A 72,089-nucleotide genomic window follows, 5' to 3' on the forward strand; every position below is an offset into this window, starting at 1 on the left:
TATTATGGATATCTAGATTTTATATTTAAGTAAGTGAGATTCAGACTTCCTATTATTCATAGCACTAATTAATTGCACAGGCAACACAGAATACTGCAAATTTCATTAAACATTTAGCTGAAACTATTCCTTGATTTACAAAGGAAATGCTCCCTGAATCTTAATCACAATGGAGAAAATATCACCACTAATAATACAAAATGAGATCTGCTTTCAACTGTAACTTTCCTTCATTTTATGGAGCATGTGGTTTTTAAAACTGTCTTTTTGGAAAGAAATCAATGGCGCAAGGCACCACAGGGGTACACCCCTCCCCTGGTTTATTCCTTAGTATTTTGTTAAATGTCTTTGACTAAATGAAGTAATAAAATATAATGAAAATCTTTCGGATTCATCATTAAGATTTCATTTTAAGCTAGGAATGCATAAAAACTGTCAAGGAAAAAAATTATTTCCATCACTTATGCCATTAGATCACACTTTTAGTGAAACTGGCTCATACATTATGAACTTAAAAATATTTTAATATTTCTTCAATTTCCTGAGAAAGAGAGCAGATCGTATACAGACAAGATGTAAATTTCAAAAAGATTGTCCCACTTCCTCCCTCCCAAGAAACAGGGAATGATCAAGAATCTACACTGATATGTGCAAGTTCGGATGGGGTCTGTAATTCACAACAGGAAAGATTATATCCTTATCTGGAAGGCAGTTATACAGATCACAAGGTCTGCACAGTTGCCCTTATAACCTTGTCAGCCCCAGTAAGATTATGTCAATCCAAATAAGGTCCAAGGGAAGTTGGGCTAGCCCAAGATATTTTGTTGCCTGAGGTTGCCCCGTCTTCGGTCAAAATGAATAGCATCTTGGATCAAGGTGAGGTGAAAATCCCACAAGCACCTGTTGTATTATAAACAAACAAACAACAACTTAATTGGTTCCCTTATGAGCTGCTGGGATGGCAGCCTCACCCTGCCTCACGATATGTCTGGCCCTGATCCTGGTAATTATCATTGTTTAATTGACACTGGAAATGGAGAATGGCTAAGCTGGGGTTTTCCCATAGTAGCATGCTATAGACATAGCACACTGGCTTCATTGTTCAAGTGCTTTATTCCGTCAGAATCGGATCAAAACAGTAAAGCATCCCTGGCCTAGCATATATATGGTGTGTTTAAAGAAAAAAAAACACATATGTTTTACCTGCCCTGGTATCTGTATAGGTGAAGTATATTTATAAGTATTTTAATAAGAAAAAAGATAAGGTGATAAGGTGTGTTCTATGTGTGTTTCCATCAGGTGGTGTATAATCATCCATATACACACATTTACAAACTGTGGGATTTCCCAACAAGAACATGAGGGGTGTTTTGTGCTTTTGAATCGTTAGCAGTTCTTAAAAAGCAAAATGAAACAAATGCTATTTCTATTAAAGTATTTTTTTGTGGAGGTGTGTGTTTATTGGCATAAAACACCCTTCTACAATCTTGGGCCCTTTAGATATTTTGGGCTACAAGCCCCATCAGCCCCACCCCACCCCCGTCCTTCATTTCCCTTTTCAAAAGTTACGATGACCTTCTGTACATTTGTCAGAGTTTGCAAATACAAAGTTCAGCAGCCTATTAATATCAGGAAATTTGTACAAAATGGATTCATAATTTGTATATTTGCCATTTTAAATTATTTTTTTTAGTGCACAGTTCTCCTTCAACCACAAACATTTAACAAGATAAAATATTATAGAAAATTGCATTGACATTGAACAGCAAGTGAAATAAAAAGCTTTGGCCTTGACTAATGGAGCAGCGGACAGCGCTGCCACCATTGTATTCTGGGCTGTTTTCTTATCTACATTTTCTCTTTAGATTTTAGGATGCTTTTCCTCAATAACACAATAAAGCATTGCCCATCTCAGTGATTCAAATAGTTGCCAGTTTTAAATGCAGAGTTCTAGGGGAAGTAATGGTTAGTGTTCATTTTTCTTTTCTTTTTCTCTTTAAAAAGAAACCAAAAACATACAATTATGAAAAATGTTGATAAGCTCTTTTAAAGAGACACAGGGGGTGCAATTAGAACATCTGCACAAATATCTGAACTTTGGAAATAAACCTTATGTGTTTTTCCTTCGATTAGTTCCCTTTTTAAAAAATGAACAAATGTTTAATAATGAGCTTTCTGGTTATTGAAAACCAGTTCTGTCTATACTTTTGTGTATTTGGCATAAACTCTTTTATAAAATTTCCAGCACAGCTGTTAATGCTGCAGCTACTCTGAGTCCCCATTAAATGTCAACGGTTGCTACTTTCAACAGTCTATTCTCTCCCTCCCTCCCCCTGGAAGTTTTGCTTTCTATAAAACTGAAAATATGTGATATAGTTTTACTATTTAACAGTTCTGCAGCCATGAATTCAAAATGGGGCTCAACTTGATCTATAAAAATGTGCTGCCAGAAAAGGGAATTTATTAAAGGGAATTGAGAATACAAGGTTTATTTCCCCTACACAGTCATTTTCAAGCACAAATCTTTTTGTCTCAATTTGCAAACGTGTAACATTGCTCCCTCTTCTGCAGTAACTAAAGTTATGGTACTCAGACTTCCCTGAGGTTTTAACATTTCAGGAAAGGAAGGTTGATGACAGGACAAGTGACATGATATGAAATGTTCTTTGTGTAGGCTGCTAATGTCAATGCTGTATTCCAACTGAAATTTAGACCCATTGTGAAGGGAAATTACATGAAAATGATATATAGATGGTACCCAATGCCGAGTGAATTAGCGAATATGTACAAATCTGAATTAAGTATGTGTTGGAAAGCAGAAGGAACGTTTTATCATATGTGGTGGACATGAAGAATAGTTAAGGATTATTGGGAAATGATTTAGAATGAGATGAAAAAATTGTTTAAAAGAACATTCCCCCCTCCCAAAAAACAGAGGCATTTCTTCTAGGAATAGCGCAGACAGACGTTCCCAGGGGCCAGAAAAAATATGTATTCAACTACAGCAGCTCGGATTTTGTTAGCCCAAAAATGGAGGGTGGGAGAGGTCCCAAAGGCGGAATGGCATCTTAAAAGGATGGGGTATGCAGTTAGCAGGTCTAAAGCAGAATAAGAGAACAACAAGATAGAGTTCATAGAGAGGAATGGAAAATATTTGTGGAGTATCTGGAAGATAACTGTAAACAAGTGAAAAAGTTAGCAGGATTAGATGGTTGGAATAGAATATGAAGTAATAATGGGAAAATTAAAAGAACAATGAAAGGAGAAGTCAATGAATGTACTATCTTATTGGATATTTTATTGTGGAAAATGTATAACTGGAAATTGTAAATATATATGAAATTTAGACCCATTGATTTTAATGGGCTTAAAAGGTGCAAAGACCTGTGCTTGATTATGGTCTGCATGCACCTGTGCCAGCATGAAATTTATTGGAGTATCAGTCAATAACAGAGTGATCTTAAGTCTGGCTAGGAAGCAACGGTGGCAGTAAGAAATGGTGGAGCCCTCTGAAACCCTGCTACCCACCCCAGCCAGTATGGCACAACACAGAGACCCCATCTCAGAGCATTGCTTGCGCCATAATTTCAAGACCAGCAGGTGGAGATGTCTTCTGGATCTTAACCCCCTCTACCAGTGTGGATCAGGGTTTGGGGCTCTAGCCTAATTCTACTATCACCATCTCACAAAGCATGAACTATGTCACAGACAGATACACCAGCATAGATATTAAGAACTGGAGTGCCAATGTATTTTATTGTGCGAGTTTGGGTATGCGAAAACATCTCACTTTGGCTGTTCAACAGCACAGAAAGGCAGAGGCTCCTGATGAACCAGACCAATCTTGACAGCAGAAATCAGTCCTTAAGTCTGGTTGATGCTGTTTCCCACTACTGTCTCAATGTTCACAACCAAGCTTAATCAGAGCGGCAAAAAGCACTTCTCAGACCTGGTACTCTTAATATATCGAGCATACTTTAATCTCTCCCTTTTATAAAATAATCTCTCTTTTCTAGTAATTCCCCTTGTCTGCATCTCCTCCTTCTCCTCCTCCCCCTCCCCCTCCTCCTTCGCTGCCTCTTGATGGTCCAGTCCACTCCTGGTAAGTAGAAACCGGTTCTCCTGCATTGTTGTCTAGTTGCGACATCTGGTCTACTGCGGTGAACTGCCCCGATGACGTCCTCAATGAACTTGAGCTTGGCTCCTCTCTGCTTCGCCAAACTTTTGTTTGCCAGAACATTTTGACAGCAGCCCTACAAGATAAGCCGCAACCAGATCATAAGACAAAAGCCACCTGTCTTTGTGTCATTTTGAAAAAGCAGGCTCGAGACAGAAAATACTTTTTTAAAAGTCTTGAATAAAGGTTAAGGGCATAGCTGTCAACGTTTCCCTTTTTTTTTAAAGGGAAATTCCCTTATTCCAAATAGGATTCCTCGCAAGAAAAGGGAAAAGTTGACAGCTATGCATCACTTCCAAAGGTGTACACAAGCTTTTCTTCTGCCCTGTTCTGGACTTCTGGTCAGAAAACGGTTCTACCTCTAAACCTTGTTCACCAGAGGAGTGTATCCATTATGAGCAATGGAACAGATGAAGCTACCTCACACCGAGGGCTCATCCACACTTGTCCCATGCGTGGGTCCCAGGAAAACCCCACTTTTTAGTGCTAAATCAGAGCAAACATCAATCTGGAGAAAACCTAAATAGCTGTTTGCTCTGACTGAGCACTAAATATTGGTTTTTGATGAGCAGGGGTTGCAAGCAGTAGGACAAGAAGAAGTGGGGACAAGCCCTGGATCGGACAATTGGTCCACCTAAGACTGAGCCATGCAAAGCATCATCCTTCCCCTTTATCTCTCTAAAAAAGCTATTTTCTGTCTTCAGCCAAACAGACAGCATACTATAGCACAAACCTTATCACATTAAAATGAAAGCTTTTCAACCATTCTTCGAATGTCACTCTAGATACAGTACTGGCATTTAAATTCTTGACCTCTCCACTTCTAATGCTCTCTTCTCTCGTTTCCTCCTATTCTACTTCTCACCCTTTCCATGCCTCATGAGCCAATTTCCCCACCAGCAGCTTCCTTTATTCATTTCTTCCATTTTTCTGCTTGCAATCTGCCATGATGCTTCCTGTATCTGGAACAGTTCCTCTTCCCCTTTAAAGGTCTCCTCAGGGTTTTGTTTTGTTTGTAATGCCTTTGCTAGTTTTGCAGGTTCACCTATTCTTTACTGTTTGTTACCAGCTAAACCAGATTCATAACTGCATCTAGAAGGGACGTGGTTGGCGCTGTGGGTTAACCCACAGAGCCTAGGACTTGCTGATCGGTAGGTCGGCGGTTCGAATCCCTGTGATGGGGTGAGCTCCCGTTCCTCGGTCCCTGCTCTTGCCAACCTAGCAGTTCGAAAGCACGTCAAAGTGCAAGTAGATAAATAGGTACCGCTGCAGCGGGAAGGTAAAAGGCGTTTCCATGTGCTGCTCTGGTTCACCAGAAGCGGCTTAGTCATGCTGGCCACATGACCCGGAAGCTGTTGGCCAATAAAGCGAGATGAGCACCACAACCCCAGAGTTGGTCACGACTGGACCTAATGGTCAGGGGTCCCTTTACCTTTACCTGCATCTAGAAGCCCCTGGCCAGCCTTATAAACAAAGTTACATCAAACAATTGCTCTGGGAGACAGATTCTTGAGTGAGGCAGCTCTTTCTATGAATGTCATTTCGCAACAAGCAACTATGTGTGGATTGTTCTTGTCTTCCCACCTAAAGTATGGAGATGCTTGTAGTTGGCACAGTTAGAAAGCCTGCTTTCACGCCTCATTGCCAGAGTGTATGTCTGCCCTAGTACCCTCCTTTTCCACAAAATATTTGTACTGTACTGCATATAACTTCTGGAGTTCTTACATCATCATATACAATCTCCTGACCAGTACTGAACTTGGCTTCTGCAACATAAATGCCATAAACAGAAAGCACATGACCTTCCCCCCAAAGAATCCTGGGAACAGTGGTTTGCCCTGCACAGAACTACAATTCCCAGCATCCCTTAACAAACTACACCTCCCAGGATTCTTTGGGTGATGTAATTTGCTTTAAAAGGTATGGTGCTTGTTGCAGCCATAATGTGACAGTTCGTTGTTACCCAACTGCAAAGTCTGTTTCAGTTTAACACTGTTTACCTACCAATTAAGGATGATGAAGATTATTGCAAAGACCACGCCAACACAAACAATAACTCCAGTTATGAGGACAAACACCAAAACTATATCTGTATTTGGCTTCTTCAACCTTCTTGTTTCCAACTCTAAAGAAAGGCAAAACTGTTATTATGGAAATGTTGGTAAACAGAATTTTGAAAAGGATGAAAATAAAAAAGGGTTCTTTTTAAATATGCTTTGTTATGTTTTATAGAAATCTCCACTAAGTTTTTCTGTGACATAAGAAAGCAATTCTAAATTGTACAAAAGGTGCACCTTTTAAAAGGCAGGCATCACAAGGCAGATCATTATGCACTATAACCTTAAGCAAAACTGTTATGTCACTACTATGTACCATCCCTGTGCACGGTTTGAAAGAGTGCAAGACACCAGGAAAGATTCAGAGCACAGCAGCAGGAATTTTAAAGAACCGACATATGGAGGAACTAAACAAGTAAATAAGCACAAGAACTTAGAACATCACTTCTATTTACAAAAGAGACACAGTATATTGCAGTAGACCTTTAAAATGCTCTTATATAACATGCTAATGAGTGTAAGGTTAGGATAGCTTATGTAAATAAAATGTTGATCATCAGAAGTAATAAAATTCAGCCGCAGTTTGAAACAGTAAGATTTAAAGGGGTAGGTCCAAATAATGCCTCTGAGCAAAGCAACCCTTGGAAAAAGTGGCATCCACCAGCTGATGACTTAGTTCCTGAAACCAGATAAATCAGCCAAGGAAGCTTTCAGACATCATACCTAGCGATGATTATTTTCACCTACTAGTGGAGCTGCCCTGGTTTGGTGGAAGGTGAATTAAAAACCAGCACCACAGTGTTGTCATACATATCACTGTTGGTCACCATGGGGTGGAAAGAAATGTGGCAAAGAATAAGGCCTTTTTTTAAAAAAATCACAGGTAAAGCTTTCTTGTGGTTGATGCTCGCCTAACTACATGCATGCAGAAAGCGTGAGCAGTTGCACTCTAGCCTTCTCAGGACAACCTAGTTTCCTATGCACAGCTTACTTTGCTTTTATGTATTGCTGTTCTGTTTTTATTTTTAAGTGATAGCTCCAGGACGGCTGCACCATAACCATGAAAACAAGCCCACAAATATTATTACCGTGCACTCTTATTTTATTTTTTTGTTACTAGCCTGATAGAACCCTAGTATCCTGCATTTCCTTTCAGGGAGGGGGGCAGGGAATTGCCTTCTGCCACGTGAGCTAGCGCTGGAGGGGTGGCACTGTGTTTCCATGCAGGCTGCAGAGGAAGGGGCTTCCCTTCCACCATGGCCAGCACAAAGACTGAACAGGGTGGCAGAGAAGGAATACATTGTCCCCTGCATTGGGACCAGCATGGAAATGCAGAGGAAGAGACAGGGTGACCTATCCCTCTGCCAGCCTCCTGCAAGCCCCCTCCTCAGCAGACCCCTTGCAATAAAGGAAAGCGATAGGGAAATGTGCCAGGAATTGTGGGACAACACTTGCTTGGTGCAACTGTAGTGTAACTTCCCCACCAACAGATCAGAATGAATGCTCGTTAAATAGCACGCCCTGTCTAATCTCTCCGCAAACAAATCAGGCTTAATGCTCATTCAGCAGGTAGCATGGAACAACCTCACCCACTTGCAGGGAATTCCTTGCTGTCTGGCAACCAGGTGAGTTAGGCAAAAGGTTGCTGCATTTAACTTCTTCTGAACATGCTGTTTGTTTGTTTGGTGGATTTTTACCCTACCACTCAATATTTTAAATGCAGCTCACAAATAAAACTTAATTTTAAAATTCATTGTGAGCATACCCCCCTCTGCACCAAGGTATCAAATAAAATAGTGTTCACCTGTAGTATATATTTTCTGAGCTGCTACAAACAATCGAGTGTGCTAGCAGAACACAATCCTTTCTGTTTCTGAACTAGGATTTATAACCATACAATATTACACAGAGATTCTCTTAAATCCTTTTCTTAAGGCCTCCAAAGGCTTGAGATTCTGGCAGGAGGCAGGAAATGTCTGCTAGTACAGAATGTAGCATAATGAATTCCTGCTTCTAAACACTACTGTAAATACCGTGGAATAATCCAGCAAGCAAGATGACCTAGTTTGCAACACTACCTAGTTCACAATACTGCATTCTCACAGTTCAAAGTAAACTCCCCCCTTGTGCAAATGACGTCAGGTCTGTTAAAAGGAACAGAATGCCAAGACAGACTCTTTGTTCCAAAATCATTATAATTCTTTTATCTTTAGAGGAGGGATAGCATGGGAAAGACTGCATTACTGGAAACAAACCAACGTTTTCTATATAAGCTCAATTTTAGTGTGTTAACTCCATCCTGAATAGAAAAGGAGGCGGCTGCAGCCCTACAAGGAAAATGAGACAAGGCAGCAATACAACAATGTGCTCAAAACAGAAAATATAGAACAATATGGCTTGCCAAACACATTTTGATGTGTCACATTATTCAAAGGCAAGATGATCTTAGGGCCAAACTACATGTTACAATAGCACGCTCCCTCTCGCTCTCTCTCTATATCTGTGCTTTTAGGTTTCTTAAAAACCAGATTGCTAGCATGGGGAGGAGGGGTTATATTAGCCTTTGTCCTTAACTAGGTGCTGACTTGCATAAGAATAAGGTTGCCATGGAAGTGTGGGAGACACACACACAAACTGGAAGTGTAAGGGGCTAAAGGTGAACTGGAATAATAGGAGGTGGCCAAGAGGGCCACCCCTGGCCCCTCTAGACTTAAAGATGCAGGTAGGTAGCTAATTTAACATGTGCTTTGGCCCTTCTCTTGCTATCTTCTTGGAGCAGTTTACTGAGAACATGTTATTTCTTGAGCATCATTCTGAGTAAGTTGCTTGCACTTTCCAGGGCAATGTGCTGCAATGCCATAGACCCTGCCTGCACAGGAAATGACCTGAATGAAAGCTACGCTACAAAAATTGCCTCTGCACAGCCAACTGGATATCACGTTAATGTGGGTGAGCTGTCCTTTCTGAAAACTGGCCAGCTGCTGCCTCCACCTCCTCCCCTGTGGTTGCCAACACACACTCACTCGCTCACACGGGTGATGGCACAAGAGGCACGCTCTGGATCTTGTCTGGCTGTCTCTTCCCATGGCAAGAGGAGGAGAATAATCCCCTTCACTTACAACACACTCCCTCCCACACAGAACTATTATCAGAAAACATGAATAAACTGCCTTATGTCACTCGCTTTGTCAGAAGTAAGCTAAGACCCAAAATAGGCTGGAGTATGGAACAGAGCAACCGTGCAGTAGAAAGGTTGCCTGATGCAGAATACCATTAACAGTTACGGTGATTTTCTTTGCAATAGCCAGAAGAAGTTGAAAAGACATGGAGGGAGGGGTTTCCAATTTCTGCTGAGAAGAGCCAGGACCTATGAGCCTAGGCCTCTGCTGAAAACCAAACAGAGAACCTCACCAATGATGAGGAATTAATAGAGCATTAATGAGAAACGAATCATCCTGTGCAAAATACTCCTTATGGATAGCTCTTCGTTTATACCAGCTTTATCCTAACACACACACACACACACCCCTTAGAAATTGGAGCAATTGTTCATGTAGATTCTTCCTGCTCTTTTGACACACCTATCCACTCATCTCCCTGTTGTCTCCAAAACTACACTAAAAACTGCTGCAACACACGTTTTGAGCAAGAACACAGTTATACCGTATTTTTTGCTCTATAAGACGCACCAGACCACAGGATGCACCTAGTTTTTGGAGGAGGAAAACAAGGAAAAAAATATTCTACAGTGAAAGCAGCGATCCCTCTTCCTGTTCTGGCTTCTGGGATAGCTGCGCAGCCTGCATTCGCTCCATAAGACGCACACACATTTCCCCTTACTTTTTAGGAGGAGAAAAGTGAGTCTTATAGAGCAAAAAATACAGTAATCTCTTATAGGAAAATTTCCCACCAGGCACAACATTATATCATTTACGCACCACCTGAGAATAAAGTGGTACCATCCCTCCTATAGTTCCTTTTTTTAAAAAAAAAGAAATCCTCGATTTTTAATGCAAGATGTCATCACTTGAATTAATTCCTGCCTTCTTTCCTCCGAAAGGAGATTCTATTTGCAGAGTGTACAATTGAGCCTAGATTCAGTTTCCAAGCTAATGTCATTATAGGGGTCCTAATGGTATGAAGAACCATTAGCAACAGAACAGAGCCCAAAGCAGCTCTGTTCTGATAGCAGATTGTTCTGATAATCCAGTTTTCTTCTCCACCTCCAAACTCTTCATTTCAAGAGACGATGGCTCTCAGCAATCATTACTGAAGGGTGTATATGCATGCATATGCATGTTGCTTTGGCAGACACACCAATGTTTAGGATGGGGCTGTACCAAAGGCAACACCACTGAAGTGTCATGAAAAATGACACACACCATCAGGGATGTGCACTAGCTTCACAAGCTGACGCATCAATGCAAATGCTCAGGACAGGAGTATGTGAGCAAGGATCAGAAGAAGCCTACAGACACAGCTCAACAGTTGAGACACAGACACAGCTCAACACATTCTATCCATGAAGACACAGCAGCCCAGATTAAATGCATTTTGAAGCTGACCAAACATAATGCTTTTTACTGGTCTCTGGGATTCATGAGTTACTCAGTAACAAGAAGATAAGCAAAGACCGACTGGCTCAGACAATTGATAAGTCTGAAATAAGGATGGAGCTATGTAGAGGCATTGGCTTCACGGTTTTTCCTGCATCGTGATTTTTGCTGAAGCCTGCTCTTGTGATCTGCTGCCTCCTCTAGGAGGCAGGGGAGAGCTGAGCCAGCAGAATTAACAGGAGCTGCAGGAATCGAGAGAAGCATTGGCTGGCTTCATAGTTTTTCCCACATTGTGATTTTTGCATAGCGCACACACACACACACACGTGAGAAGGTTTTGTGCAGCCCGCAGGTTCCATATCAATGTACTCTTTCAGCCCACTTGGTATGAAAGTTGGGCCGCCCTGAATTTTAGCTATTTCCTTTAAAAAAACACATAAGGGGAAAATAAGGGGTAAACAAAAGACCAGCAAATGGAACAGGCCCTACAAATGTAAACAGTATTTTTTAAAAAAATACAATCCTAAAACCAGAATAAAAACAACAATGACATCATATAGGGTAGCTTCCACAGAAAAGTTATCCCTTTAGCAACAATACAATCACATATATCTAATCCCGTAGTGATTCTTTTTAGTTTTTGTTTACCAGTCTGAAGGCCATTGTCCATTTCACAAAGTTCAGTTATGGGTGTGTTCTCATAAGGAGATTTCTGTTCCACGTAGCCATGTCTATGTGGCAAACAGACACACATACCAATCATTTTCATCTTGATAAGATGTCATTTTAAGAGAACCCCTTTTCAGGAACCCCTATAACCACTGCTGCCTCAACCCAGTGACATGGGTATTTTAACTGCAATAGCACAGGGAAGAGAACTCTTGTGGGAGAAATGGGGGGAAATTATGATATTCTCATGCTGATGGGCTTCTTTGAAGCTCTGGAACTGATATCTACTTTGAGTGGTAAAATTCAAGATGACAGCTGCAAGAAGTACATCAGTTAAATCCTTACTCTGCGGCATTGAAAGATTACAACAGAGGGCCTGGGGAGAATTGAACAAGGTGTCAACAGCTGCTTCTGTTAAATTGCCTGATCTTTCTGTCTTTTGAAATCAGTGAGGGGGGAAAGCACAAAAGATATGCAGATTAATGCAGTACAGTAACAAATTAACAGATAAGGAAGTTTTAAAATAAATCAGCATATATGTTTTTCAATTAAAACACTGCTTTTCCAAAACAGTCTGCTTGATATGGGTGCAGTGCATCAAGTGCTGGCGGTGAGCACATTGCCCAGTCATTTTAATGGAGTCTGCGCCATAGACACTATTCCCTCCGGCCTCCACTTCCTGCAGAGTACAAGAAACATCACATGTTTACCGGATTGCTCCATTTGTAGTTTGCAAACTACAAGTGGAGAGTGAAGATCTTCTCATAAAGATTAATTTAACACAAGCAACGTCTGACTAAATATTTATGAACTTCCGTGAACTTACCAGCTGTTGTGTACACTGTATATTTTACAGATGCAATCAATTCATCGTTTTCTATTGTATCGCACTCAAACGCAACGGGGTGGGTATCTCTGTGTACCTCCAGAATAGCTGAATCATTAGGAAGAATGAGTGATTGCTATCAATTCAAAGGTGACAAAAAAGACAAAGTTGGATTATCTCATAACGAAGAATGTACTATGTGACAATTTGGGGGGGGGCGCTTTTCTTTCTTTCCTGGTGCTTCAGTGATCCCTCCTGATATATCCTAAACCATAAACTATCTGAAATTGCCAACTTTTTATTTTCCCCTTCAGTTCTTCAGTGGATAGGCAATGTCAGGTGACCCATAAATTTTGGACGATTGTTAATTCTTCTCTGGAAAACACAAAATCTGTGTGGGACCAATTAAATGGAAAGCCTCTTTCATCAATATTGTTTTAAATTAAGGAAGGAATTGCATGAAAGCAATGGCTTTCTTGTAACTTGCCATGCCCTCTCCCCTTCCATGCTCTCTATGCTGGGAGTAGTTAAGGCTCAGAATTTGATTAAGGAACGACAATTTTATTCATTTCCAGCATGGAGGAAGAAGTGCAATAGAAGTGTGGGTATATGGAAAGGTGTTTGTTACACTGGGAGAGTTTCAGCTCCTTGGGGAATGGGACCGAGGATGGTGGAGGGAAAGAGTGCTGCCTAGATGAGGAGTACAACAAAGTAAAAATTAAGGTTTGCCACACACCTTTTGATACACATTTGTGTATCATGTATTTTCTCCTCTAAATTAGATGACAAATTTTGGTGGTATATGGATGCATATGGTGTAACTTGCCACGTATTGCAAGAGAGCCAGTCATGCTGTCACTGTGTTTGTGTGTGTTCATGTTTGCTCTTCTGGAGATCTCTTACTAAGCAGGAGTGACTCAGCTGCCAGAAGGTCAGGTGAGCACTGCTGCCACACCACATCACCCACTACTGATACCTGGGTTTGTGAATAAGACAACAATGGCCTCATTTATGGCAGACTGCTGAGAGTGCGCGCACCCGAACCCACACACCCCACCTTGAGAGAGGCAATACATGTGCTATAATCTCATATCTCCAACTCAGTCTCTTCTCTCTTTTACTTAACTTTCCAAGAAGCTACTCACTCCACTTCAGGAAATGTGCAATTTAGATTTTGGACCATTTTCTCATTTTGCTTGGACTCTATTCCCTCCCATTTCCTTATGTGGCAATAGCTTATACCTATAGAACTTGCCATACCTCTCACATACTTCTTTTCCTCACCCAATCTTCTCTTGTGCTTGCCTTTTCTACAGTTTTAACATAATCATTTCTGCTCTCCTCTAAATGCACAACACACTTATTTGCCTATCTTTGCTTTAAATCATGCATTCAAGTGCTCTAGACCCTGACTTGTCATCTCATTCCCCTTTTCAGGAGCTGCTGTTATTTCGTAGCATACTACAACTCCAGATTAAAGAAACCAATGTGTCTTTTGGATGTATGTGTACCTTGGTATACAAGTGTAGAAGAAAAAAAAGAGCACGTGGTCATGCAAGAGTCACTGGCATAAGGTGAGCTCCAGTATCTATTAATATTGTTCCACGCCACCTCAGTCTCTAATGAACGGTGCACAAGATTCCAGGGGTCTTGGCACTAAACCAGGGTTTGTGTTTCTTTTGGCAATGAGGCACAACGGAGGCTACAGTGTCTTTATGATATATGGTTTATTTACACATATACACAACCTGAAGCTTCAATGAAGGGGCTCACAGCAGCAGCACTCTAAAACATGCCAGCTTATTCCATAGTAGCATCAGCATCCTTCCTCTGCAGCCTCCCCTGCTCTGCAGAGCACGTATCAGCTTAGCTGCCCCTCTTTGCTTCCTGATTACATCACTGCCAACTCCTTCCCTAAACTAAGCTCTGTTTATCTTCAGAGGAAGACTCCATAAATTCCCTTTCTAACACCCATTTCCTTTGAACACCTTATAGCTAAAGATGGTCACCTCACAAAAAAAGTTTGCCTGACTTCATTAACATTTGTTGATTGGACTAGGATTACAATGTCCAATAGCAATGTCCCAGGAAGAAGCTTATCGGTGGGTCTATCACACCCCTTGCAATGCCTGAAAACACACTAGGCTCTGGCTATTTCCTCCAAATAAATTATCTTTGACACCCTCAAACCTTAGTTAAATTCTAGCATCGATAAATCTACAATATTATACGCAAATAAATACACTCTAGGAAGCCTAAGTTTATGTGGAATCATTAGAAATAAAATCAGTTCAGTATACATTGCACAGGATGGAACTAGATTACTTACCTGGTCCGGAATCAACATTTTCCAAATGTACTGAAATCGATTTTCTGGAGGTACAAAAATACACGGTATCTTCACACTAGCAAGACTTTCAGAAATTGGTTTACCCCCTGCAGAACATAGTTTTAAAAGTCACTTTGTACCAATACTTAAACATTATTGTACACCTCAAAATACTAGGAACAACTCCACTAACAGACTGTGGTTAGTGGAATTATCATTTAATTATTATAAATTGCATGTTACTGGCTTTTAAGTTTAAACCTGCTATTAACTAAGAAGCAATACAGGACATGTCACTTTTAAACCACCTCAGAATAAATGTATGGCATTTTGGAAATGATGCATGAATATTCACAGAAGCTAACTGGGAATAACTGTACCATTACATCATTACTCACATCCACAATCTGCTGGTCCTCTGCACTCTTCAACACGAACAATACACTTAGTTTCACCTCCAGGGCATCCATTGGTTAATATAACTTCTCGAATGCCAATACCTTTGATCAAGATGAAAAAGGTAGCATTACATGTCTGTTTGCGTTTTGGTTTCTTTCTCTTTCTCTGTGGCAGATACTCCTTTAAGTTCACCTTCTAAAATCAAAACACCCTGGTCCCTGTCAAAGGCCTTCAGAAAAGCAGTTGTCTTCTTTATAACCAAAATTTAGAAGATACCACCCATTTGTGCCTGAGACTATTGTGTACTTAGATGATGGTAACCCATCCATTCCACAAGGTAAAAACTTTCTCCTTTCAGTTGAATTTTATATGCGCTTTCATTTTAATGCATTGCTAAAAACAAACAAGTTAATTAAAATTTAAATATCAACGCTAGCTTGCAGCCTCTGTGAACCTGGCCTTTCAAAGCCTCAACCATCTGGTGCCTGGAGCATTTTTGCTCTGATGAGCTCATTCCGATCAGGTGCTGAGCATCCTTAACTCTTATGGATACCAATGGAAAATTACAGTGCTGAATACCTTGCAGGATTTGGGCTTCTCAGGAAGGAGGGTAAGTACTCTTGCAAATTAAGGAAATCTGATGTCACATTGATCTCACCTTGGTGCTAGCTTTAATTGGTGGATTCATCAACATAATCAAAGCTTTCTGAGGCAAGCTCAATTCTGATTGTTACTGTAGCCACATGTTAATGATATCTTCCATTTTAAGCAGTTTTAAATTATCCAAGTTTTTTAATGATAATAAAAGAGATTGCACTGCATAACTTCCACCTATCAGGTTTATTCAGGAAGAAATCCCACCGAATTAAAGAGCACTTACTTCCTAGTGAGTGTGTGGAGGGTTGCAGCCTACAGGGAAAAGAACTACCTATATGTAATTAAGATTAGATAAGAATTGCAGATCTCAGACATCAACATTTCACTTGGGAACTTCATGTTATTTTCAAAAACACAAACATATTCAACACAAGTGCTGTGTTTCTTTGCTTTTCTCTTTTTCCTTCTGCCAAACACTGTGTACCCAGCTCATTCAAATGGCATGGCATGCGAGGGAGGAGAGAATAGTATGTTTAGTCCCAGTAAATACAGAATAGATTGCCAGCCGTTATAGAAATATTTTGTTTATTGAATAAGGAATGGAGGAGATGGAAAAGAAACCTTTTGTGACCTAACCAGAATACAACCTATGCATATGAAAAAACAACAACCTTGTGGTGAGGTATTTTGCATCCCTAAATGCCTAGAAAACCTGATATATTTTGTAATATTTCTTATATGACATGTAACATTACCTCAAGTGGCAGACGGAACGAACAACACTTACTGGAAATGTTGCAAAACGAGAATCATGCTAAGCTGCTGAGAATTTCTCATTTCAAAGGTTAAGAAAACAGAGGTGTATATAGCAATGAACTGACATTTTTATTAAAGACATTTCTCTTGTTTTGGAGAGAGATTTTTTAAAAACTCACATAATGGGTGTATAATGGGTGATACTGGAGATACCTATAATAAAGGAAAACAATGGACACAGCTTCTCTTTTAGTCCTGAAACAGGGATGGACAAATGGACAGACTGTGTGTGTGTGTGAGAGAGAGAGAGAGAGAGAGAGAGAGAGAGAGAGAGAGTTGACAGTCTCCTTTTATTGGGCCACCAATCACTCTTAACCCCAACTCCAATCTCCCAGCTGTTCATGATTCCTTTTACTTCCACTATCCAAATTCCCTTGAAAACAGGAAGATACAAACTTCTGGGTAACAGTACAATCCTAGGGATTGAATTGTGATTGCAGAAAGATGGCTTCATCAGATTTGGAGTAAAGCATGGTGGGACTAGGAGCGCTAGAATTTGACTAGGGAGGACTTTCTGCCTCTTAGCTCAAATTGTGAAAATCCTCTGTAACTGACACCACAGGGCAGTGGTGTAGTGTGGGTTGCCAAGGCCCGTGGCAAAGCAGGGGTGAGTGAGAGTGAAACGGATGGAGTACGCATGCACATTCAACTACCTAACAGTATTTATATCACCCAGGAGATCGTATTCGCAGAGATAAGAAAAGAAGAGTTGTACTGTTGTCTGAAGTGGTCATTTCCTGGTTTGGATGGAGAAGCCGTTTTTAATGGAACCCAGCGATGAGTACAGCTGTATTAAGGCAGCACCGGGTGTTGAAATTTTGCACCCCTAAGAATTTTGCACTTGAGGCAACCGCCCTTGTGCCCCCCACGCTACGCCAGTGCAATAGGAAAGTTGCCTTAACTGCAACTACCTGAATAATAAATTTGGAGTTGTCATATATTTACAAAATATTTTCAGATACACTTGCACGACCAAGATGCAAATCCATAAGAGAAGCGCATTCAAAGTGAGAAAATAGCCCTGGGTAAGCCTTTTTCCTGGTTTTGTCTTTGGGGGTAGAGAGCAGGGAATAGATTTAGATCAATTTTCTAGGTGGCTAGATCTTGTATGAGATGCCAGATTCTGTGTTCATGCAGTGAAACCATGGATGCATGAAGCAAATATGGGCCAGGGGCAACAACCTTTGTGTAGGCTAAATTTAAATTTCAAGTCCTAAGAAGGTTGTTTCAGAAGATCTCAAGTTCCTTTGGTGTTTCACCATTTGGTTACTTTTTCTCCTTTTATTGCCTGGCCAGTTGGATATTTTTATCTCCATCCTGGCAATTTTCTCATTGGACGCATCTGAACATCATGACAAGCCATTAACTGTGGCTTACCATGCCCAAGCTTTGCTCCTCCTCACTTGTGCTGGAGAGATACAAGACATGATCCTTGGCTTAGCACTCCATCAAAAACAAGGCATTTGGGTTTACTGACTTTAATGAACATGGCCATTGAGATATTCATTCAAATTCCCTCAAACTAGCAATGTAATTTGCAATGAAGGTTGGATGTGAAATGGTATTAACAAGTCAACCTTTGGGGGCGGGGTTGGGGCTTTAATGAGGCATGCAGTTAAGTGGCATTAGACCACATCTAATCTGACAGCTTTATCAATAATAACGGAGAAGTGAATGAAGAACTACAGTATGTTAATTCAATTAAGTTAAGGTGCTAAATTGAGAAGAAAGAAAGCATAGCCAAAAGGATTTAGAACAATTGATGGCTGGAAGATAATTTAAAAATGGTTCAACTTGCAGCTACATAGTAAAAAAAAGATGAAATAATGAATAAGAAAAGGTAAAAGTTAAGTTGAGCTGAATGGAGGGCTCGTTCATACTGTTCTTTAATGTAGATAATGTACTTCCATTAATTCTCTGTTGTCTTTAGGATATTCTCCTCCACTTTTCCTACCATAAATCTGGATTATTTCACATCTTCTCCTTTTTGAAGCATCCCTGGTATGGTGTGGGATTTGGTAGAGAATGTCACATGGACAATGAATAATTAATGTTGTACGGGAAGCTTATTATCCAAATTAGACATCAGTATGGATGAGCCCAGATTTTGGGATTTCAGCAGAGAGAACGAGTTGTAATTCAAGTTGATTATGTTGCTTTCCTGATCAGGTAAAAATGGGAATTGCACAAATCTATCTGACAAGATTGTTATGAAGAAAAGCAAGACAACATGTACAAAGTGCTTTAAGATACTGTATAAAATATAAACAACAGCATAGTATAAAACATTTATATTTTTTAAAAAGAAAGTGGAAAAAGCTAGGAGCACATGTGTAACACTGAATTCTAACAATTATCAAAAGGATACTGTGAATTTGCACAATTACCATAAATATATCCTGGGAAAAGCAATGAAACAGAGGCTTCTACACATTTCAGGGGAGGGGCAGTATTAAAGAGACATGGATTTGCTGAGATTTGGGGGGAATGGACAGCAAAGTAGCCTCTCTGCTATAGACCAAATTATAGATGTGGCTACCTTAAAATAAAATAAAAAAAACACTCTAAATGAGAGTGACACAATCAGTGAATGCAACTCTTTCATTATAACACCAACTGTTCATATTTCTTTTTTAAATGTTACATTTATAATTAAAAGAACCCTGTGAATATATGGAGTGGGTAACTTAAAGTATGGAAACATTGCCAAAATGGAGAGCATTCTGCAAATTTTTCAAATTTTGAATAAGGAAGGGACGCAAACTGTGCTAAAAAAAGTATTAATTGGAGCAAAGAACATAAGAATAATATAAAAAATGTTTACTGGCACAAAATAACAAAAATATGCTGCACTGATGGGGGCAGTAAACATTTCCTTTCTGGCATAACCATCAGGTTTATGAACATTTGTTTCTCTTGCGAACTACCTGAGAAACGGAGCCATTGTAAGAGATCCTATTTTTATTTGCTCTGCATGAACACAGGCATATTTGACTAGAAAATGGTTATCCTATTGGAGATCACTCTTTCCACTCATTTTTGAGACCTCAGCTACCTTTAGCACAACTAATAAGCTGTATGATGAATACAGCATACACTATTGCAGAAAAGCCATTTGCTTTATAGGGCTGGAAATCTTGTATGTGGGAAGACATCTGTGAGATGCATCAGGAGGTCTTTCAGCTTCTGAACGTTTCGCAGATGTTCACAAATAGAGAAAATTGTTACTCTGGTGAAGGCAGCTCCATGAGCCAATAAACAAAAGGAGCTGTTTTTTTTTTTAAAAAAAGAGCCTGCAGGCTGTGAAATTAATAAAACAACAGATCTGACCTAAATTTATAATGACAATCAACTGGATTGTTTTTGTTAATTATAGTTATCAAGAACTGAAATCAATGGAAGGTGAACGAGGGCATGCAAATTACAATGGTTCAACAGCTAATGTTAGTATATTGTTCCTAAAAAGTTTTTTTAAAAACCAAAACCCACCCAATTATACTATGTTTTATCCATCTGCTTTTCTGCTTACCACATGTAACCGTGCATTCTCCAAATTCTACTTCCTTGGGTTGTGTCAGATTTGCTTCTGAAAAAGATACCAAGTTACAAAAAGCAGGTTACAGAAGTAAGTTAAGTATACGAAAATATAGGGTGGAATTCAACATTGTGGTATTGCAAATGTTCTGTCTGCACAAGCATGTCAGCTTGAGAGGTGGAAAGATCCCTTCCCCCCATGATGTTCTGGAGGTTCTCCTAACCCCCTCAGTGCAAATTTTGGCAGGCGCAGGAAGAATGACGGGGCAGAAGGGGGGAGGCCTCACTGTGCAAGCCGAAGCCCTTGTGCAAGACTTCCATTGACAGGGTTCATTAGGTGACTCTCACCCACCTGTAGTTATGAAATTCTTCCCCAGTGCTTTTCACCTGAAGCATAACATTTTCTCATTCAGTGGAGCAATGGGAAAGAAACCAGGATTTCTGGAGCAATAAATTATACTAAAACAAATCAAGCTGGACACATCTCATTATTTAAATATTAACTGATTTTGAGAAATAGGGTGTACATCCCTACATGATAATTTATTCTTTTAATATAGTCCAGTAGGGAAATTGAAAAGCACAACATTATCTTTATTTCAGTGACTGGTGAATCACATTGTAAATATGTAGTAGAGATCATTATTATACTGCAGGATGCCATACTTTTCAGCTTGCTAAATCAAAACTATGTTACAATAATACAGTGGTACCTCGGTTTTCGAACGTAATTTATTCCAGAAGTCCGTTCAAGTTCTGAAACGTTCAAAAACTAACACTCAATAGCTGGCAGCTAGGTTTCAGGATCTTGCACACTGCGGAAGCCACATTGCATGTTCGACTTCTGAGGCGTGTTTGAAAACTGAAGCATTTATTCCCAGGTTTACAGCATTTGAAACTGAACTGTTTGTCAACGGAGATAGTCTAAAACCGAGGTGCCACTGTACAAGCCTATGCATGTTTACTCAGAAGTAAATCCTATTATGTTTAATGGCACAGACTTCCGGGTAAGTGTGTATAGAACTGCAGCCTAACATCTAGTGGGGGAAAAAGTTATGTTAAAAAATTTACACATGAACAATCATCATTGGATAGTTAAAAACGTAATAAGAGCCTTCTGGATCAGGCCAATGGCCCATCTAGTGCATCGTGTTCTCAGAATGGGCCAGGAGCAATATGTACACTGTCACAGTCTTGCAGGGATGGTCCACTTTGGGGCTTCAAAGCAAGTCCTTGCACAACGCTATCTCACTGACAGCGCATCCAATTCGTGACATAAAAGACGGCACGTGGCCCTCGCATCCCAGTGAGGGATGATTAAGCAATGACTTTTCAATAAACAAAAAACCCGCGACTCTCCCTCAGCCTGGCAAACAGCTGGCTCCACACGCGAAACACCTTCCCTTTGACCTAACATCGTTCTAGCTTCTCAAGGGGGGAAATGGGAAGGAACTTGCCGGGACCTGCAAAGAGCAGCAGCCGGGCGGCGCAGCGAGCGAAAAGGAAGCGCCGGGCAGCCTCTGAGGCTGGAACTTGGCCCGGGGAAAAGAGAGGCGGAGGAGGCAGCTAGAAGCAGCAGCAGCCTCGCCGCGGGGCTGTTGCCTTAGGGGCGCGCTTTCGCCTGGAAAATTGCCTCGCGCAGGTTAGCCAGAGGCCCGTTTGCACAATGAAGACGGCGGAGGTGCAAAGGCGGCCCTTCGCAGCCGCCGACTGGGCTTCGAACAGAGCCGAGGGAGGCTCTCGCTGGGGGGAAAGGGCGCCTCTCCAGAGGGCGCCCTCCGCGTGCTCGACAGGCTCCGGACGTGGATGAGCCGCTCGCCGCTCACCCGATTCCTCCAGATGCAGCAGCGGCTCCGACAAGGCCACGTCGACCGAGATGGTGTCGTTGAAGGCGCCCGCGGGCTCGCTGGCCAGCAGCGTCAGGAACAGGCCCACCCGGAGGACGAGCTTCCCCGTGCCCTCGGCCTTGCAGAACCCCATTTTCTGCAGCGCCCGCCGCGGCCTTTGCCCTCAGCCGAGCCCGCCGCGCGGAGGCGCTCGCAAAGGGGCAACCATTGAGGCGTCACAATGAGGCCTTGCTCAGCGTTCGAGCGGCACGCGGCGCTGGGAAGACGTGGGGGCGAGGAAGGAGGAGGCCGCTAGCCCCGATCCTGCTTCTCTTCCTTCTCCCCACCCCGAAACTGGAAGGTTCCCCCCCCCCCCCATGCACACACGGTGGTAGCGCCTTCTCCCTATATGAAAGTATTTGAGGATTGCCTCCTGAGCCCATCCATCTATGGAGGTCTTCAGAAAATGTGCTTTGGGTCTTTACTGATCTCAGAAACTCGCACCCTCGCAACCACCACCTTTTCTAAAACAGACTGCTGAACTGTCCTCACGATTTTCAGATAACACACTAATAATGCCTTTAAGAACCTTGTGCTTTTCCATAACGCAGGAGGATTGACAGCCAAGGGAGTGGTATCTAATCTGCAGTGTCTCTGGAGGTGTTGCTCAAGTGTTTTCTCCCTGAGAAGCACTTCGCAAGAATTGCACATAAACAGCCAGCAGACAAGTCAAAACAAAACCTGGGTCTCTCCACTTGCATATCCTGTATTGGTTTTTAACGGTTCTGGATTTATAGCTTAGTCCTATACATGCCCACTCAGAGTAAATGCCTTTGAGTTAAGTGGTAACTGTATAAAAATGCAACCATAGGCTTTTGTTTAGCATTTTGGAATACAGTGGTACCTCGAGTTACATACGCTTCAGGCTACATACGCTTCAGGTTACAGACTCCGCTAACCCAGAAATAGTACCTCGGGTTAAGAACTTCGCTTCAGGATGAGAACAGAAATTGTGCTCTGGCGGCGCGGCAGCAGCAGGAAGCCCCATTAGCTAAAGTGGTGCTTCAGGTTAAGAACGGACCTCCAGAACGAATTAAGTACTTAACCCGAGGTACCACTGTATAACAAAAGTGCTGGTTGTCTTCTGAGTTTTGCTCAGTTAGCTTCTACTCAGCATCCGAAATCTCATCAGGTCTTTGAGCTGACCCACCCATTGTGGCTGTTATGAGGCCTCTGGTTGCCCCAGAATTTCTAAACCCATTCATGTATGGATGGAGCACTGCATTGTTGGCATGATTCTTTCACACCAGTACGAATCCTTTTTTGACTAATTGCAATGCGGTGTTCCACATGAACAGCTAACTGACCTCTGCAGGGCATTCATAACTTGTAGTCATGTTAACTTTGTCAACACTTGCATTCTGAGTTTTATTTCTGAAGTGTTTGTGGTCTCTCCATCTGACAGTAGAACAAATGTAGATGCCTCTGGAAGGAAGTAGGAAGAGCTATTACTAAGTATAGATATTAGGTACTCTTGAGTCCTTAGGATAAAATAGTCTATATATTTTAATAACTACTGTATATCTGGTATTCTGTGCCATTCTTGCTGGGGGAGATTTTGGCCATTTTGGTGAAATAAGGAATCCATTTAATAGTGTGGATAATGTTCAATATGACATCTTTATCCTATCTCTTCATAGATTCCCCATTGAATTTGGGAGCTGTAATCAAAGGTTTTTGTGCTGGTACTCTTAAAGCAATGGCAACAAATAATCTTCAGCTATCAAAAAATCCGTCTCTTTTCAATTATTATCTCCTTCAGTAGCCACAACAGCTATCGTCCTCTGGAATAGTTAAATGTCAACCAGTATAAAGGTTTCTGAGAACAAAGGAGTGGACATTGACAGAAAGCTGGATTGAGACAAGGCAGTGAGATGGGAAACATTACAGACCTCTCTATAGAGGGCAAAACTAATTCATTTAGCTTAATTTCCTGCCAGTAATTTCTCCCACACAAAGGCAAGCAAAACTCCCTGTCTCAAACACCTCTGAAAACTGAACACGTTTTTCCTCCAGGAAATGAGGAAAATAATGATTATGGCATATTGGGGGGAAACTCATTGAGGTGGTCAAATAATTAGCTGGAGACTATAAATGCATCTAAGTGGGAAACTGGACTCTTCATGAAAGGCACAAATTGTGATGGTGTCTTGGATACAATTGGTCTATTGTGGTATGAGCTCTTGCAGACTACTGAAATGGGGTACTGGAACCTTTTGAGTCCAGTTCTTAGGTATGAACTTATCTGTTAAGACAAGATCTTATTCATTGGCGTTAACCTTCCGTGTTAGAAAAGGGCTCATACTACATGCCTATCCTGGTAGCTGTTGTAAGGTTTAATGTAATGATGTATTTGAAGTTACTGCACAATGGAAAAAGCTATATAAATGCACTAATTGCACAACTATCTACATGTTTATTCCGAGGTAAGTTCCACTTTGCTAAGTGGGACTGGCTTGGTTTACTGTAAATGTGCATAAGATTGCAGCTTTAGATGTATTCAATCCTGTAATTTCATGCTCTTTTCAATGGAAATTTTTCAAATAAATGTACTTAGAGTCACAACCTTAGATTGAAGGGTCTTGCTGAAATTTTATATTAGCATGGTAAATTGCAGGGATGTCATAACAGAATAGAATACATTTGTGCTTATGTTTAATGCATTTTATTGTAATTTAATTTATTGTTTTATCTATAATTTTACTTGTACTCCGCTTGGAAAGCCTTTTTATTGTGGTTTATAATTTTTTCAAATAAATGAATTTTTGCATATAAAAATGTATTTCATCTTTCTGCCAATGTGCATTTTTAAACCTATATCTTCTAACAGTGTAATCGTCTGCATGTCTATTAAGAAGTAAGTTCTACTGGGTTCAACTGGACTTACTCCCAAAAAAACTACAATATGATTGAGGATCTAGTAGGCAAATGCTGCAAAGTTTCAAGGGCACAGTAGATAATAAAATGAAGACATTAATTCAAATAAAATATAATTTTATCAGTAGATAAACTGTAAACCTTATCAATTGTTTCTCTCCAGGAAAGCTACTGTGAATGAACCTTCTGCTGTCCTGAAACCACATTTTAAAAAACATTTTGTTAACTCTTTATGAAGGTTTTTCTGGGCTAGTGATGGATCCTGGAAGGCTTCCTTGGGCTAAGTATACAATATACATTAAAAACACATCACTTCTTCAAAGAATCCTGGGAACACAAGCTTATCTTTCCAAGAGCTACAATTCCCAACAACCTTAACAAAATATGGTACCCAGGATTTTGGGGGGAAGAAAATGTGCTTTAAATTTATGGTGTGTACGCATCCCACATCCCACACCTTTCCACTGCACCTGGGGTTAGACTTACTAAAAACAGCTAAAGCAGGGAAAGACTTTAGAAGTATATCCCAGCCACTATTTTAGAACCACAGAATGGAATATATTTTTAAGGTAGGGACTTGGATATTTTCCTAGGTAACATTGTCATGAAGTGTCCTCATTTCCATTTTCCAGGTAAGCAGGAAACAGCAATAATTGTCATCCATAAAAAGTAGCGGAGGAAGAGATCTGTCAGTGGTTGGCTGTATTTTGCTTAAACTGCAAATGTGTAGGAAGAAGGCTGCTTCCTAAATACAAAAAAAACCCCACAACCTATCATCAGGATGCATCAAGAGCATAAGAAGATCCTTCCTAGATAAAGCCAAAAGTAGTCTAGTTCCTCATCCTGTTCGCTCAGTGGTAAACCAGATGGGAGAGGAAATCACACGAGCAGGACATGTGTGCAATAGCCCTCTCTATAGCAATAGGGATACGCAGACATATCACCACAGATATCGGAGAAAATGTATACATTGCCATCATGACTAGTATTTGCCGATAGTTTTGTCCTCCCAAGGTGGGGGGGATTTTATTTTATTTACTGTCAAGTGGTATATAGGTTTTATGAAATAAATAAAAAATACCTTTTGAATCTCCTAGATTGGTGGCCATCAGTGTATCTTGTGTAGCAAATTCCATAGTTCAACTGGTATATGGAGAACTCGCTGAATCTTCCCACATTCAGCTTTGTTAGATATCCCTGGATTTTAGTATTTTGAGAGGGAATATTTTTCTCTATCAAAACATGCTCTCCTTATCCATTTCCAAACTAACATACAGTGGTACCTCGGGTTACAGACGCTTCAGGTTACAGACTCCGCTAACCCAGAAATAGTTCCCCGGATTAAGAACTTTGCTTCAGGATGAGAACAGAAATCGTGCAGCAGCGCAGCGGCAGCAGGAGGCCCCATTAGCTAAAGTGGTGCTTCAGGTTAAGAATGGTTTCAGGTTAAGAACGGACCTCTGGAACAAATTAAGTTCTTAACCCAAGGTACCACTGTATTTCATCCCATTGCGATGTGCAGTGGAATCCCTGCTGGCAATTCTGCCATCCTGTGAATTTCTGCAGTGTGAGAGATTTTTCTCTATGGCGGCCCTCAAGCTGTGAAATGCTCCCCTGTCCAAGGTGTGCCTGCCTTCTTCATTGTATACCCTTTATGTTAGGTCAAGAGGCCCCTTTTTCCCCACAGGCCTTTGGGGTAGAGAATAAGATCAGAAGATATCTCCCACTGTAGAATTATTGCCGTTTCTGACGGATTCTGGTTTGATTTAGCACTGTGGGTAAAAGCCTCAGCGCCTAGGGCTTGCCGATTGAAAGGTCAGCGGTTCGAATCCCCGCGGCGGGGTACGCTCCCGTCGTTCGGTCCCAGCGCCTGCCAACCTAGCAATTCGAAAGCACTCCCGGGTGCAAGTAGATAAATAGGGACCGCTTACTAGCGGGAAGGTAAATGGCGTTCCGTGTGCTGCGCTGGCTTGCCAGATGCAGCTTGTCACGCTGGCCACGTGATCCGGAAGTGTCTGCGGACAGCGCTGGCCCCTGGCCTCTTGAGTGAGATGGGCGCACAACCCTAGAGTCTGTCAAGACTGGCCCCTACGGGCAGGGGTACCTTTACCTTTACCTTTAAGTCCCAGCAAAGGAAGAATGGATGCAAAACATTACGGAATATGCAGAAATGGTGAAACTTACCAGAAGAATAAGAAATCGAGATAACAAACTTTTTATGAAAGATTGGAAATGGCTTATTGAATATTTACAGATAAATTGTAAACAGATAAGAACATTGGCAGAATTATTGTAATAACCTGCAGTTTTATTTAACGTAGATAATACATGAGCAAATTAAGTTAATTTGGATATGCAGAAGATATTAAAAATAAATTTAAGGAACTGCAGAAAGAGGGGGAAGGAAGTCAAGCTTTGAAATGTTAAAATGATTGTAAAATTAGTGAAATCTATAAACCTGAAAAACATATTTTTTTTCAAAAAAAATTTTAATACGGACTAGTAATGTTTTATGTATTTAATGGTTTACTTGAATTGAGCCAGAATCACATGGTGAAGGGCAGGCTAAAAATGCATATCAAGAATCAAAGTCCCAAGCGCTGTAACCTTTACTTTTCCTTATAGGGGAATAGTGCAGCCTCATTATCATTTTGGATGCCCTTTTCTTAACCTTTTCCAGCTCAACAATATTCTTTTTGAGCTGAGGAGACCAAAGCTTGAACACAGTATTCCAAATGTTGCTCATGCCATAGATTTTTATAACTGCATTATGATATCACACTTTCATCTCCAACCCCTTTCCTAACGATCCCTAAAACAATTTCCCTTTTTCACGGCTGTCGCACTCTGGGTCGTCATTTCCATTTATCTGCCTGCTGTGACTCCCAAGAGCTGCTTCCCACTTGGTCCCTGCCAGTTCAGATCCGATAAGTTAGATTGTTTTTGCCCCTGTGTGCATCATTTCACATGTGCTAAATTGAATTACACTTGCCATTTTAATGCCCATTCACACAGTTCAGAGTGAACCTTTTGAAGCTCCTCACATTCCCCTTTCTGTTCTTGCCACTTGGGCTGATGAGCTTATGAAGACCAATAAACATCAAGACGTTTCCTACAGTCCTTGCTAAATGTAGGACTCTGGCCTAATCTCTCATATAATGCATATTTCAAAAAACGGAATAGGTGTGCAACGTGTCAGATGCTATTTCACATCAAATCCCATTCATTTCAATGGAGCTTTCACAGGAATTGGATGGTAGATTGCACCCTACATATTCCAGACAATTCCAGTTAATTACACCTCACTCAGAGAGTCTTCTGCTTAATTTGATCACCAGTTAATTAGATTGTCTTATTTGATCAGGTCTCTAGTAACCAAATAATTTGCATTCACCTGGTGAGGCTGTCTTTCTTTTAATTGCTTTCTGGTATTGAAAACTTTGCTGTTGGATCAGTTTAGGGCTATATTAGAAACATAGTACATAATTTACAATTTATCAGCTTTAATGTAAGATGAACGGATTATGGATCTTACGCAGAACCATGTTTAATGGTGCCTCTTTCTCCTGCTTTAAATGCTGTGTTTTCCCTGAGCTGAGAAGAGAGCCATATATAGACAGGCAAGCAAACCTTCTCAAATCCTGCTGCAGTGTGCAATTTTATTGTGTTCTTTGTGGCGTGCAGGATACCATTATTTTACATATCTCCACAAAATGTGAAGAATTAAGTTTATTAACTTATTTATTAACATAAATGTTTTAATCCTGCCCACCTAGCAGTTCGAAAGCACCCCTAAGTGCAAGTAGATAAATAGGTACCGCTTACTAGCGGGAAGGTAAACGGCGTTTCCGTGTGCTGCGCTGGTGCTGGCTTGCCAGAGCAGCTTCGTCACACTGGCCACGTGACCCGGAAGTGTCTCCGGACAGCGCTGGCGCCTGGCCTCTTGAGCGAGATGAGCGCGCAACCCTAGAGTCGGACACGACTGGCCCGTACGGGCAGGGGTACCTTTACCTTTACCTTTAAATGTTTTAAATAAATTAATTAACTGAAGCCAGGGGTATTTTCTCCCATTACTTGTGATTAAGACCCAGATACCACCTGCCACCTTTTTGTGGGTGGGGTGGGAGGTTCGACTGTGTTGTACTGAGATGCAGTTTTGATATTGGCACCCCAGCTCAGTGCCTCTGACCTGCAGTTCAGGCAGTAAATCAGCAGCCATTGTTAAGGTTTTGGAACTTGAAGGCAGAGATTGCTTACATATATGGTGTCATGTAGTTGATGGACTATATTTTCTCTTGTTTCTGATGATTGACCCAGAACCAGTTGGTTCAAATGAGAAGGAAACAGATTTAGACTGAACATTAGGGGAAGCATCCTCCCAATGTGAGCTGTTTTGACAGTGGAACAGACTGCCTGGGAAGGTGGTGGAATCCCCTTCATTGATGGTTTCCAAGCAGGGACGTTGTAGTGGTGGGGTTTTTGGTTTTTTGTTTTGCATCAGCAGGGAGTTGTACTAGACTGAGCTCCCAATCTAACGATTCTGTGTGAAGCAGCTTGAATCAGAAGGGTTTTAAAGCCCATTACTAATGTGAATGCAAGACTTGGGATTGGCTGGGATGTGCATTTTATCATGGTTATTTTTCCCTAGAATTCTATTGCCCATTAACAGGATTCATCTAAGACTCCCACATATACAGGTTCATAAGTGCTCCTTAGAACCCTGGAACGTAAGTGCCTGTTGAATAAGGCCAATGGCCCATCTAGTTCTGCTTCCTGTCATCACAGTGGCCAACAAGATGCCTGTGGGAAACCCACAAGCAGGATCCAAGCGCAAGACCACACTCTCACTCTGTAGTGCTAAGCAACTGTTATTCAGAAGCACTGTTTCCTCAAACTATGGAGGCAGAGTATAGCCACCATGGCTCATAGTCATCGATAGCCTCCTGCAGCAATTTGTCTAATCTAATAAAGCCATCTAAGTTGATGGCCATCACTGTCTCCTGTGAAGCAAGTTCCACAGATAACTATGTGCTGTGTGAATAAGTGCTTTCTTTTATCTTTACACTCATCATATATGACTTAAATATATGAGCCACTTTAGCATCATCCTGGAAACTTGTTGGGACGATCTATAGGTTAGCTAACTGTTGGGTTAGCACAGTCTTTAGCTGCCACCGGGGGGCAAAGATCCACCCAGTGCCCCCAAATTTAGTTTAGCCCCCAAATAATAAGATGTAAGAGAGTTAATTTCGCATGCACGGCGCTGTTGAGAATGACATGCTCCGTTGTTAAGTTTGACAAGAGCCACTGTTGTGAACGTATAAAGTCCCAGTTGTGATGTATGGAAGTGAGAGCTGGACCATAAAGAAGGCTGATCGCCAAATAATTGATGCTTTTGAATTATGGTGCTGGAGGAGACTCTTGAGAGTCCCATGGACTGCAAGAAGATTAAACCTATCCATTCTTAAGGAAATTAGCCCTGAGTGCTCACTGGAAGGACAGATCGTGAAGCTGAGGCTCCAATACTTTGGCCACCTCATGAGAAGAGAAGACTCCCTGGAAAAGACCCTGATGTTGGGAAAGATGGAGGGCACAAGGAGAAGGGGACGACAGAGGATGAGATGGTTGGACAGTGTTCTCGAAGCTACAAACATGAGCCTAACCAAACTGCGGGAGGCAGTGGAAGACAGGAATGCCTGGCGTGCTCTGGTCCATGGGGTCACGAAGAGTCGGACACGACTAAACAACAACAACTGTTGTGAATGACAAGCACCGGCGTTGAGTCAAGCACTGGCATTGTGAATGACAAGCACCACTGCTGGCACAGTAAATGAGCGCACAAAGTCAAAAGTCCTTTAGTGAAACAGTAGGTATACATTTCGGCAATACCTAGGTATATATGTATTTTGTTTTTCTAGCTTGATCAAAATTATTATTTCAAAACAGGTAAATAGTTAAGAGCTTAGGTGGCTTCAGCGGTGGGCGCCTGGCTCCCCCAAGAATTTGGGTCCAGGTGCCCCACACCCCTTGCACCCCTGGGTAAAGATGGCCCTGGGTTTATATTTTGCTGCTGTCCTTTTTTCTCCCCTCCAACGGCATTTCTAAAGTATTGCAAACTGGCATTGGTTTCATATTGATTTACGTGTTGCGGCTTTCCTCCAAAATACAGAGAATGGTAGGTTGGGGAGAAGGCTAAAAAATCCCCCCCCCCCCCCGTTCTCTTAGCACCCTTGCAGAAGGACCAGGGATCCAACAGGAACTCTTAAACCCATTTAAGACTGTAAAGCCAATGGATACAGTTTTGCAGTTAACAGTTGTTGGGTGGACAGGAAATACCCTGATCACACACTGAAGTGTTATACATGCCAAAGCAATGTACACATGACTGAGTTTAATAACTTCAGGAATTGTGGCGGTGTTAAGTAGTGCCATGCCTGATTGGAGCAGTTACAACGTTTTGCATCAGTATGACAGCAGTGGAAGATGCCGAAAGAGATTGCAATGTTGCCAAAAGGGCATACTCCTCACTTTAGCACTAGATTACATGCGCAAGAAACCATATTTTGAGCACTCTATATAGCATAGGTTATCTAATAGTTAATCCAGCCCGAAGGGATGGATGTCCAAGAATATTGCAGTAAAGGTCAGGATTTAAGTGAGCTGTGCATTATATTAAAAAATCAAAAACACAGTTGAGATTTCAGGTATCTCATTTTTTATTGGATTTTGACTATGATCTTATCTGTGATGTAAAGTTCAAGGTTTTCACTTCCAAGTGGGAGAGGGAGAGAGTGGGTGTGAGAGAGAAAATAACCGATACAATAGAGTGGGATTTATACATCAATATATATATATGCATAAAGGAAAATATAAAAGAAACAATTGCTTGGGGAAATAAGCCCCCTACCTGAGGCTTGAGCAAGACTTCAGAAAAGTTATATATCTTACTAACTCCAGACTGCCTATGCTTTTGTAAAATAATAAAACAATCAAAATTTAAGGATTCTCTGAACTCTTCATAACATCTGTTCCCGACCCACGCATTCAATAAATAATAGACCTTCATTGTGTAATTGTTAGTTTGATTAGGGGAGAAAAAGCCCAGGCTGAGTCAAATAATTGAAATAAGGCTTCTAAGGGTACTATTAAAGGTTGAGTTTTTAATTGAATCTTTTGTTTTCTAGCAAATCAGTTTGCTTGTTTAAATAATGAAAGTTTCCCAAAATTAATTAGATATTGGAATATCTATTTAGATGTATCAAGGCATCTCTTAATACCTACTGTCCTTAATTTGTGATGCAATTATCAAAGTGCTATTTTATATTAAAATTAAAAGCAGAGGAAAATTATAATTATAATAAACTACTTTTACACTTGTTATCTCCACTGACTTCAATTCATTTGCTTCCTGTATAATGCAAGGCTAGAAAAGGGAAGGGGGAAGCAATTAAATAGAAGAGGGAGGTAAAACAGCCCATTCTCATTCCCAGCATTTTCTGGACATTAAGGTTATAAACACTTGTGTTACTTGAAGTAGACCCAGTGAAATGAATGGATTCAAGTTAGTCATGGTCATTAATTTCAGTCGGTTACTCTGAGTATGACTAATGTTGGGTACAAGCCATTGAATACATACTTCTGATTTTGAGAATATATGGGATTGCACTTTAAGAAGGGGGGAGGGGAGTTAACTCCTTGGGTCAATAATGACTATCCTCCCCAAGCAGACCCTCTCAAAAGGATGCAGAAGCAATCAGGGCTGGATTTAGGTTTATGAGGCCCTAAGCTACTGAAGGTAATGGGGCCCTTTATATGCCTAGCTGTCCTTTGCCAACAACAAATTGTCGCTGTTTTTGTGTTGAATATATGCTCTATGGTAATTTAGGGACCTAATAGGTATCTAAAGCCATTTGCACATGTTGCCATGCAACCAGTCCATGCAGAATGTAGGCACCCTATATATAGGTAAAGGTAAAGGTACCCCTGCCCGTACGGGCCAGTCTTGACAGACTCTAGGGTTGTGCGCCCATCTCACTCAAAGAGGCCAAGGGCCAGCGCTGTCCGAAGACACTTCCGGGTCACGTGGCCAGCGTGACATCGCTGCTCTGGCGAGCCAGAGCCGCACACGGAAACGCCGTTTACCTTCCCGCTAGTAAGCGGTCCCTATTTATCTACTTGCACCCAGGGGTGCTTTCGAACTGCTAGGTTGGCAGGCGCTGGGACCGAACAGCGGGAGTGCACCCCGCCGCGGGGATTCGAACCGCCGACCTTTCAATAGGCAAGCCCTAGGCACTGAGGCTTTAACCCACAGCGCCACCCGCGTCCCTTAATATATAGACATAATATATATGTCCCTATATATAGAACTGAGCAAACCAGTGATATTTTTGGGAGCAGGCTAGCAGGCGTGGCCCATTAACTTACATCATAGGAGCCTACACAACACAACACAACACAAAACACTGTTGCTACAACACAAAACACTGTTGCTGTATGTAGGTTTTATTTTATTTGTTTTTTATCTTATATTATGGAAATGTACATCCAGTGTTTTTTCGCTTTAATTTTTTGGGGGGCCCCCAAGAGAGTGGGGCCCTAAGCTATAGCTTATTTAGCTTTTACGTAAATTTGGCACTGGAATGATATAGCACCTATATAGGCTTCAATAGTGAAAGCAACCCCTCATTGTACACCATTTGACTATAAGCAGCATTTACTACACTCCTTCAAGGGAGCTCCAAACAGTCCTTTCAGACCAGGCTGTATACTGGAACCATTGGGATAGATGGGGGTATTAAAAACAGGTCAGAAAATAATGACTCCCAGCAGCTGGACAGAATTCTTTCTTCTTCTTTTTAAAGCATTGGTTAAAAAGTAATTTTGAAAATACACATTTGAAATCAATTACATTCTGGAAGAGCTATATAACATCCTCTCTGGATGTCTTCAGTTTTTACTTCATTCTTTTGGAATTCCACTCAATAGAATAAAAATAATGGATCACCTTAGCAGCTGCAATTCAAGTGCCTCATATTGTTACCCCCCCCCCAAATGTCAGCAACTATAATGTGAAATGAAAGACATTTTCCGTTTTCTTTGAAGCAATTTGTTTTCTTTTGTCCTTGGACATCCTGCAATTGTGGAAATGATGGCTCAGTTCCACAAGTAAATGGCAGTGGGATGATGTGATTAACAAGGGCGATTGAGTTCCTGATTAGACCTCTAAGGAATAACGGGCCACATTTAGGAAAAACATATTGAATTTTGAAATGTGGCATAGGCAGTGCTCTTAAGTACCTGTAAATTTTAATTATTTTAATTAAAAATGGATAGGTACAGTTTCATAAAACTTGGTCATGAAAAGCTGAGTCACAGAATCTCATCCCTCCTCTCTCCACTCTGTTAGCAGCCTTTCCCTTCTTGAAATTATGCCCTCTCCTGACTGTCCTTATGGTTTTTTGTTTCTAGTTCTTTTTTCAGTTCTGTTGAACTATATCTTTTGGGACACTTGGACTGTTGGGTGAAGCACTTGTCATTTTGATCCAGAACCATAATATAGAACGGCCTTTGTATACACACTTGGCGTTAACGGCCACTGAACTACGTAACTGGGATTCGGTTGGCATCCATCTGTTTCAGGAGACAATAGAGGACTGAACCTTTTTGGGTGTACCATGGCATTTCTTCTTTCTGCACTCCTCTCCTCATTGGGATTTATTCAGAGTAAGCAATCATGAGCCCCACAGCGCTGTTGGGCTTGGGTTGGCAGTGACTGCACAGGAGCTTGGACAAGAGGGTGCAGTGTCATCTCCTAGAACCAGGCACCCTGCTTGCAGATGTGAACAGACCCACCCACCCCAATGTAGTGCATGCTTGAAACCATGATGCTCCTACAAGGCGAGAAAATCTTGCAACTGAGCACACCATTCTGCATCTGCTTGGTGGGAGCAGCAGGGAAATGTGTTGGGACATCTTCATCGCTTTCACCCTCTTCTGAACTTCTTGCCCTGCTCCTGAACTCTTGAGTTGGGACTCCGGAGTGCTGTGTCTGCTTGCCTGAATAAAGGCCTCGTTCTTCCTGCAAGTGAGAGCCTCTGCCTGCGTTTATTGGGTGGCAGCCCAGACAGAAACAAGCCTCCAATCGTGCCACATGTCTTCTTCGCCTCACTGCATCACGTCATTTGCGTCTTACTTTTCCCACTCAAGAGATTTCCGTTACTGCATCTGAGAGGCTCTTGCCTGCAGAGAGGGAGCTACGCAGCGTCCAGCAATTTCTGGTATCTAGGAATGGGGGAGAAAATGGATTCTGTTTGCATTTAAAGGCAAACCTCTCTGATCTGCAGCATACAAAACAATATGCAAACTGAAACACAGCAATCCTTTGGAAGGCACACTTCTCCAAATTTCGCAACCCAAGTAATGTGTGCAAAAATGAATAGACCAAAGTATGTGTTAACATGTATACATTCGTGCAAATAATATAGAAAAATGTGCTATGTCAGGGGAAATTACTTTTCAGAACTGTAGATTGGAGTGTGGTCGAGGTGGCCACACTCCAGCCATGACCCCCAGGTAATTCATGTTAATGTGAAATGAACCATTATTTGTCTTAGAAAACAAACAAACAACTTAAAGAAGTAGCCCAGGAATATTTAAGAAGGAGGGGGAGCATGTACCTTCAGGGCCAGATTTAGGGGTGCATGTCCCCAGTGAGTCCTTGGGTTCAGGGTTTTCTATCAGCTGCCTCTTCACCTGAAAGAAACAGTGCTGGAAAAACTGACTTGCATTGCTGTTGCATTAACATTCCTTGTTTGTTTGTTTGTTTGTTTGTTTGTTTGTTTGTTTGTTTTTATTTGTAAGAAAAAAAGATTACAGCGTGTGTGCCTGTTCAGGCAGCAGTGTGTATAAGAAAGGTTGTGATCAAATCCATGTGCAATTCTTTTTGGTCTTCCGTGACAAAAATAAATAATATATATAGAGGAAGGGAGGGAGGAGAGAAAGGGTATTGAAAAACTGAACAAATAGAGGTTGGGCCACTACTTGGTCTAGGGCCAGCCCTAGGTAACTTTGAGATTTCCGTTACCGCTGAGTAATCACATCCCACCTGTTTACATCTGGAACTAGGAAGCAAATTTTCAAATTCAGAAAAGCATAGCTTTGGGGAAAGGCTTAAACTCTGAAAACTTAACTTAAACTATAATACAAAATTATCTGTGAATAATGCCCATCTCGTTTCAGTTTACAACCTTAAAGCCTAATGTTGTTCATCAGGATTATGTTGATACTGTGTGTAAGACACATAATTTTAACTTCGTTTTGTTTTATTATCTCTTGCAACAGAATAGGTTGTGCACTTATTAAGCAGAATAATAAGCAAACTACCAACAGTAAAACTACTGGCTTAAACTGAACTTCACAATCATATATATCTAAACCCAAATTTAGTTTATTATAGAGACAGAATCAACCCTGTGGTGTATATCTGCTTATTGATGTGAGCTCCCCCCCCCCAACACATCCTCTTAGTACCTGAGGTTTCATTTGGCCCTCTTAATATCACAAAGAAAAATATTAATATTGAAGAAAATGTGCCTGAAAATTATTCAATCTAAAACATTTCTTGCTTTCGCCTCTTCCTTCTGCCACCTTGCATAATATTATCTGGATTACGAGATGCAGCAAGTGTTTAAATATCATAAAGATTGGCACCAATTAATTTGATTTCTAAAATCAGCAATGGAAAAGGATATGGTGATGCACCACAGGAAATACATAAGTCCGTATTTCCTATGGAATTAGCATAACTTGTGGGATATCTGACTTTTGAGCAATCAGAATTCAAGACTATGGCTCATCAAAATTCTCTCAAAGGCAAATGGCATTTTCTCATTTTCCAACTTTTTACCACAGTATAGTGTGCCTATAGATAGATGGATTGATCGCTAGGGCATACGTTAAGAGACTTAACCCACTGGAAATATTCACCAGGAAGCTCTGATCATGTTTAGGCAATCCTCCAAATCGTGGTTTGCAGGTTTGGTTCTCAATTTCCATGCTTCAGGCCTGAAGAGACGAGATGGGAACTTCAGATTGTGGTTAACAACAAACCACAGTTTTCTGAATATGGAAACCTGTGGTTTGTGCAATGGAGCTTGGAGTGGTCATCTGAACCAGGTCATTAGTGGCAGCTTAAGGCTTCCAGTCTTGAAGCATCACAGAGCAGATACACGATGTTTTTCTTCTTCTCAACTAGTGGGGATGGGGGGAGAGCAAAATATATAAAACAAAGCTTGCAGCTTTGATAGGCTTATAAATTGAGGGTGAGGGAAGATATCAGAGAAGTGGTCCTTCTATGAATTGTAGAGTTGGAGGGGACTTTGACAGGAGTTCACACTCTGTGCCCCTGATACCTGCCTTATGCCGTGTCTGGCCCACCCAATATTGAGTGACAGCAGCCCATCAGGGTTGCAGGCATAGATGTTCCCCAGCTGTGCCGAGAAATGCCAGGGGATGAATCAGAGACATTTTTTTTTTTTGCATGCAAAGTGTTAGCTCCTCTATTGCTGAGCTAGAGCCCTTCTCACTGGGGAGCAAGCCCCATTCACTAGAATACATACCGGTAATCCATGGGATTTACTTCTGAGTAAGCTTGCATAGAATTGGACTGCACAGTTCGGCAGATGGCAAAGGTAACAAGGGAAGGATAGGCACGAATGTAGCTGTGCCTCTTCTCAAGCTCACAGCAGATTCAGACGGCCCATTCATGCTCTGTTACCCACACCACTGCAGATCTTCCTCCTGTTGACACCTGAATCTGATGAAAAAGCATTCCAGAAAGAGGAGGGCTTTGGATAACCAAGTTAGCATGGTTTGAAAGCCCACATAAGATGGAAAATTTGAATGACCAGGAGGGCACTGCTTGATAACCGCAACTGCCGCTTGGAAAATATTGCTACTCTCTTTAGAAGGAGGGGAAATACATTTTTCACAATGGTTGTTTTGTGCTTCTCCCTCTCCTCTTCTAGCCAGGTGTCCTGGGATATGATCATACAAGTGTCTGTACTTAGGCTTCTCCGGTGTTTTTCAGGAAGAGTGTTTTGCTTTTGCTTAATAGAACCACATTGGCAAAAGCAAGTACTGAGAAAGGGCCCCTATCCTGCCTCTTTCCCACCTTCCCACTGTGCCGTTGAGACCAAGTATCAGAAGGCCAGGCAAAGTCTATTAGACAGCGACTCCTCCAAGCAGAGTCATAGGATTCCATGTTATTTGCTGTACTTGCCAGCGACTGTCAAGCGGAAAAGAGCAAGATGAGTTCTTCTTGCAGCGTTACGTGTTCAGAATGGATGATCCTGAACAGAAATATCTCAGCTTACACTCGGCAACAAGCTAGATATCATATTCTGACAACTGAACAGCATTCGCAGATGACTAAATGAAGGCTTAGTGGCAAGGATGTGACGTAGAGTTTTAAATTTGCCACGGCTCATCTGCTATGTGAGTGTTCTCTTGAACGGAGTCCAGGAACTCTGCCGTCAGCTGCATCCATATGCTAGGCATGTGTTCATCACTGCCAAGCACATCTTTTAAATTTAGTCCTGGTGGGAGCATGTTCTACACCTTCCTGGCGCTTGAGGATGAGTGTGTGGTGGTGTGTTTTTTTTTCCTTTTCCTTTTCTTTTTGGTCTGTGTTTGAAAAATGAAGGCACATATTCATTTCAGAATACTGTCCTGCTCAGTGCCTGAAAGTTATCTGATTTTAAGCAACAGTCCTTGACAGGTTATGCTACCACTTTAATTTTGAGAGGAATGTGATGGGCCAAGTAGGCTCTTCTTTAGTTTTAAGAACTTTAATATGTGGTTTAATAATGTGTCCTTTTAAAACAATTGAGTCCTGTCATTGGTTTCTTTGATTTTGACACAATATGCTCAGCCATAGGACGCTTCCCATCCAACACTAGGTTTATGGTCCTACGTCACCCAAAGTTCAAGCTAATTTACCATCATGCTATAGGAGGGCTGGCTAACCTATGGGGCTTCAAATATTTGATTCCAACTCCCATCAGCATGACCAATAATCAGGGAAGTTGGGAGCTGATAGTCCAACAATATGTAGAGAGCCAAATGCCATCCCTGTGCATCTGCAGCCCTGGCACAACTAAGCCTTTTCTACAGCAGCATAATTTTGTGAGTGCTCCCTTATCTCTGTATCTTTCAAGTAACACCCATTACTTCTAAATATTACTTGCAGGTTAGTATGGGTTCAGCCAGGATTTACTTGCGGGGGGCAGACCTTATGTTGGTCAGCTAGTTAAGTATTTTTATTTATTTACTTGATTTGGGGGGGCAGCTGCCTCCCTGCCCCCCCAGCTATGCCCAGGGTTAGACTGCAGCACACACATACCAGATAAGTCACTTCCGATATAAGATGCATGTAAATAGCAGTTGCAGTGGTACCTTGGGTTAAGAACTGAATTCGTTCTGGAGGTCCATTCTTAACCTGAAATTGTTCTTAACCTGAGGTACCACTTTAGCTAATGGGGTCTCCCGCTGCCACCACGCTGCTGGAGCACGATTTCTGTTCTCATCCTGAAGCAAAGTCCTTAACCCGAGGTACTATTTCTGGGTTAGCGGAGTCTGTAACCTGAAGCGTCTGTAACCTGAAGCGTCTGCAACCTGAGGTACCACTGTATATTATTATAATGTGCTCACTGAGGGAGAAAGCAGCATCTTTTGCTGTAGAGTTTAAGAGATAACTGTTCTAAAAGGCTCAGTGGGGCCTCATAAGTGAAAGCTATTTCCCCAAGGTAATGATGGATCCGACAGAAAAATAAGGTACAGAGTTACTTAATAGCATGACAGAAAAACACCCCCCTTGACTTATCATAAAACCTTCATTTCTGGCAGCCATTACTACCTCTACCTGCATCCCTGAAGCCTTTTCACTAGAACAGAACGTGCTGCCCTAGACCAGAGAAAGTACTTCAGAGTCAGTGTAACTGTGAAAATTAAATTGAAGAAAATGAGTGGTTTCTTCCCCCCGCCCCCCACCAGCAGATACTGAAGAGCACTAACTTTTAAAATCTAACACACATTTGAAGATTATTCACATAAAAAGAATCATCATCATTTGGTAAAGCATAAGACTCTTAATCTCAGGGCTGTTGGTTTGAGTTCTACGTTGGGCAAAAGATTCAGGCATTGCAGGGGGTGGGACCACATGACCCTTGCGGTCCCTTCCAACGCTACAATTCTGTGAGTCTACCATCATCATTGCTAGGAGCATGGAAAAGCATTATTGATCCAGAGTTCAAGGCATCAATCCCTAAAGAGACCTCTGCTTGGGCAAAGTACTATCAATTCAAAATAAACATCTATCTGTTACATACTCTCGTAGAACCATAGAGTTGGAAGGGACCCCAGTCCAACCCTGCTGCAATGCAGGAATCACAGCTAAAATGCCTCTAAAAAGGCCATGTCTTTTCATTTTAAAGACATGACCATCTGGAAAAATGAAGATTTAACAATTAAGGTAATGCTGAAGAACAAAGCCTTTTTTCCCTAGAAAACTAGGTTTTGTGACTGCATGAAGAGAATACTTTCAGAGTTCCATGCAACGGATGGAGTAAATAATTGAGGTAAATAACAGTGTTTATTTTTAATTGACTTGGGGATGTGTGTGTGTTGTTGGCATCCCTTTGTCTTGAGAAACAGTGGAGTATGCCACTGGGGGTGAATTCAAACCACTGCATTAGCAGCACGAAATTGATCTCCTGGGGCACAAGCCTGGGCAGCATATATGGAGGTCCTGGGCTACCCAGATGAGAAGACTCACTCTTGGTCTCGCTGATGTGGTCCAAAAGAAAGCAGAGCAATACGTTTGGCATCAGCTTGGTGCCTGGAAGGAGGCGTACAAGGCACCAATCAACCGACGCCCCTCCTGATTTGTGTAGAGTTTACTCTGAAGATGTCCCACAAGGCAGCAGAGGTTTAGGGTCAGAGTTTTCCTTCTCCTTGATGGGCTACCTGCCTATGTTGATGAGCCCCATCTGCCCTTCACTTCCCTCTACAGCACATGCAGAAACGTCCTTCTTGACCATTGGATCCACTATTAGTCTTGTCTGCTCAATCTGCCAGAGCCAGTCAAGTCAGTCATTCATATTCATATGAATGTTATATCTATAGCTATATCTATACAGTGGAACCTCAGGCTGCGAACGTGATCCGTGTGGGAGGCACGTTCGCAACCTGCAGCACCGCATCTGCACATGCGCGGGTCACAATTCGGTACTTCCGGGTTCAGTGTGGTGCGCAACTCGAAATTGCATAACCTGAAGCATCTGTAACCTGAGGTACCACTGTATCTGTATCTATCTATCTGTCTATCTATCTATCATCTATCTATCTACTATCTATCTATCTATCTATCTATATCTATATCTATCTATCTATCTATCAATCTATCTATCTATCTATCTATCACCTCACAATGAATATAAACTATGATGGAAAGTCAGGGTATTCCTTTTAATGTATGGATAGTATAGTCCACAGGGATAAAGTGGATTTTCTGGCTGTGTTCAGACATGTGGGGAAATTTTGATATAAAAACTCCATAGAGTAAGAGTACACGGAGCTCTTTTCTGTGATTAGATGTTATCCTAGCAAGCCACACACAGATCACTCATGCTCAGAGCCTGCTGATGCTCTGCTTATCTCCCTGCAAGATTCATGATGGGTGAGGAATCACAAACTCAGCATAGTGCAGTCCACACACACAAAGGGAGGGGGGAGAGAGGGAGGGAGGGAGAGAACAGCATTGATGCAATAGATTCCATTCCAAATGCAGTCTTTCTTTCCCAAGTTGTTCCACTGGCAATTATAGTTTAAACAGTGAAACTCTAAAGCCAGGAACATGGAGAGATCCCAAGCAACTGTGCCTTTATTTGCTAACTTCCAAATTAAAGAGAACAGTTCCCAGCATCTTATACTAGTCTGACATCTTTCCTAAGCAGCCATTTCTTAATTATCTGGTGTTAGCTAAATTGATTCTAATTAAACAGAAGACTGTCCTGATTAAAGAGCAGTAATTATCTCTCTGTGTCATTAGGCAAAATCAGTTTTACAAATGTTTGTAGCTCTTTAAAAAAAAAAAAACTTTATCCCTTGGAGATCACCCAATAAGATCAGATGGATGTCCCAAGTCAAGTCTGTTCGGTGTGACTCACTGTAAGAATGCTGTTAAGCTTCCTTCACTTTCCTGAGTAGCAAGAAGCGCAAGGACAATGCTGAAGCGTGTACCTTAGTTCCCTTTGGAGGGGGAAGGGAGTAGTAGAGACCTATGAGATCTTTGTAATAACTGTGTTTCTTTTACAAATAAGTGTAGTGCATAGTGGAAGCAAACAAACACAATGCAGAACCACTTGCGCTACATCAGGCATAGGCCAACTCGGCCCTCCAGATGTTTTGGGACTACAACTCCCATGATCCCTAGCTAACAGGACCAGTGGTCAGGGATGATGGGAATTGTAGTCCCAAAACATCTGGAGGGTTTGCCTATGCCTGCACTACATCATACCCCCCAAAACAACAAGGAGCCTGGCAGAGATAAAGCGAGCTTTTAAAACAGAATTTGACTTGCACCACCTGTTTTGCCAGTGTAACTTACAGGTTACTAGGTTAGGCAGTTTGGAATTGGGTTCAACCTCCCCTTGCCCTGTCCCACCCCCACCACAACCCTAAAATACCCCCTTTTAAAGACTTATCACAGCCTTGGCTCAGCCAACTGAGCCCTGTCTGAGCCAGGATGGAGGACTAACACGATCTCTGACTGAGCCACAATGAAGGACTTCAGCCAGTATAGCCTTGGCTGAGGCAGGCTCAGTCAGAGATTGACCTCTTCCAAACCCCTTTCATCACAGCAGATCTTGGAGTCCATTTATTTCTATTTTATGTCTTCGTCAGATACAGCCTTATAAGTCTGTGCATTAATTCACTGATTCATCTCCAAAACCTGTTTCCCCTTCTCTTGTAGTAGCCTCTCCCTCCCTTGGCCACTGTTATTTCAGATTCATTTTCACTCATAAGACTGCTTAGGCTTCTTTTTGAAATTAGTATAGGAACCCCACCCCCAAACCAGTCCAGTTCTGGTCTTTCAAGAATATTCTCATGCTGTGTGTGTGTGTGTGTGTGTGTGTTCATTTTAAAAAGAGGCACACTGCTCCATATACCATTCCTGAGAGGAAGACGAGTCCTGTCACTACCATGTGGGAATACTGAGGAGAAATATTTTCCACTGACATAGCATCTTACAGCAGGCAGTGCCGGTCTGCTTTATAGACACCGGCAAATTTATCCTCACTGAAGCAGGCGAGCATTTCTCATCTGGGTCTCACAGCTTGTCAAGTCTGGAGTTGGCAAGTTTTGCTTGCTGCAACTAACAGAAATGTTGCCTCATGGACCAATCATTCTCATTCAGGAACTTCTGAGTAATGCAATATTAGGGGTAGAAGGAACTTGAAGATAATCTAGTCTATGATATGTAGATAGATAGGTAGACAGATAGATAAATAAATAAATATAGGTGGGTGGCATAAGACCTTGTCCATGGAAGCCCCATGGAAATCGATGACAGGTTATCTTCTGTAATCAGCAGAGGAGACGCTGATCTGCGTCCGCCATTTTACAAATGGATCCAGCTGGGGGTTCTGTTTTCTCCTTTGTAATCCAACAGAAGGCAAAAATAAAACTCCAAAATAAAGGAATCCATCTTTTCACCTCCATATATTAGATCTGGAGGAGGGTTGAGGAGCCTGGTGAGCTTTTGCCAGATGTTGTTGGGCCCCATTCCTGCCACTCACCACCTGGCCAGGGCGGGGCCTGACAGGCCTCATAAGGATGGTTGCTGCTGCTGCTACCCAGGAGAACTCAAAACAGCACACAGTTCTTTTTAAAACGTTTTTCTTTTTTACCTTTGATACGGAAGGGGGGGGGGCATGTCTTCTTCACCTCCTTCTTCGCTACAACATATCCATTTATTTCCAACTGTCAATGACAGAAGGGACTAAAATCTATAAATGATAGAAAATCAACTGCCAATTTGCTCAATTTCTCTAGAACTCCATGACACCTTCCCTGTCCTCCATAATCCCTCAAGCAAGGTGTTAAGACCCTAATCCTGTCAAATCACTCTGCCAAGCCTTGCCTCTGGGCAGTGCCAGGTGGCAGACTATGCATACATGGACCATTGTCTTCTCATCACCTGGACTCAGGATGTGCTTATCTCTGCATATCTCCAGCTCTGCATATTCCCCCCTCCCTCCTCCATATGTTAATCCTGTGTAACCCAACCTCTTCTTAATATATTCATGATGTAATCTGTGTAACCCAACCTCTTCTTAATGTATTCATGATGTAACTGGGATGTATTTTGCACTGTATTCTGGGACATGGAGGGAAGTTTCAAAAGTTCATGTCACCCATTTCTCGCTGTTCAATCTCGCCTTGAACCTTATTGCGCAATAAACATGGATCTTCTGCAGTTTGCTCCTGTCTCCGGCTGAACTCATTTTCCTCCGCAGGGACCCGCGGACTTAGTCCGACGAGCTGGGTGGCAGAGCAGCCTCGCACCCAGATTTTGCCATAACAGGATGGCGCCCCACGTGGGGCTGGAGGTTCTCCTGTGTTGCTGACCGGGGGCCCCGAAATCTTCAGCCGGCTCCGGGCCATTTTGCCTGGGAAGATCCTTTGGACCCCCGGCCATCTTCCAGGCGGTAATCGAAAGCCCCAGGAGCTCAGCCGGGGAGCAAAGAGGGATCCAGCCGGCTTATTCATCAATCCAGGGATCATAATTGAAGACGCGTGAGTATAAGGGAAATCAAGTGCACTGGTGGGAAGGGGGTGGAAGTCTCCTGGCAACCAAATTCTCTGCCCTCCTCTCTATCGTTCTTCTCACCTTTCTCTTGGTCCGGTTAGCGAGAGAGACCGTGGACCGCTGCTCAACCCGAAAGGGGGTTCTGAGCTCTATTTCTTTTTCTTAAAACTCCAGCCAGCCGCACCAATTGGGAGCCCGAACGTAAGACGGAGAGACCCGACTTGAAAGATAGACGACTCCCCGCAACGGGTATCCCCAGTTGAAAGCAAGGGGTTGGAGCTCTCTTTCCGATCTTCCCTAGCGTCCTAACAAGAGGCAGGAAGTGGTCTGGCTTTCTATCCCAATCCCAGCCACACTGGTCGGTGCCACGTATCATGCGTGAGCCCGCTTCCAAAAGCAAGGGGGATTTTCGGTTCGAAATTCTGTCCAGGGACCACCCGATCTGGCACCGCACGGCGCGGGCGTCCAGTAGGGCCCCTTTTCCTGAGATTGTGACGATAGGTAGGAGGTTGCCAGGAAGGACAGCCCAGGAGGATTGGGCGGGCAGAGTGGAAAGGAACCCCAGATTATGGAATAGTAAGTAAGGATAAGGAAAAGGAATAGAATAGTTAGAGCTCGTTAAAAAACCCCCATAGGAAGTTGCCAAGCAACAGGAGAAACCCCAAAATAAACCCCTATACAGGTTACCCCAAATCCTAATCAACCCCTCTCTCCCCTCCCTATCCCAGACACCCCCCCCCAAAAAAAGGAAAAACAACAAAAAGCAACAACAGCAATGCATGCATATATAAAAAGGGGTACCCAGACAACCACGCGTTGTGAGCCCTGCCAGTTTGATTAACTGGTGGTGTGTTTGAAGAGGCAAGGAGGCTCATAAAACCATGTGGGACCTTCCTACTAATTTTACTTAATGAAGCCAAAGGAAGCGGCCCAACTCCTTGCAATAACCAACTAAAGGATGAGAATATATATGTTTACATGTTGTCTGTTATATGTGTTGTCTGTTAATTCATATATGAGAATATGTATGTTTACATGTTGTCTGTTACATGTTGTCTGTTACGTGTGTTGTCTGTTCCTTCTGTCTCTGACAGACTGCCTTTCTTAAGGCTGCATAGTTTAAACTACAAGCTTGCTCCAAAATTTAAATCTAAGAAAGCCATGTTGGGCCTTATCAATCTTAAACAAGACAAAAATGAGAATGAAGTGTGCAAATGTTTGTTATTTGAGAGAGGCTCTAAAAGAGAGTTTCCCTCCCAAGTGGTAAAATCCTGTATATGTGCTACTTGTGTTCTGAAAAGAGGATTACCCCACCTCCTTCCTAAGTGAGGAGGGTGATTTAAGTCTAATGGTAAATTATGTTTTGTTGTAACTTTTGAGTTTGTGAGTACACCTGTGTTCCAGTCTATTTTGGAATGTGAAGTTAACCTAATGTTTCTGCTGCAAAAGCCTAGTTGAGCACAATTGCTCTCTCAAGCTAAAATGCAGTGTATGTATTAGATTAAGCATATTCCTATGAAAGTATGGTGTTCCTTCTAAGAAAATATCTGAGTCCAATTTTAACTTTGATTTGGTTGGACAGAAGAGTTATTGTAAGGCTCCTGATATCAGTCTCTATAAGACTTCCTGGTCTCTTTTCTTAGAAAATGCCCCCCCCCCTTGTCTCATTCTATCTCTTTCAGGTTTTTTTTCTTCTTACTTCTGTGCCAGGTAAATTTACTCCCAAGTAAGCTTCCTTTAAAGGAAACTGCAAAGGGGGGGGGCATAGATTAGGCTTACTATTCCTCTGCAAGTTAAGAAAAATTGTTCACTTTTGTATTCCTTTTAAATCAAATCTATGGCTGTTTTAACTATCCTCTCCCTATCTTAGGAAAAACGTTCACTTCAATCTTCACTCAAACTAGCTTCAAGATCTGCTAAAAGGGTTCTGTATAAAGTTGGGTGCTTTTATTTTCCTCTTCCTTAGTACATGATAGGAGCATGGCTTGTGGTCTCTTCAAACAGTTGTGTCTGTGTACATAAGTATGTGTGTGTCTCTTTGGTAGTACAAATCTTGCTATGAACCCTATATTTTGGAGGGTTGGACTAGATGACCCCAGGGTCCCTTTCAACTCTCCCAATTTGTGGCTGTGTGGAAGGACATGTGTCTGCAAGCATTGGAGGGTAATTCTTAAATTCTAGTGTCGTGATGGAGTTGAAATCCAGCCTAGCTTTGCTCTTTAGTTTTAAAAGGTGAGAGGTGAAAGCCGTGATGTTTTGAAGCAGAACTGGTGAGGTCAGGCATTTAAGTGATTACAGTGTTTATCATTTTGTCTATTTACAAACATCAGACTTAAAAGTCTACTCAAAGTTTAAGCACATACAAATTCATAATCAAGCAGAATCAGCCTTTACCATCCTGTAAATAAAGGGCAGGAAAATTTGTCTGCAAATGGTAATGCTGAAATGAATGAGAATATTAAGATCTTATGAATTCTGACTCTCTGGCCATTTTCCCCATATATAAGGGCGTGGCATTGTTCCGCGAATGACCAGAGGGAAATCACACAAAATGATAGCCCTTTCCTGTAAATAAAGGAAGCAATCATTTGCTTGGGCTGAAGGAAACATGATCCCTTAGAAAACTGCTAGCTTTGGTGAATACTTGCATTGCTGAGGTTTTTTTTTTTTTTCTTGTTTGTTTGTTTGTTTGTTTTAAAATCTAACCCTATTTTTTTAAATCTACTCCTTACCCTTCCCTTCCTTTATTCTAATTTAGCCAAAAGATGCAACATTTCAATGGTGTAAAATTTTTGCTGAAATATGAACTCTGCACATTCACAGAGGTTAGGTCAGCTTAAAAAAAAAAGAAGAGAGAGAGAGAGAGAGAGGAAGGGGGGGAGGAGGAGGAGTTTTTTTTTTTGGGAGAGCGTGGGCTGCAGGGAGAAACTCATCCAAATTTCCTTATGTAAAACTTGGAACCATTGAGGAAAATCACCCTTAATGTATCCTTTCCTCCAGGGGCTACGTAAGACAAAAGGGTTAAGTACTCGACCATCAAAAGTCAAGAGGTTTCCAAGTTTCAAATCTTAACATGCCAAATTCTTTTGACAGGTAAATATCAAAGCACTCCAACTGTGAGCTCCTCTCAGTAGTTTCCCCAATCTAACATGCAAAATTCTTTTCACAGTTTTCCCACTGAGTTTGTCTTTTATCTGGTTTTGTTTTGTGAGTACTATATACCTATGCATTATAGGAACAGCATTCCTGACAGAGATTTTCACAGGAAATAAAAATGTCCCTTTCAAACAGGATACTGAAGAGAATTCGGACCCACATAAGCAAAATGTTTAATAACTTGCCTATTGTGTTCAAATTAACAAAGGTTTTGTCCCTTCGTTTCTTCCACAGCCAAACTAAGTGAAGGAAATTAAATGTAAATGATTATAATATTTAAATGAATAAAAGGCTTAACTATGAGTTTGTATTCACAGCTTCCCAAGAAAATTTTAGAATATTCTCTCCCTTCTTGATTATTATCTTCCTCCTAAAACAAAACAAAAAACAACTAATTATGTCTTCAGATCCCAACCCCTTTGCAGGCCTATTTCAAAGGATTTTTTTTTTAAGCCAAGGCCTCACAGTGGCCACAACAATTTCTTCCTATAAAAGACTTGAGAAACTGACTACTTAGAAAGCTATAACATTTCAGCGACGTTTGGAAGGGCTGCTAACTTCCTCCCATTGACTCAAAGGCAGGCAAGAAATGCCCTTGTACCCAAGTTTGGAAATACATGTAAAAGCAGCAAGAATTGTCTCAAGATCACATTATTGCCTCAAGATATGGTGTAGAATTAATAATTTGTATGTTTTGTGTATTATGTGTTATTATGATAGTGTGTTATCTCCACAAAGGGGGGACAAAATTTCTGTGTGTAATTGTTTCTGTATAATGTAGGGTACATAACTATGAACAACAGAGGGATATGGCTTACACCCCAAGTTTTCATGGAGGATTCTCATATATTACATGCTTTCTGATAGAGCGGGCAATCTTTAGATTAAGTCAACTGATGATCATATTTCCATGTCCCACCTGGCACTCTACAGAGTGCCAACCTTCCCTACCCATTTATTTATGTATTTAATGTTTTCTATACCCGAAGTTCCCGGAAAGAGATTACCTTTTACTATTTCTTTCTTTCTGTTCCAGAAAACTATTTCAAATCTCTTCTATGACTTCCCTGTATCTTTTGCAGATTCAGTACTGTCTTTAAGTAGCAATTATTCTGTATTTATTTATTAATCTTGGGTTTCCCGTATAGCCGTGAAATTAATCTAACCACAACCAAGTATTAATCTTGGAACCATATTTTATCAGGTAGTTTTGAAGCAACACTCTTTTATTATTATTTGAGATGTTTTGATTAGAATGCCAAATGAAAATGGGCGTAGATCACGTCCCGAATTTTATTTATTTATTTGAGGACACGACTACCATATGTGGAATAAGGTCCCTTCACTTTCCTTACATCTCCAACATATTATTACTATTATTGATAACAAGAAACGTGTATATGCCTTGATGTAGCAGGAATGGTCCCTTATAGAGTTAAATTGACTCATTTGGAGAAGTGCCCCATTTAAGAATGGTTTTGTTTAACATATTGGTTTTGAAAACTTGAGAACCATGGGGCAAGATAAATTCAAATTGGACTCTGTTAGAATTGGGCATGTGTATCCAGGCTGCAACTAACTTTTGGTCCTTAAGAGCAAGCGAACAACTTTCCATGAGTGCAAGACCAGAGCCTGCAATAATAAAACCCCATTGAATGGCCAAGGCAAAGACATTTCCCTCACGATATGTCCAAAACCTGTGCCAGCTATGATGAGTGACAGGCGACATGGTTAAATGAAAGCCCTGAGGGGATTCAACAGGATGTGTTACTGTACCACTATGCCGGTGTGAGACCACAGAAGAGCTAGCTTGCACCTGAAAACACAAAAACGGTGGGGCTAAAAAAGCAAGCTGATTTTTTTTTTCCAGTCAGTAGTGGACCTTCCTGCTAAATGTAAGGCATACACCACTATAGAAAAATGTTTCTCCCAAGAGCTAGAATGGCACAAGTAATTTAGTAACAAAATACAACAGATGTTCTTTTTAAGTAATATCCTATATCCAGCTATCTGCACTGCTATACTTGCAAATGACCGTAAGAGGCATAGCTTGCAAGTCCCTTTCAGGTTTGCATAAACCCACACATCTGCTATGGTTGATACCAAGTCATTATTTAGCGCATATCTATATAACACACATACATTGTATTGCTCTGTGTTGCTCCCTCCTTCGCTGCCCTCTTCTACCTTCCCAGAATATGTACAAATGTGGCAAATGGGGGAAGGGGAGTACGAGATCACCGAAATCTAGGGTGCGGAGAAAAGATTTGCAAGTTCTTACAGAACTTTAATGCAAATCTATCTCCGAATGGGGGACTGATACGGAAGGGGGGGGGGCATGTCTTCTTCACCTCCTTCTTCGCTACAACATATCCATTTATTTCCAACTGTCAATGACAGAAGGGACTAAAATCTATAAATGATAGAAAATCAACTGCCAATTTGCTCAATTTCTCTAGAACTCCATGACACCTTCCCTGTCCTCCATAATCCCTCAAGCAAGGTGTTAAGACCCTAATCCTGTCAAATCACTCTGCCAAGCCTTGCCTCTGGGCAGTGCCAGGTGGCAGACTATGCATACATGGACCATTGTCTTCTCATCACCTGGACTCAGGATGTGCTTATCTCTGCATATCTCCAGCTCTGCATATTCCCCCCTCCCTCCTCCATATGTTAATCCTGTGTAACCCAACCTCTTCTTAATATATTCATGATGTAATCTGTGTAACCCAACCTCTTCTTAATGTATTCATGATGTAACTGGGATGTATTTTGCACTGTATTCTGGGACATGGAGGGAAGTTTCAAAAGTTCATGTCACCCATTTCTCGCTGTTCAATCTCGCCTTGAACCTTATTGCGCAATAAACATGGATCTTCTGCAGTTTGCTCCTGTCTCCGGCTGAACTCATTTTCCTCCGCAGGGACCCGCGGACTTAGTCCGACGAGCTGGGTGGCAGAGCAGCCTCGCACCCAGATTTTGCCATAACACCTTTTAAAATTCTTTTTGGTGTGGGGGTGGGATGAATGTTTAGTCGGGTTTGGGAATTTGTTTAATTTTGGTATGTTTGTAATTTTTTACTTTTGGTTTATGGTTTATTATGGTTTATTGGTTTTTGGTTTATCTGTTATTGGGGTTTTTTGTTTTTATATAGGTTTTATTTTGTTCTTAAGGGGAGGTGTCAGGGCCGCCTGGGAGTGGGTCCCAGCCAACAAAATGGCTGGGGCATGTTCCACTGGGGGAATGCACTGAGACAACCAATCTCAGTGATCACGGGTAGGAGGAGGAGTTACATGAAGACCAGACCATGTCATTACCGAGGAGGCAGGTTTCGTCGTTCTTTGAGGACTATTCCTGCCTCCGGGTCTGGTCCTGACCGGACGGATACTAGAATGAGCAAGGGATACCCACATGAAGGTGCTGCTGTGCAATGCCAAGTCAATGATTCATAAGACCACTGCCCTCCATGACTTGATCGTGGATGGAGGACTTGACCTGGCATGTGTAACAGAGGCTTGGTTGGATGAAGCAGATGGGCCTGTCCTTGCTGCTGCTTGTCCACCAGGTTTCTCTTACACACAGCAACCCAGGCCTTGTGGGCGGGGAGAGGGGCTTGCAGTGATTTTTAGAAAGACATTAGTTTGCACCAGGCGTCCTATTGAGAAGACCCAGTTCTCTGAGTGCATGTTCTGGAAGTTGGGCAATAGGGGCAGTACAGGATACCTTTTGGTGTACTGACCTCCCCACTGCACCAAGGATTCCTTGCCCGAGCTGCTTCAGGTCGTGGCGGATGATCTCCTGGAGATAATTAGTTTGGTTATCCCAGGGGATTTTAACATCCACCCCTTACAAGGGGCCGCTCAGGATTTCGTGGAAAGCATGTCCTCCAGGGGCTGTCCCTGAATAAGTCTGGCCCAACTCATAGCCGTGGACATGCCTTAGACCTGGTGTTCACCTCTATGGATGTTGGTGATCACTAAGTAAAAGACTTTCTTCACCGCCTCTATTGTATCTGCAGTAAACAGCAGCAGGAGACTCTTTCAGGTAGTTCACAATTTAATGGAACCACCTGCTCCATCGGGGCCCAGTATGGGCCACATGATCTCCTGCAATGATTTTGCAAAGTTTTTTTGCAGATAAAGTCGCTCAGATTTGGGAAGAGGTAGACTCTACCGTGCGAGCAGGGCTGGGGCAAGAGAGTGCTAGAGTCCTGTCTAGTCAAGTTGCATGGGATCAATTCCAATCTGTTACCTCTGAGGTTGTGGACAGACTGCTTGGACGAGTGAAACCAACCACCTGTCTCCTTGATCCTTGCCCCTGGCTTATAAAAGCTAGCTGGGAAGGGTTGGGCGATTGGCTTCGTGGGGTGGTGAATGCTTCTCTCTGTGAGGAAGCCTTCCCAGACCCGCTGAAAGAGGCGGTTATCAAACCACTTCTTAAAAAAACATATTTAGATGCGGCCAATATGGCCAACTATTTCCCAGTCTCAAATCTTCCATTCTTGGGCAAGGTGACTGAGCGAGTGGTTGCTGAACACGCCTGGAAGAAGCAGACCATTTGGATCCCTTCCAGTAAGGATTCAGGCCTCATCATGGGACTGAAACTGCCTTGGTCGCACTGGCCGATGATCTCTGGCAGGCTAGGGACAAAGGTGAGAGCTGTTTCCTAGTTCTGCTGGATGTCTCAGTGGCTTTTGATACCATTGACCATAACATCCTTCTGGACCATCTAGAAGGGCTGGGAGCTGGGGGCACTGTTTTACAGTGGTTCCGTTCCTTCCTCCTGGGCCGTGTTCAGAAAGTGGTGGTGGGGAATGAGTGTTCAGACCCCTGGGCTCTCACTTGTGGGGTGCCTCAGGGTTATGTCCTCTCCCCCATGCTTTTCAACATCTACATGCAGCCGCTGGGAGAGATCATCAGGGGATTTCGGCTGGATGTTCATCAGTATGCGGATGATACCCAGCTCTACCTCTCTTTCAAATCAGAACCAGTGAAGGAAGTGAAGGTTCTGTGTGAGTGTCTGAAGGCAGTTGGAGGATGAGGTTGATTCCTGACAAGACAGAAGTACTGTTTTGGGGGGACAGGAGGCGGGCAGGTGTGGAGGACTTCCTGGTCCTGAATAGGGTAACTGTGCCCCTGAAGGACCAGGTGCACAGCCTGGGAGTCATTTTGGACTCACAGCTGTCCATGGAGGCACAGGTCAATTCTGTGTCCAGGGCAACTGTTTATCAGCTCCATCTGGTACACAGGCTGAGACCCTACCTGTCCGCAGACTGTCTCGCCAGAGTGGTACATGCTCTGGTTATCTATTGCTTGGACTACTGCAATGCGCTCTATGTGGGGCTACCTTTGAAGGTGATCCGGAAACTACAAATAATCCAGAATGCAGCAGGTAGACTGGTGACTGGGAGTGGCCGCTGAGACCACGTAAGACCAGTCTTGAAAGACCTACATTGGCTCCCAGTACGTTTCCGAGCACAATTCAAAGTGTTGGTGCTGACCTTTAAAGCCCTAAATGGCCTCGGTCCAGTATACCTGAAGGAGTGTCTCTACCCCCATCGTTCTGCCTGGACACTGAGGTCCAGCACCGAGGGCCTTCTGGTGGCTCCCTCACTGAGAGAAGCCAAGTTACAGGGAACCAGGCAGAGGGCCTTCTCGGTAGTGGCACCTGCCCTGTGGAACGCCCTTCCACCAGATGTCAAAGAGAGAAAAACAACTACCAGACCTTTAGAAGATATCTGAAGGCAGCCCAGTTTAGGGAAGCTTTTAATGTTTAACAGATTATTGTATTTTAATATTTTGTTGGAAGCTGCCCAGAGTGGCTGAGAAAACACAGTCAGATGGGCGGGGTATAAATATTACTACTACTACTACTACTACTACTACTACTATACAACTCCTATCACCCCCTCAGTGTCAGAGTCCAACAACATATTGAGAGTCACTGGTTTCCCATCCCTGATCCCGAGTATGAAAGCAAAGTTCTGTTGACTAAGATTACCAGGGAAAGGGTTTCCTTAACTCTTGAGCAAAAAACCTCCACATCTGTCATACTCTCTTCTGTTGTCAGTAACTTTGAGAGGCAAAAGTGAGATTAAAATGTGAATATGGAAAAGCTTCCTGAATCTAATAGGCCAATGATGACGCATTATTATACCAATCTCATCATAAAACATCTTACATAAATATGTCTAGCTCAGGATTGCAGCGAATGAGGTTTGTTACACGCAAGACAACTATAGGGCAAGGACTTAGAAATCTTGTATGTCATCAGTGCACTTAACTTACCATGAATCACGGCGTATACATTACCAAATTGCACAAGTGCTCAAATGCATCACTGCTGTCTAGCTGTATACATGCATCCCAAGAGTGTTTTTTTCCTTATGCCTGGCAGAAGGCAATGCCTCCCCTAAGCACTGATCGGTTCATGCAACACTGCTGTGCCTAGCAGTTTATATATGTTCTGATTGCATTAGCAATTCCAGAATCACTTCTCTTTCTCCCTGTGCCATGAGCCTCGCTGACACTCTCACCGAAAAAGAACAAAATGTGAGAGATGGCACTGAGTTCCAATATTCAGAGGAAAATTAAAGCTCTACATTGAGGCCCTGGAGCTGGCAATTCTACCCCCATAACAAACAGAATCCTGCCACCCCCACCCTCCTCCAGATGATACTCTGGGATCTTTCTTTTCCTCCAAAAGTCTGCTACAGAATCCCTAATGAATGCTTTCCTAATCTGTCATTTGTAAATCATGGTAAATGTCCTGGGAATTCAATTCTTATTTGTTCACTGCAATAGCCATAAATAAAACCACACTTGGAACCCAGAGCTGGCAAGCTGGCTTTATTTACAGCCTGTCAGACATATCTCAGTATATCTTAAGCTTTCTCAAATCTTTCTTGATGCAAGATTTGCATCTCAATTGTTGTTATTTTCCACCTTCTTCTCTGCAGACATCTAGTTGTGACCAAACATTGCCAATCCTTTCCCTAACAAGTTACCGGTAGCTGAAATCTGACCATCTGCCTCATCTCACAAACATTTTGCTTATGTGAACCTTAACCATTTCAGTTGTTCTCTCCTTTGCAAAGGCCTTTCCCAACTGCTTTTCCTTTGCCTTCTCACACTAAGTATTACATGGTCAGCAATTAGGGTTGCCAGCTTTTGATCTCAAAATTACTACTGTGGCTCTGGGTGGAAGTTAGGGGACCGGGACAGAGCCTGTCAGCTCAGGGACTGGGTTTGATGGCTCAGGGATGGAGTCTGGCACAAGCCTTGCATCTTGAGGTCAGCATCGTCAGGCACAGATTGGGGCCCATGCAATGGCTCACTACCAATCATAGGCCCTGGATGCTATTGCAGAATAACAGCTTCATCTCCTCCATGCTATTGTCATGTTCTTTGCCCAGTCCAATCTCTCCCTCTCCAAGTTTCTCTGGACTCAGTATGTCCAATAGTTGCAGTTTCTCCTCTTCTTTTCCACAAGCCTCCATTGACTGCAGGGAAAGGGAGAAGGCTGTGAGCAATTTGGCAGCTCCTTCAAGGAGGATGAGCACCAGTGTCTGCAGATGTGCCCCATTTCCACCTTAGATTCCCTGTCTCATCAGCAAGAACAGGCAGCTGTCCAAAGGCAGATGTGTAGCATGGTTGCTGACGTAGCAGGGGAGCTGTCCAGTGGAGACACACCCCTTTCGAAAATATCTACAAGGCCCTTATCCAGAGCATGCATTGGCTCGTGTTTCCTTAGCGAAACAACCCTGTCCAGTGAAAATAAATCAATGATCCAAGCCAAAGAAAATAAAACACAGAAGTGAAAGATAGTACACAGCAAAGAAACCTCTAATATAATTGGTTCACCAGTCAGAACAGTGTCCCAAGAATGAGTTATGGGTATGGATGGGGGTAGAAGCATGCAGAGTGATACCCAAAGGTTGGCAAACATGCAAGCACTTAAAAAATAATTTTGAAATATGAGCTTAATAAATGTCTATTGGGTTAGGTTTTTCCCAATTATTATGTGCTGATTAGTTTTAAAATATCAGTTGGACAACACCACGTTCCGCAAGCAGAAATCGAGAAACTGCAGGAGTTCATCACTCAAGCCTGTCTCTTGCATAATTTAGTCATGATACAACCCTACTTTTTTCCATTTTTAGCTTAGATTAGGATGAGGTGACAGCTTTACAAAAATAATAATAATAAAAAAAATCAAGCAAGGTAAGCCTGAACGGCTGATGTTTCTGACTACAGCCACACATTATGAAGGGTCTCTCCCCCCCCCCATATAAAGCAAGTTAATATACTAGGTATTTGGTCCCTGCCAACCGTATGATTCTATTAAGCAGAGGCTATATGGTCACTTATCAAATGTGCTGAAGTAAGTGGTTTCCTGGGAGCAGGTTGGATTAGATGATCATTTGAAGTCCTTCCAACTCTCTCTTTCTCTATCAAATGAAATTTGTGGGGCAGGGAATGAAAAACCAAGTGGTTCAAGTTTTGAAGGACTTGTGAGGAAATGATACATGACCTTCTGGGGAGCTACCTTGCTGCAGTGACGTCCATTGAAAGCTTTCATCAGAATCAACTTTCACCAACTTTCACTAACTTTTTTGCATTTTGATTTGGGGTTGTTTAGGAGTATTTGGCAACATTAAGTCATAGCACATTGATTCTGGTTCTTGACTAGCTGAATCAATCTGTCTCATGAGGCTAGGAGATTTAAGAGAAGGCATTTTTATAGGAGAGTTGTATGATCTGAGCCCATGGGGGACCCATTAAACAGTATCTTCGCAATTCACTCTGCTACACAGTCATTTGTCACTCCCTCATCTATCCAAGGGCTTAAGAGGGTAGCCTATTAATTATAGCTGACTTTTTTCGGCAGAAAAAAACAAAACAAATCCAGACTTTCTGGTTCATGCAATGACAAATTTGCTATTAGTGTAGTGTCTGTGACAACCTGGGCTTGCCTGCTGAACATTTAAAAACACTGTGAGTGCTGAGCTTTCGTATGATGCATTTTTGAAATATATTTCAATAATTAAAAATAATGGATTCATTCCCAAGTGTCAGCCTTGACACAAAGAGTAGATTTAGACGTTGATGATAAATGTGTGCCTTGCTATATTTGAAACGCATCATTTTTCAAGTAAAGTTATAATTGAATTACAATTGCGTGGGCACAGAACAATAACTAATTAACATTTAGATTTCAACTCGCTAATTAGCATTTACATTTTCAACATACCAAGCCTTGATTTTCAGACATGCAGAAGGTAACTGGTAATGTAGCTGCTTACGTGCACACTAAGCTCCCATGAGCAAAGTTGAAGGTTTCCAAAACCTCAGTGATCCTCGGAATTAGTTTCTACCACTGAGCTTCCTACAATTGTATCCAATGTCCTAACTTCTCATTATTGAAATATTGCACAGAAGAAGTCAGGGATAGAAATAAGATAAGCTTCATCCTTATATCTTTTGGGAAGCCCAATCCAAAACAGCCAAACAGATACAAGATAAAGCAATATTGATTTGAGGCACATTCCCTGTTCCTCCAGGCATGCTTAAAATTATGCATGAGGTGCAGGAAAAAAAGACAGATAATATGACAGGATCCTGGGGCCATCCAAGGAAGCTAAATGTTGGATGGTTCAGTACAAACAAGAGAAAATGCTCCTTCACACACCATACTGTATAGTTGAACTATGGAATTTGCTACCACAAAGGCCATGAACTTGGACAGCTTTAAAGGAGGGATTAGACAAATTCATTGATGATAAGAATATCTGTGCTACTAGATACCTGCAAGATTGCTTTACCTCACATGTGCCCACTTGACCACTTCGATCCGCAGCATTGGCAGTACTACAGGTGCCACATAATACCCATTTCCACTTTGGAACTCCCTGCAACAGGTAAACTGCCATGAAACTTAAGTCTTACTTCTTGAAACAAAGCCTGAAGGACTTCAGATTCCAAGAGTTAAAATTCTGAACAGACAGAACTATCTAGTGTACGTCCACTCAAAGGCAAGTGCCGCTGAATTCAGCATAGCTTCTTTCTAAGCAAGTTGGGTATAGGATTGCTGCCAATGTCACCTGGGAAATAACAGCATTTTATTTTCAAGGGCATGCCCCTTTCGGAGGACGCAAAGCCTTTCATTTGGTTTCAAACCACATTCTGATCCAGCACTCCGGCAAACTCACACAGATGCTTATCGCTGATTCCTTATGATTAAAGTTCTCCATCGCTGCGACTGCCACTTCTTGCCAAGCTATTCCAACAAATGAATGCTTCGGTTTTAAAATGTGAAACAAAGGAAAATGTGCCACTGGGGAAATGAGGCAGTGATGTATAGGACTGCAGAACTGCAGTTATCTTCAATTCTATTAGGATGCAATATACCAAAAAACCCCTTTAATAATCCTCCCCCCTACGCATATATTGCCATCACAGGAGGTAAAATTATTTCCTGGCTTTGGTGGAGAAATAGATGACAATGCAGAACTTCACATTTTAGTGTTTATATCACAAGAAAGAATAATTACAGTATGTTTTGTGCTTTAAAAGCTGAAATTGCATCTCAAAGTCTTTCCCACTTTGTATGCTACCGAGGTTGTCTAACAACCTCCAGTGAGCAAGTGCATTTCACACTCCGGGAAGCCGAAGAGTGTCAAGGTGGTCCATTGTCCTTTCTGAACAACAACCAAAAGCAGCTCAGGAAAGTGCTGGCTAACCTTAATGGAAATTTGAATGCCATTGCTGTATTCAAAACACACTCTCTCTCTATCACTGAATAAGAAGCATACAAAGTAATAGCTCTTGTTCAGAGCACCTTGTATCACAACAGAAGACTACAAACATGCAAGCATCTCTCCACCTGGGCGATAACACCTCTGATGCTGTTGGTCAGGAACACACCTTGCACATCACCTGATTCACCACCCCTACCACCCCACCAACTACAGCCCAAAGCTAACACTGTAGACTCACCTGTGCAGTGCATAATGCCAATTACCCAGTATTAGAAGAGCCCTGCTGGATAAAACCAAAGGTCTACCTCAGGGGTAGTCAACCTATTTATACCTACCACCCACTAATGCATCTTTCTTGATGGTAAATTTTCCTTACCGCCCACCAGTGCTCGATGGAAAGAGGATTCAGCTTGTGCCGTAGAACCCCATACCACCCACCTAGAATCCTGAAACGCCCACTAGTGGGTGGTAGGGACCAGTTTGACAACCCCTGGTCTACCTAGTCAAGCATCCCTGTATTCCAGAGTGGCCAGCCAGATGCTTCTGTGCTTCCTATGAGGAAAATCACTCTCCTTCACTGTCACCATCCAGCACCCAGCATTCCAAGGATGAGTGCCTCTGAATCTGGATGTGCAAAATAGTCATGCTCAAAGTGGGTCTAGCCTTGAAAATGGAACGGGAATGGCAACTGGTGCAGAATGTGGTATCTAGATTCTAGAAAGCCTGTGGGAGTTAGGAGTTCAGATTGCATGGCACCAGTTCTGTACCTAGGCTGCCTATTTATTTAAAGGTGGCTTTGACCTTTAAATCCCTAAATGCTAACAGCATACGAATCACCATGGCTAACATGACCTAAAAACCTACCTCCCCCCACACATACCAACAAACCACACTCTGTCTGGACATCTGTCTGTACATGTTATGGTGGTATTCAACTGTCATTTGGGTAAAATGTCTAAGGGAAATAAAAATGCAGTCGATGTGTTGATGCTGAGCCTGCTGATTAAAATAGTGTCTGGATGCTTGCTTGGAGGAGTCATAATTTTTCCTGTTTTCATTTCCGGCTCAGATGTACAAGCTTTTAAAGCCCATCAAATAGCCGATGAGGTCCAAGTTCAGAGTGCTACGTTCTGCAGCAAAAATTTTGAATTTATCATCCAATTCATCTATTTGGCCCCATCATTCTACATGCTGAAAGATTTACCACAACAGAACCAGAAGCCTCCAAGCTGTTCCATAGCAGAGGACCTATGCTACAGGTCTGTATGACAGTGGGGAAAAACAGATTTAAGAAAATAAATAAATTCTCAGTATGAGAAACATTTACTTGTAGATAATACCCAGTACAGCAGCCTTTACATATTTTGCACTGCAACTCCCATCAGCCCAAGTCAACATGCCCAATGGTCTGGGATGAAGGGAGTTGTATTCCAACACATCTGGAAGCCACCAGGTTGGAGAAAACTTCACTAAAGTTCTATACAAAAACTACCCACAATGCATCACCAATGATGTTGTTGATCATGTACTTAGATTACCTCTTCCCACACTCTGTGTTACAACTGAGACCAATACAAACTTCATGGCTCTAACATCAAGCTAGCTTTGCTTAGCAACAAGACTTCTGAGAAGCTGAAAGCTTGTTCACTATTTTGTGACATTTTGGTTGGCCCTATTATGGATTTTGGGTTTCCCCTTCCCTCACGAACCAACACAGCTGCCTTTGCTTAATGCTGTAGTTATGAGTCATAATCCCCACACCTTTCTTATCCTTTGATTTATTCTGGTTTAAAGGGGGGAGATTCTATGGTGTTCAACTAGGCTCTCTCAATACCGTATCAAGACTATGAGCAACACTATTGAGTACGAGAAGCAAGACTGATGGTGGAAAAGGTGGGAAGACATTCTTCTATGCCATTAGAGCTTTGGGAAAATCAGCTTCCGAACTTTGTATTATTATAGTATATAAGGTCACCTCCAGACTGTCAGTATTTTGTGGGAGAGTTTCAAGAGCATAATGGCAATTTCAGTTTGCACAATTAAAGTGGATTAAAGGACTCTGCCACCCTGGGGCAACAAAGCCACTTTTTAAAAAATGTTCTGTGGTTTAGAAAGTGACAGGCAGCCTCCCCGGACCTTTGGGGAGGGGGCTGTATTTTGCAATAGTTGTTATGTGATTATTCGCTCATGCTACTGAATTGGGGTTTGTGTGTGTGTGTGTGTGTGTGTGTGTTTATTGGGTTTTATAAACAAGAATAATGTTATACAAATAAGTATACCAAGTTTTCTCATGTCATATGTATATCACAAAAATAGTATAATAAATGCAGAAAAATATCTACAACATATGTTTCATTATTAGTGGTCAATGTATGAGTTCTTGGTTTATGAATTGGTTTAAACAATTAGGAAGAAGAAGAAAAGGGGAGAAGAGGGGAGGGGGTGTCAGATGGGGTGGTGTGGGGTGGTTATGCTTCTATTATTCTACTTAGTGTGTGTGTGAGGGGTTGTATCAGCATTACTTGTATGGGTTTTCTTACTATTCACTTGCTGTATTTCCTTGGTGGTGAGAGAGGTTGGGTGTGGCTTAGGGTGGTTGGTTGTATTTGGTTGGCTGTAGTGAGAATCTGTGTGTGTGTGTGTGTGTGAGCAGGGTGTGTGTGTGTATTTTTGAATCAGGTTAGCCATATTGATTCATATGCTGTCGGGGGATTCTTGTTGTTGTCTTGTTGGGCTGTGTATGTGAAAAAGGGGAACCAAACCGGGGTGAAGGCGTCTTCTTCTATTTGTCCCCGTGTCAGTTTCAGTTTATTGGTTAGTTTTTCTAATAAGGCTGTTTCCCATACTATTTGATACCATTGGTCCATACTTATGCCTGAATGCTACTGCATTGTTGTCACCTGAAGGGTCACTCTTGCACCATAGCACAACAAAACCACCACCAGCAACAACTGCAAAACTAGCATGGTTCTGATAACACCATGGTTACAGGTTCGATCCCCGTATGAAACAGCTGCCTATTCCTGCATTGCAGGGGGTTGAACTAGATGATCCTCAGGGTCCCTTCTAACTCTACAATTAACTATGATTCTATGATTTGTGGTATGAAAAGTTACATGATTTTAGAAGGGAACTATGGGGCATGCACCTATTGCAAAAAAAGAAAAAAGAAAGCAGAATGACAGACCCAAAACCTTTGCAGGCACAAATGCCTTGTAGAAAACACAATTATATATACCCACCCAAAGCACAAATCAGGATGAGTGCTCAATAAAAAGGGGCTCAGAGAAATGCACCGAAAAGTGTGACATGAACACATGATTAACAGGAAGATGTGTAAACATCTCACAAGCAGAGCAGGATAAATGTTCATGGTTATATAATCTCCTCACAAACAAATCAGAACAAATGCTCAGTAAAGACTGGACATAGCCTAACCTCTGCATAAGTTTTGTGCAAACAAAACAGAATGACTTCTCAATAAATAAGTCATCTGGAGGAGTGCTAAAGGCTAAAGGACATGTACATGTAGAAGAGTTTTAGGTCATTTGGTGTGATTTCATTGCTTTTATAAATAAAAGAAACCGCTGATGGTTTCCAGAAATCAATGGTTCGATCTGACATGTTCTTTGAGGTCAAGTATGTGTGACATAGAAAGCTGTATCTGTGAAAGAAAAGGTGAATATTACTGGCTCTCATGTTGGTTTGTACTTGTTAGCTACTCTCTTGTATGAAATATTTAATGTCCTGTTTTTCTCTGTAAAATGCTAGGCCCTCCCCCAAAAAAGCAATAAAAAGAAAGAACATTAGAGTATGAGCAGCACTTGTCCTGAACAGTGCAAGCATTTCTTGAGGCTTTCTTTCCAAGGACAAAATGCTATAAGACTTCTCATATCTGTAACCTTGTACGTTTTGCCCCCATCTTCTCTCAGGCAAGGTCTCCCTTTCATCTGAGGAAAGCAGCTGTAGGAAACTGAGGAGAAATCAGGGGTGCTCTGAGGAAAATTAGACATGGCCCGAAAGGGGTGGGGGAAATCAGTCAGAGAAGATGTATGAGGAGGGAGGCAGTCAAGGAGACGGCAGAGCCTTATTCAGTCACCACTTCCAATGAGCACACGCCCCCTGAAGCAGTTCAGCATCCAAGCTTGGGGAGTGATTGAGAGATTGGAGGCCTGCCTGCATCCCGCCAAGGACTCTGTAATAGCTACAATTTAGGCAGAGAGGGGCTGGAGATTTACCAAGGCCTAATTGCCAGCCTGCTGCCAGCCTGAGGGAAAAGACTGATACAGGAGCTGTTTCAAATAAACTCCTGATTATTGCCAGGAGAAGGGCAGCCTACTGCAATGGACTCGGTGCCCCTCTTCCTAATAGCTTTGTCTGAAATTGTGCATCTTGTTTACCTTGATTTCTTTCCCTGTTCCCCTTGAGTGAAATAAACCCTATTCCCTAAACCATTTGGGCCAGCAGCTATTATTGTACCTGCATACAATTTCACTGGAAAAAGGAAATAGATGCTTGGCTTTCTTCTTCCTTCCTTCATTTTCCTTCCTTTTGTCCTCTCTTCATGTCTGCCTTTCTCTCTTTATTTCTCTTCTCTCCATTGCACTGGGTTTTAAATGACACCCCCCCCCCCCCGGAAAAATAGCATATGCTGCTGCGTGATGCAACTCTCTTAATTCTCTTTACAAACAATATTTTCAAAATGGCAGTCAAACTGAGGGAAGATTGAACAAAGTATAAAAGATGAGTGTTATGGGATTAAAATACTAATGGTTATCTGGATTACAACTTTGAGCTCTTTCCATAAAGTGAGCACAGATATATTAGATCAATCAACCAGTTAAAGACTTTTAATTGATAAAGTGATAAATGTCTTGTTTATCCATTGATTACATTTACATTAAATGCACTAACATTTCTGAGGCAAAGTGGACTTGTCTGTTTTGGTGTGGAGGGTTGAAAGTGTCAGATAATTTTGGACGGCTCTGCTCCCTGTGAACATGGACCAGGAGATCCGGAATGGGGAACCTCCATTTGCCTGGATGCGCCCCATGTCAGGCAGAGTGAGGGCCTCTGAGACATATGCTGGTGGGGATATTCAGTGTGTACTGATGTGGCATGAAAGGCAATGGATAGAGTTGCAGGTCCCGAGTGAGGAGAGGTCATGTATGGCAAGGCCCTGTGGAGTAGGAAGAGAGACCCATTGGTGGAATGCCAAGAACAGTCCTCCATGAGCATGTCCCATGATGCACTGTCACTGAGCACAACAAGTGACCCATGCCTGCTAGCAGCTCTGGAAGTCCCCATCAAGCCTTGCCATCAGGTCCTGGAGTGCTGGACAATTTCTTGTCTCAGCTTTGCAGGAGGTGTGCAGGTGTTTCAGTGGTGCTGCCAGCCAAGGGTGCATAAGAGACAACTGCTAGGGACCTAGGTCCCTTCACCACCCACCCAATAGAATATTTGAGCCCCCAACCCCAAGCTGATTCAAATGGTGTGTGAGAGCCACATCTTGTGATTGATGCAGGGTGGGACATACCTGCCCCCATCCCAATATTTTATTCAAGCTGGCACTCCTGCAAGGGTGTCCATGGAAAAGAGGACTTCCCCATTTGTCGTCACACCATCCTGGTCTGAATGGCAAACAGGCTATCAGGAAGGGGTCTGAAGTGTCTCAGTGGACCCACTGTTTTCCTCTAGGCCATTGGGAAGCGCAGGACCTTCAGGCAATGGACAATGTGTGCTGTGACCTGGCCTCCCTTATGGAGGAGGTTGCTGAGCTCAGTCCCCTCCTCCATGAGCTGATGCAGGTGACTGGCAAGGAAACTGGAATTAGGGCTCAGTGCAGTGGCTAGCCCGCTGCTACTGCTGCCCATGGCCCTGTCCATGGTACTGGGGTAGGGTGCTGCTGCTGTACCTGAGGCATGCCCAATCTTGTTGATCTTTTGCTTCCTGCTGTGCCTTTGTTTGTTGGATGGTCTCCTCATTTGTCCACTTCTTGTCTGGGCGGAGCTCCATCGGTGAGGGCATCTCTGCTCCTGTGCTCTCCTTCTCTGCCTACTTGCACTATGTCCTCTTTTCCACCACTGCAATAGAGAGCCATTTGCATTGTTCTCCCTAGTTCCAAGGTGTGGTTGGTGTGTGTGTGTGTGATGGGAACTGGAGACAACCTCCATATTGTTAAAGTACACCACTGCTGCATATGTTTATTTACAATGACACCAGTGGATGGGTGTGGCAGTCTGAATACCTGATTGGTCATGTGTGTGATTGACAACATAAACATGCATGCTAGAAGCTGTGCCCAGACTGGCTGCTCTGGGCACTTGCAATTGAAACAACCTATCCCCTGGCAGATTTCCCCACTATGAATTGCTCTGTAACTTGGGAGCAGACCCCACTGAGCACCGTGGGACTTAACTTCTGAGTAAGCATGCACAGGTTTTTTCCTGTAAGTTTATATGTATTCGCATTTGGTATTTGGAGGTTGCTGCATCTGTTCTGCCAGGCAGTGGAGGGCCATTCAGGAAGTTGAAGCTGCTTGCTTTCTTCCTGGCCAATTAATCTAGGAGCAAATTTTAATCAGCCGTTGAAACTTAAGTGACTAATCACACTGATTGATTTAAGTTTCCTTTCTTCAAGCCTAAGCTTGTAAGCAGCAAAATCCTTCTAGGATGGCGAAGAAGGAAAGCAGGAGAAAGTGACATCTTGAACTCTGGGAAACTCCATTTTTAAACTCAGTAAACAACATGTTAATATACATAAAAAACAACCACTTTCATATCACTTTCCCAACTATCAGAACTACTTTAATTCTGACCTCCAGGTATATCTAATCCCTCTGACAAAATGGAAAATTGAGGGAGAAAATGAAGGCATGATTATCTTGTCTTCCAGAGGAGAGAAAAACATCTGCGCATTTTTTATTAGTGGCAATAAACTCCTGAGAAAGAGATTGCAACACTTCCTTTGTGCCAGAACCCACTAATGCCTACCCTGAGAACATACATCTTTTTGTGCTGCCCAAGAAGGAGAGCCCCCCTCCCTGCCCCACCCCAACTTCAGGCACCACCTCCTTTAGATGTTCCTACTATTCTGTGGGGCTTCACGAGGATATAAAATATGATGTGCCTATCCTTCCAGCTCAGTTCCACTAGCACATATCACATGCCTTCCAGCTAGGCTTAGGTGGATGTGTTATTTTCATGGCTAGGATAATGGAAACAGAAATCTCCAGTACTTCATTCCAGCTGACACCAAAATCTGCTGCGGAAACTGGTGTCAGGCTCCAGAGCCTGCATCTCGCACGCCAAAAAACAAACAAACAAAACTAGCTGTTTTCTCTATAACTGCAAGCCACTTCTAACCATGTCCTTTTTCCTCATGCCTTCCATGAGGAGAACAAAGAAATGATGTCAACACACAAGGTAAATTGTACTAGATGTTACAGAGGGGGGGGGGAGAGAAGTCTTGTCATAGAGCTGCCATTTTTGGTGGCAGCCCAATGTTTCCTGCAATCTTTAATTCTACCCTAAGTTGTGAGTTTTCAGCCAACTCAGACTAGGGGTGACGCTGCTGCTACTGGGGAGTGTGGCTGGCTGGGCGTTCACATGCATGCATATAAAGGGTGTCAAGTCCACCATGAAATCTGAAAATATATCGCTGGGATATTTTGGAGGAATAAGAAAGGCCCATCAGGGGTAGTGTTTGTGGTTTATTCAGGGTGCTGCCGTGGGGCTGCTGCTCTCATAGCAGTGGCATTCCTGACTCTTATCAGGACAATACGAGGAAGGAGAAGGGTGGTCCTTGAGGCTGGAGCTGTGTAGGCACACCAGCAGGAGCCCCAGATTGGATCTGCCATTGTGCTCTTGTGCAGCCATGAACTCACAGCTGCCCTGCCCTGCCCCACAACACTGCCTACCATGCTGTGCTTTTTGGGGAGCTGGGACTGTTGTGAAATAAGGCACATAGCTTCACCCCCTATTCACACAATCTCTCGGCTCAAAATAGCTGGAAGTGTTGAACAGGATCTTTACTGTTAACTGGGTGTGCACCCCGATGGTCTTGGTGCCATAACGATAACCACATGATAGAAAAAGCCGCAAGTCACTTTAGAAGAAGACGCTGCAAAAGTCAGAGAGATAATGGAGAAGATTTATTTTTTTTAAGGTGTCAAATCCGGACTCAGTCAAGGGGATGTATGGTAGGCAGGCGTGAGTCCTGGCATCTCTCATGATAACACCAATTAAAACTCTTGGGAGCCTTTTTTGACAATCAGTTTACCAAAGGCACACGGGTGGCGCTGTGGGTTAAACCACAGAGCTTGGGACTGGCCGATCAGAAGGTCGGCGGTTTGAATCCCCGCGATGGGGTGAGCTCCTGTTGCTCGGTCCCTGCTCCTGCCAACCTAGCAGTTCAAAAGCACATCAAAGTGCAAGTAGATAAATAGGTACTGCTCTGGCGGGAAGGTAAACGGCATTTCTGTGCGCTGCTCTGGTTTTGCCAGAAGCGGCTTAGTCATGCTGGCCACATGCTGTACGCTGGCTCCCTCAGCCAGTAAAGTGAGATGAGCGCCGCAACCCCAGAGTCAGCCACAACTGGACCTAATAGTCAGGGGTCCCATTTACCCTTACCTTACCAAAGGCAAATAATATTGCTCATTTGTTGGGTGGGCAGGATCCAGATATCTTCCTCGAGAAAGGGTATGTTTTTTTCAGGATTTTATCTATTCTGAGTACTTGAACTGGAGCTGCTGGGAGGATGGCATCTCCCCCCCCCACCTTATGAGAAGACTGGCCATTGGCCATGCTGGCTGGGGCTGGTGGGAGTTGGAGCCCAACAACATACAAAAAGCATGAAGTTAACTCCTTGTGACCTAGCGTTTAATGCTGGAGCTTTCAGGTTTTTCTTTAAAAGAAGTCTTTCCCACATAAGTACCTGAGGCATCTGCCTTCCTCTAACACATAGGCGCACAGAGCCCATGTACAGATTGCCAAACCAATAAGATATTATTGAATTGAATTGTTTTTATACTGCATGCTGCTGCTGTTTTATTGATCCCTCCATCTGTCAGGATTTCTATTGCACTAATCACCACAGCATCTTTGAGCTTTATATAGACTGCAGCCTGCCGTGAGATCCATTCATCTAGCTGGGCATCTAGCTGCTCATCAATGGGATTTTCTTTTTCTCCAGATGGAACCATCAACTCTAGATCCTGCTCTTTGCTTTAAGGTAAGGTGACAATTTCAGGGCATTTGGATTCTCTGCCTGTTACACCCTCTACTGAGATCGCATGAGTTATAGAGTATTAATTTAAAAAATACTGCCTTACATGCCTCTTTTTACTACGGTACATCAAAAAGAAAAATTATATAATAATTTTAAAAATTGTTCATTATTTCATTGAGGATAAAATGCATGATCTCCTTGAGAGAAGCTTAGCATCCTGAGAAATAAGAAGGTATCTTAAAAAAGAAAAAAGTCCTCTTGAAGCCTGGAAGGAGGAAATATTTAATTGCCTATTCATGAGCCAGCATCAAATTTCCAGGGAATGGAAACTTTTTAAACAGAATAGTTATGCTTATGAAAACAATGGCTTCATATATTTCAGACTTTGGTATGAACAGATATATTTTTGTCTTTTTAAACAAATGAAATGCCTCCAGGTTAATCTTTTGTATCCCCTCTTAGCGGAATAAGCAGCGTGCCGTGCAATCCTTGTCATGTCTACTCAGAAGTAAATCCTACAGAGTTTAATGAGGCTTAGGCTGTAATTCTATACACACTTATCCAATATTAGCCGTACTCAGAGTACAGCCATTCAGATTAATGCACATGACTTACTTAGGTCTACTCTATGGTCAACTAACTGTGGATATAACCCATTGAGTTCAATGGGTCTCACCTCTTTCTGGACATGTGTAAACATGTTACTTACTAGAGCACAAGAGCATTAAGCATTAAATCTGTCAAATATTTGCCCTTCACTGTCAAATAAATATCATAGTCATCATACAGTAAAATAGGTAGGTTGTCATCACAGCCTCTTAGAGCCCTAAAGTCTTGCATCAAATGGGATTTTGTCAAGTGGGAAATACTGGTCCCATACTGACCTGAATATAAGCCGTCCCCACAAATAAGCTACACCTTTAAAATTCGGGGCGGGGGGGAGAGAAAAAGACAATACAGGAATATAAGCTGCTCCCTTAAAATTGGGTTACAGACTAAAAATCACTGCGGTTGGTAGAATTGTAACTCCGAGCCAATTTAAGCCTTTGATCTTGCAAGCCTGCAAAAGTTACCATACAATTGCTAAAATTGCAAATTGCTATTCAGTTGCTACAATTCTGCACACACTCACACCCGTAAATGGCAAATAAACAGTCTCAAGCTCACAAATCGGCAATAAAACATTTTTTTGTTCGGTTTTACCATATGTCTGTTTCAGCAGCGATATCGTAAAAGCCCATTTTTGTAAGGTCGCGGATTTAAGCCACACTTTAACTTTTCACGGTCAGAATTTGGGGGGGAAAGTGAGGCTTATATTCAGGCCAATATGGTATTAATTGTGGACCAAACCTATGCAAAGGAACTAAGAGAAAGATCCGCCTCTGAAATGCTTATTTGTTTCATAATTTTTATGCCCCGTTTCAAAAATAAAATTCTCCCCAAGGCAGTTTACACACTACATCAAAATACAAGGCATACAACAAGCACCAGTTGAAACAAGCAGTGTATTCTTTATCCAACATTATTAAAACCAGAAAACCCAGCAGTAGTCCAACTTAGCAGAATATAATATAGTGCATTGCAATTGTCAATCTCGGACCACAGCACATTGACTACATTTGTATCACGCCTTGCCTCCAAGGAGCTGAGCATGGCATACATCCAGCTATTCCATTTTAGACTCATAGCAACCCCCTGAGATAAGTTAGGCTGGAATGGTGACTGCTTACTGATCACTTAACAAGCTTCATGGCTGATGGATTTGAAGTCAGGTCTCCCTGGTCAAAGTTCAACACTCTGCCTGCTACATCATACTGGCTGCTGAACACATAAGTCAACAGAATGGCAGCAGCCTACAACCCAGATGGATGTGACCCTCACTTTGTTACACCATACTTCATAAACACAAGATTGTTGCTGCATGACATTAGCCAGAGATCTCATCCATTATCAGAGGATGACTGAAAAACCATAAAGACTTACAGAACATGATGTTGAAAATTGGTGGTGTTGACTATCAGTTGAGATGAAATGGGACCTTGGCCTGTTTTGGTGATCAGAAATATTGATCCACTGATTGTGTCTATTCCCTCTATTCCCCTCAGTTTGTTGCATCATTCCATTATTCCTACACACACACATACACATACACACACAGAGCGATTATGGAAGTATGATTCAAAGACCGTTCACGCAATTTGCCTGTATCATGTATGTCAACTGATGAAGCCCAGCACAGCCTAAACATTCTGCATTTACTGGTTCTCAAAGTGCGCCTGCCGGTTTGAGAAACAATTAGAATATGATTGAAAACTCTGCATGTGGCCACTTAGGATGGTTTGCCAATTAAGTGTATAAACTGTCTTGTATTAACCCAGAGGGATATTTTGAAAGCCAGACAATGCAATCTCTTGCAGAGGTAATAAAATGGTTTATTTGTCTTTGACACCTTTCTCTCTGTCAATGGTGGAGCAGGGATTTCAGCAGCTTAATGAAAAGGAACAAATCTACCAGGTGTGGCTAGCATTGCTATTACCAAAAGCTGAAGTTTAAAGTCAACTTGAAAATGGAAAGTGAGTTGGTGTGACTTTTATACTGCCAAAGGAAGAAGGGATGTTTTTTCATTGTTTTGCTCTTAGGGCCTAGATGTATGTATGTCACATACAAATATGATAGCCATTTTTTTAAAAGCAAAAGCAGCTTTGAGAGGGAGCAATCTAGACTGGAGGGATGGCTGGTGGAGGTGCTTAACCCTTTCCCCACTTACCACTTCTATGTTGCCAGACACCTCCCCATGGCTTCTGGACATCATGGCTGAGGTGTTCCAATACACAATTGTACATTCTTTCACACAAACACCTCTACATGTTTAGCACCAGCTCCTAACTGTTCAGCACAAGGTGGTAACAAAATTTCCATGTGTTCCTTGTGAGGAGGCTAAACCCATCACAAGTTATTGCTGCGTATGTAGTAGAGGATTTCAGCTACAACCATGCCTCCCACAAAGGGAAGGCCATACATGTTTTGTGCATAAATGGTTGAAACCCTATCCTCCATTTTAAAACACCTCAGGTTGCAGGTCTGGAAACATTCCGACTCTCAGAAGGTAATGCGACTTTTTGTGTTTGTAATGTAAAAAGATCTTTGGGGAACAGGAGGTGCTGAAGTCAAGCAAAGTAGACCAGATGATGGGAGAATCCTGTACTGGGACAAGTTTAATTACCCTTTGATTAGAAAAGAGGAAATGGCTGACAAAGAGAAAACTGGGCAAAATTCTCAACTGGTTATTTCTCTAACTAAAACACTAGCATGCCTGAGTGCATTTGAGACTCCCCCACTGATTTCCAACTTGAAGCTTGTTGGATAACTCCCAAGGCCTGTAGGGATCCTGTATAAACAAATTACAAATAGTGCCAAACTGGTTTCTCTGACACCATGCAAAGAATGGAACAAAGAACCGTATCAACCTTTATTGCAAGTTCAATGGAAATCTGCTCTTAAAGCAAGCATATTGTGGATGCCTGGCATGTTTTGTGACTATAAATTCTCTATTTCTGTAGCATTATCACTGAGACCTTCCAAAGGTCATATATAGAAAGTAAACCAAAAAAGTAAAAACTGATATTATTCAAGCACTGGTTGTATCAAAGGCCTACAGTGAATGCATCAACAGAGGGGGACGCCTGGCTTGCCAGCAGTACATGTGAAAAGGACCTAGGGTTCTGAATAGACCACAAGCTTAACATGAGTCAATAGTGTGATGCAGCAGCAGCAGCAGCAGCAGCAGCAGCGGAGGAGGAGGAGGAAGAGGAGGAGGAGGAGGAGGAAGAAGAAGAAGAAGAAGAAGAAGGAGAAGCAGCAGCAGCAGCAGCAGCAGCAGCAGCAGCTAATAATATTCTAGGCTGCATCAACAGAAGTATAGTGTCCAGGTCAAGGGAAGTAATAATCCTGTTCTATGGTGCCTTGGTCAGACCACACCTGGAATACAGTGTCTAGTTCTGGGCACTACAATTTAAGGATATTGACAAGCTAGAATGTGTGCAGAGGAGAGACACCAAGATGATCAAGGGTCTGGAAATAAAGCCTTACGAAGAACAGTTGAGGGAATTGGGTGTGTTTAGCTTAGTAAAGTGGAGACTGAGAGGAGATATAATAGCCATCTTCAAATATCTAAAGGGTTGTCACATGGAGGATGGAGCAAGCTTGTTTTCTCCTTCTATTGGGGGGGCGGGGGTAGGAAGGACCCAAATGCAATGGCTTCAAATTACAAGAAAGAAGATACTGACCAACAATATGAAGAATTTTCTGCTGGCAAGAGCTGTTTGACAGTGGAATGGACTCCCTCGGGAGGTT

At 42.3% G+C, this 72,089-nt stretch overlaps 1 protein-coding gene and 1 long non-coding RNA gene across 2 annotated transcripts; one reads left to right on the top strand and one right to left on the bottom strand.

The window, feature by feature from the left end:
* Positions 1 to 3,737: 3,737 nt before the first annotated feature.
* On the bottom strand, positions 3,738 to 22,349 carry SPACA1 (sperm acrosome associated 1). The gene is made up of 7 exons (XM_083433592.1): positions 21,787 to 22,349; positions 19,956 to 20,012; positions 15,013 to 15,114; positions 14,615 to 14,721; positions 12,286 to 12,421; positions 6,182 to 6,302; positions 3,738 to 4,253 (listed from the first exon to the last, which is right to left on the bottom strand). The coding sequence occupies exons 1-7, from the start codon at positions 21,938 to 21,940 to the stop codon at positions 4,013 to 4,015; spliced, it is 918 nt and encodes a 305-aa protein (XP_083289718.1). The 5' UTR covers positions 21,941 to 22,349; the 3' UTR covers positions 3,738 to 4,012.
* LOC310674405 lies at positions 21,145 to 24,624 on the top strand. Its single transcript, XR_014509564.1, has 2 exons — positions 21,145 to 21,602; positions 23,487 to 24,624. It is a non-coding gene; the product is annotated as an uncharacterized lncRNA (long non-coding RNA).
* Positions 24,625 to 72,089: the final 47,465 nt, after the last annotated feature.

This window comes from Podarcis tiliguerta (assembly GCF_965153285.1).
Source record: "Podarcis tiliguerta genome assembly, chromosome: 3".
Taxonomy (NCBI): domain Eukaryota; kingdom Metazoa; phylum Chordata; class Lepidosauria; order Squamata; family Lacertidae; genus Podarcis; species Podarcis tiliguerta.

Excerpts from the sequence above, each read along its gene's own strand:
- SPACA1 (XM_083433592.1), bottom strand. The coding sequence starts at position 21,940 with ATGGGGTTCTGCAAGGCCGAGGGCACGGGGAAGCTCGTCCTCCGGGTG. Across the intron at positions 15,115-19,955 it reads AGAATGCACGGTTACATGTG|GTATTGGCATTCGAGAAGTT; the intron begins GTAAGCAGAAAA and ends TCTTGATCAAAG. Across the intron at positions 12,422-14,614 it reads AAATGTTGATTCCGGACCAG|CAATCACTCATTCTTCCTAA; the intron begins GTAAGTAATCTA and ends TTGAATTGATAG.